The sequence below is a fragment of the Spinacia oleracea genome, chromosome 6 (genome assembly GCF_020520425.1).
Source record: "Spinacia oleracea cultivar Varoflay chromosome 6, BTI_SOV_V1, whole genome shotgun sequence".
In the NCBI taxonomy this organism is placed as follows: domain Eukaryota; kingdom Viridiplantae; phylum Streptophyta; class Magnoliopsida; order Caryophyllales; family Amaranthaceae; genus Spinacia; species Spinacia oleracea.
Window position 1 is genome coordinate 57,872,031 of NC_079492.1, and position 72,089 is coordinate 57,944,119.

General features: G+C 35.9%; 2 protein-coding genes and 1 long non-coding RNA gene across 3 annotated transcripts; all 3 read left to right on the forward strand.

Annotated features, from left to right (window-relative positions):
• Window positions 1–28,173: 28,173 nt before the first annotated feature.
• LOC110805565 (uncharacterized) lies at window positions 28,174–29,692 on the forward strand. Its single transcript, XR_002538049.2, has 3 exons — window positions 28,174–28,401; window positions 28,485–28,526; window positions 29,067–29,692. It is a non-coding gene; the product is annotated as an uncharacterized lncRNA (long non-coding RNA).
• Window positions 29,693–43,305: 13,613 nt separating this feature from the next.
• LOC110805563 (uncharacterized) lies at window positions 43,306–48,615 on the forward strand. The gene is made up of 10 exons (XM_022011183.2): window positions 43,306–43,587; window positions 44,735–45,462; window positions 45,581–45,769; window positions 45,853–45,961; window positions 46,059–46,117; window positions 46,321–46,528; window positions 46,634–46,698; window positions 46,814–46,861; window positions 47,559–47,865; window positions 48,283–48,615. Exons 1-10 carry the CDS (start codon window positions 43,434–43,436, stop codon window positions 48,381–48,383), a joined length of 1,968 nt encoding a protein of 655 aa, XP_021866875.2. The 5' UTR covers window positions 43,306–43,433; the 3' UTR covers window positions 48,384–48,615.
• Window positions 48,616–52,886: 4,271 nt separating this feature from the next.
• Window positions 52,887–54,457, forward strand: LOC110805561 (uncharacterized). Its single transcript, XM_022011180.2, has one exon. The coding sequence runs from the start codon at window positions 53,170–53,172 to the stop codon at window positions 54,286–54,288; it is 1,119 nt and encodes a 372-aa protein (XP_021866872.2). The 5' UTR covers window positions 52,887–53,169; the 3' UTR covers window positions 54,289–54,457.
• Window positions 54,458–72,089: the final 17,632 nt, after the last annotated feature.

The following is a 72,089-nucleotide window of genomic DNA, read 5'->3' on the forward strand; positions in this document are numbered from 1 at the left end:
TCTTTATTATATTTGGATGATGGATTGTGATTATTTATGCACTCGGAATTGGTTATGAACACCAAAGTTGAGGATTTTGATGATTAGAATGTTGAGGATTATTTTTGATTGAAGAGTAGTAATTTTCAGAGTTGATTATGAAATAAAGTTTCAATCTTTATGAGTTTTAATGATGATTTAGGTTAGGGTTTTTCCCTAAACCTTATGGCTAATTGATTAGCATAATTAGATGACAATTTTAATTATGATGATTAATTATAATTTTCAGATTTGTTTTGAGACATATAGTGTCAATCTTTAATGGTTTTGAGCATGAAATTAATCAAATTTCATGCCAAGGTTTTAAGGGATTAATTGAAACTATTATTTTATCAATTAACGATTAGTTTCTAATTAATTCAAGCGTTTTAAAACTTAATAAAGTTGCTAGCACTTTAATGAACATGGATAATAATTAAGCTTCATTATTTAAATGATAGGAGGAGATTTCTAGAGAATTAGCTTGAATCGCAAAGTGGCCCCAATTCTTAGAACTTCAAGGTGCGTGCAAGTCTAGGGTGACCACCTTATTTGCATGATGATGAAGGAAATAATGCCCTTGGTCCAAGTATGCATTCTATGTTAAGTCTAATAAATGCGGTTCAGTATTAATTTACAAGTTAATAATTCAGTGAGATCAAGTGAGCTGAATGCCTAGCTAGAGGCCGCTTCAGTTCAAGTGGAATTAATAATATTAATCCACAACTTACTCTTGACTGAACCCGTAGGGTCACACAAATAGTACGTAAACGGATCAAGTATTTAATGGCATTAGATACTCCATCTATGGATATTCGGAATCGACGGATCTTGGTTTCAGTGGGAGCTGAGATCGTCACAGGCAAGAAATGAATACTCCGGAAACGATGATATTGCCGGAAACGGAAATATGGATCGTATCGGAAATATAAATATTATCCAAGTCGTAGATGTTGCCGGAAACGGAAACATGGTACGTATCGGAAAATATTATCGGAAATGGAAATATTACCAGAATCGGAAATATTGCCGGAAACGGAAATATTGTCAGAATCGGAAATATTATCGGAATCGGAAAATAATTCCGGAAACGGAAATATTAAATATTTGTTCGAAACGGAAATTGATTCCGGAATCGGAAATATTAAATATTGTTCGTATCGGAAATGAATTCCGGAACCGGGAATTTAATCGGAAGCGTATCGTACGAATTAGCATCGGACGAGGCCTGCCGGACGAAGGCCCAGCACGAAGTCGGGCCATCGCCCAGCAAGCCAAACGCGCGCCCAGCCAAGGCAGCGCCCAGGCCCACCGCAAGGCAGGCCCAGCGCGCGCCTAAGGCCATGGGCCTCGCTGCGTGGGCTGCTGCTCGCACGCACGCATGGGCGGCCCTCGTGGCTGCCGTGTGTGTGTGTGAGTTTGTGTTCATGCACGATTCCTAAAACTATTAGAATTAGTATATGATTAAATTCCTATTCCTAAAAGGATAAATTAATTAATTAGAGTTCTTATAGGATTCTAAGTTTAATTAATTCGTATCCTACTAGGATTCCAATTCCCTTTCCATAACTCTATAAATACGTGCCTAGGGTCACATATTTTCATAGATTAGTTCAAGTATTCAAAGTGAGTTTTAAGAGAAAAATTCAGCCACATTCCTTGCTCAATAGTGCCGAAAATTCTAGTACCTTAAGGGCGATTCTAGTTGGTCAATCTTAAGGCGGATCCGGACGTGCTGTGGACTATCTACGGAGGGACGACACTTGGAGTCCTAAAGACTTGTTCTTGTTCGGTTCGGGCGCAGCTAGGGAAGGCACGCAACAAAGAGTATGCATCTAAATTATGCTATATGATTATGTGTAAATAATATGTATTCCTGGCTTAATGGTTGTTTCCGCATGATTTATGTATTGTCATATGTATCATAACCTAATAGTGGTATCACGAGCCCCTTATTATTTTCATAATCTAAATTGCATGAACATGGTTAAATATTACAAATTTGCATGAATTAAAAGGGGTGATTAATTTTCGTAATTGTTAATTAATTGCAAATTGCGTTTATTTAATTATACGTACGCAGTTTTTCGGCAGTTTCTTCGTTACTCATCCAAATCGAGTGATTTTTGTGTCAATTCCGCATGTAAAAGGCATTCTAAAATTTTGACAAAAATAGTATTTTTCTGCCGAACCCAGAATTCTCAAATTCGAAGCCTAACTATGACTTTTCGAAGGTTTTAGTTTTTCGAATGCAAAATTTCGTAAATTTAAGATGTTAAATTAAATATTTGCGATTCTTGTTGATAAATCTTGAATTTTTGATTGACCTACTGTATATGTTTAACAAGTTTGAATGCCTAGCCTTGTTAATTATGCAATATAATTTGTAATTATGATTAATTTGTTGAAAATTAGAATAATTTAGAATTAATTTGATTTTCATAATTAATTATAATTTAATTAGAAACCTATGATTAAAAACCACCATAAAAATTGTAAATTTATGATAAATTTTAAATTTTTATGACCTAGACTTGAATCCAAGACAATCGGAAATCAATTGAATAATAAATTTTCGATTTTTCGCCCTAAAATTATGAAATTAATATTATTTATTAATTTGTCATTAATTTTAAATATAAATTTTAAATTTTTATGCGATTCGTTCATATAACTTGCACGCACAAAGCAATGGACGCTTCGTGTTACCCTTAAGGGGTGTTGTATAGTGCGGGCATGCGACGACGAGCAAGGGAGCTCGTCGCCCGTGCGGCACGAATGCAATGAGCAAGGCATGGTGCACGAGCACAAGGCAGCAGCCCTGTCTTGTGTCGTGGGCCACGAGCTATGGACGAATGGGCATGGGCGAAAGGCGAGCCATGGCAGTCGCGTGTGGGCAGCAAGCGAGCTGCGCCACGACGCGCACTGCCTCACGCAAGAGCGCGCAGCCTCGCACGCAGCGAGCGCAAGCTCGCGTGCCACGAGCGCTGCGCCCACCGTTGATCGCGCGCACAGCGAGCGATGTCGCGCGCACAGCGAGCAATGGCTCGCGCGCACAGCGAGCGATGTCGCGCGCACAGCGAGCGATGGAGCGCGCGCAGCGAGCACCAAAGCGTGCGATGGCTTACGATGGTAGATGCAGCAGCTATGCGACGAGCGCATGGGCTGCGCGCACATGGCCAGCGATGGCTGTGTGCGTGCGGCCCATGGGCGTGCGATGCGTAGGGTGTTTGCGTTACGATTAGATCGTTTTGAATGTTTAATTTGAAATTTTTCAGTTTACGTAATTTTAATTAATTTTAAAATTCTAATTATTTTACTAAAATTAAAATCATGAATTAATTTAAATACGACTGAAATTAAATTAAACTTTTGGATTCAATTATAAATTTATATGAGCTTTAAATTTTAATTAAATTTGTATGTTTCCGGTTAGACTTGAAATACATTTTTATGTTTAAAATTAGTAAAGCATATGAATTTATTGGTTTGAGTGGGAGCCCTTTTAGTCATAAAACTCTTGATTAGGTCTACAAATCCTTAAGGTTAAAACAACTTGATTAGAATTAATAAGGACTGAATAATTGGTAGATTATTGGTGCCCTTGATTAATTGCTGCAAATGTTTACGTGATGCATAATGTGTTTTACTAACCAGCTATGTGGGCCATTCATGATAATGAATGGGTGAATGGTGTATATTGTATATGTACTGTTTTGCAGGTTATGAAGTGACTAGTATGGCCCAAATAGGATAGAAAATATGGTCTGCGTACCATTAATTTGAATGTAATTGGTCTAAAGTACCAAAGTTATTTTTCAATTCAAATATGGTCTGCGTACCATCAAATAGTTGTAATTAGTTATAGCTTATCCTATTTGAAGAAAATGGTGCCTCCCACGGAGATTTTCAAGACGGACTTTGAAGTCAAAGCTTCAAGATGAAGTCGGGCCATACTAGATCACATTTATCTTATGCATGTTTTAAGTTATTTATTGCTTTTAAATATGTCTTAAAATGCATGAGATCAAAAGCTTGATTATGTTGCATGATTAAGGATTTTAGTTCACTTAAAATCTAACCAACATAGTAAGAGCCTTAAGTTCCAAACTTAAAAATTGAGTTAAAAGGTGCCATGCCAAAATATACACTTGCTTGGATATCCTTTACATCAATCTAGTAATAGTTTTCGCTCAGCGAGGTGTTACTTATTGGTCCTAAAGGGGCAAGGTACACAAATAATTGTGAGTACATGTTAGTTTTTGTGAAACTCAACGATATAAGTAAGGAGTCCTTTTATGTCGTGGCAAAATCGATAGGTTTACCTAATAAGTTCTTAGACGTACCTATCAACCAAGAATAGTTTCTAGACTATTAGCAAAAGGCTTTTGCTTACCTAAGATGTTCTAGGATTAAGTCGACAAACTGTGCTTAGTTCTTCAATGATTTTAGGATCTTGGAATCATTTTATTCACACCTGCCGAAACACATAACTTGAATAAAATGCTTAATAAACATTGAATTATGCATGTATGCTAGAATTTAAGTTTATTAAGAGAAACTGTGAATGATTATTTATTTGTTTATTCTTTTCAATTGTAGTTTTTAATATGGCAAACAACAATTCATTCAACATTCGATCAATTCTCGAAAAGGAGAAGTTGAACGGGAAAAACTTCCTTGACTAGCAAAGGAACTTGCAAATAGTTCTTATGCAGGAAGAAAAGGAGTATGTCCTAGATGAGGCGATGCCCGAAGCTGCAGGCGACGGGGTCACTCAGGCAGCCCTCAATCGTTGGATTGATGCCAACAAGGATGTGAAATGTCTAATGCTCGCCACCATGAGTGCGGATCTGCAGAAAACGTTCATCAACTCAGATGCTTTCACAATCATCAGTGAGTTGAAGAACATGTTCCAAGATCTGGCTCGAGTCGAAAGATTCGAGACTCATAGGCAAATTCTTGAGACCAAGCTTAAGAAAGGCGAGCCCGTAAGTCCACATGTTCTCAAAATGATTGGACTCATTGAGAATATGAGTCGGCTGGATCAGCAATTTTCTCAGGAAATGGCTATAGACACCATCCTCCATTCTCTTCATAGCAGGTATGATCAGTTCAAACTGAACTACAGTATGAATAGTCTGGACAAAACGCTCACTGAGCTTCACGGTATGCTGAAGACCGCTGAAAAGACGCTCAAAAGTGATAAGCAGGATGTGCTTATGGTGCGTGGGGGCAAGTTCAAGAAATCTGGAAAGAAGAGGAATGCTAAGAAAGGTGGCAACAAGGCCAGCCCAACTAAGAAAACTGGCGCCAAATCTGTAAAGAGGAAGGTCAGTCAACCCACTTCTGAATCCGAATGTTTCTACTGCAAGAAGAAGGGGCATTGGAAGAGAGATTGCTTGAAGCTAAAGGAAGATCAGAAGAACGGAACAGTCGTTCCATCTTCAGGTATTTTCGTTATAGACTGTATACTTGCTAATTCAACTTCTTGGGTATTAGATACAGGTTGTGGCTCACACTTATGTTCCAATCCACAGGGACTAAGAAGAAGTAGAAAGTTAAGCAAGGGTGAAGTCGACCTACGAGTGGGAAATGGAGCACGGATTGCTGCATTAGCTGTAGGAACTTACTATTTGTCGTTGCCCTCCGGGCTAGTTTTGGAACTGGAAGAATATTTCCATGTTCCAAGTCTTACTAAAAACATCATTTCAGTTTCTTGCTTAGATGCTAAGGGATTTTCCTTTTTAATAAAAGACAATAGTTGTTCGTTTTATTTTAAAGAGATGTTTTATGGATCTGCTAGATTAGTCAATGGACTTTATTTATTAGATCACGACAAACAAGTATATAACATAAATACCAAAAAGGCCAAAAAGGATGATTCAGATCTCACCTATCTGTGGCATTGTCGATTAGGCCATATAAACTTGAAACGCTTAGAAAGACTTCAAAAGGAAGGAATTCTAGAACCATTTGACTTAGAGGATTATGGTAAATGCGAATCATGTTTACTTGGCAAAATGACAAAGCAACCTTTCTCTAAAGTTGGAGAAAGAGCAAATGAACTATTGGGTTTAATCCATACAGATGTATGTGGACCAATGAGTACAAATGCTAGAGGTGGTTTCAGCTACTTTATCACTTTCACTGATGACTTCAGTAGGTATGGTTATGTCTACCTAATGAAGTATAAGTCTGAATCCTTTGACAAATTCAAGGAATTTCAGAGTGAAGTAGAGAATCAATTAGGCAAGAAGATTAAGGCACTGCGGTCTGATAGAGGCGGTGAATATCTGAGCTATGAATTTGATGACCATCTGAAAGAATGTGGAATTCTATCAAAATTGACTCCTCCTGGAACACCACAATGGAACGGTGTGTCGGAACGGAGGAACAGAACCTTGCTAGACATGGTCAGGTCAATGATGGGTCAGGCCGAACTTCCATTAGAATTTTGGGGACATGCACTAAATACAGCTGCACTCACTATAAATAGAGCTCCGTCTAAAGCTGTCGAAAAGACTCCATACGAATTATGGTTTGGAAAGCCTCCAAATGTGTCTTTTCTTAAGATTTGGGGATGTGAAGTATACGTCAAACGATTAATTTCAGACAAACTTCATCCAAAATCTGACAAATGTATCCTTGTGGGCTATCTAAAGGAAACAAAGGGGTATTACTTCTACAATACATCTGAGAACAAGGTGTTTGTTGCTCGAGATGGTGTCTTTTTGGAGAAAGATCACATTTCCAAAATGACAAGTGGGAGAAAAGTAGACCTCGAAGAAATTCGAGTCGAACAACAAACTCTAGAGAATGCTCAAGATGACATTCAGGATGAAACTCAGAGATCTTTAGAAGAATCTGGTGAGAATCATGGTCAATCTAGAAATGTTACCCCGCGTAGATCGCAAAGATATAGATCTCAACCGGAAAGGTACTTAGGTATTTTGACGAACGAGAGCTATGACGTTCTATTACTTGAAAGTGATGAACCTGCGACTTACAAACAAGCTATGACGAGCCCTAGCCCCAAGCAATGGCAAGAAGCCATGTAATCTGAATTAGACTCCATGTCTGAAAACCAAGTATGGGATTTGGTCGATTTGCCAGATGGCTACCAAGCCATTGGAAGCAAATGGGTTTTCAAACTGAAAAAGGACAAGGATGGGAAACTTGAAGTTTTCAAAGCTAGATTGGTTGCAAAAGGTTACAGGCAAGTCCACGGTGTGGACTACGATGAAACCTTTTCACCAGTTGCAATGCTAAAGTCTATTCGGATAATGTTAGCAATCGCTGCATATTACGATTACGAAATATGGCAGATGGATGTCAAAACTGCTTTCTTAAACGGCGTTTTAACAGAAACTGTGTTTATGACACAGCCTGAAGGTTTTGAGGATCCAAAGAATGCTAAAAAGGTATGCAAGCTAAAGAAATCAATCTACGGATTGAAGCAGGCATCCAGGAGCTGGAATATACGTTTTGATGAAGCAGTCAAAGACTTTGGTTTCATCAAGAACGCGGACGAATCTTGTGTATACAAGAAGGTCAGTGGGAGCAAAATTGCTTTCCTAGTATTATATGTCGACGACATATTGCTTATCGGAAATGACATTCCTATGTTGAATTCTGTCAAGATTTGGCTTGGGAAATGTTTTTCGATGAAGGATCTAGGAGAAGCACAGTACATATTGGGCATCAAGATTTACAGATATAGATCTAAAAGGATGATTGGACTTAGTCAAAGCACTTATATCAATAAGGTGCTTGATAGGTTCAAGATGGCGGACTCCAAGCGAGGCTACCTACCCATGTCTCATGGAATGACTCTAAGCAAGACTCAGTGCCCAAAAACACTTGATGAGCGTAGACGAATGAATGGGATTCCATATGCATCATTGATTGGTTCAATAATGTATGCTATGATATGTACACGCCCGGATGTTGCGTACGCACTCAGTGCTACGAGCAGATACCAGTCAGACCCAGGAGAGGCGCATTGGACTGCTGCCAAGAACATTCTGAAGTACCTGAAAAGGCACAAAGATGACTTCCTGGTCTATGGTGGAGATGATGAATTAATTGTTAAAGGCTATACGGACGCAAGTTTCCAAACCGACAAAGATGATTTCAGATCACAGTCTGGGTTTGTCTTCTGCCTCAACGGAGGAGCAGTAAGCTGGAAAAGTGCTAAGCAAAGCACCATTGCGGATTCTACAACTGAAGCGGAGTACATTGCTGCACATGAAGCAGCAAAGGAAGCTATATGGCTAAGGAAGTTCATAGGTGAACTTGGTGTAGTCCCCTCCATTAAAGGACCAATAGCCCTGTATTGTGACAATAACGGAGTTATTGCACAGGCAAAAGAGCCTAGACACCACCAGAGAGTCAAGCATGTACTTCGTAGATTTCACCTTCTACGAGAGTTCGTTGAAAGAAAAGAAGTCGAGATAAGCAAAATTGGAACTGATGACAGCATATCAGATCCATTAACTAAACCTCTGCCGCAGGCGAAGCACAACTCGCACACTGCAGCTATGGGAATCAAGCATATTGGAGAATGGCTTTGATGTCTCTGTTTAATGTTTTGAAGTTTTAGAGTTTAAATCTTTGTAAAACATTATTGGTTAATCATTCACAATAAATGAAAAGAATTCATTTTTCCATTTAATTTGTGGTTTATTAAATGATGAGTCCCTTCAATTTGACGATATATTCAAGATAGACTGTCAGGACCAGTCCTGTGACTAAGAAATGTCTATCAAGTGAACTTGAATGTCAAAGGTTGAAAATGGTCCATAGTCGGAGTTTTCTATAAAATTGGACGCATAGAAAACGTTAGACGACTAGAATGCAAGATGACTAGTAGTTCTGTTTCTTGAACTATGTGGACATGGCAATGTCATAATCATTTGCATAGATACTTACTTTGGAAAGACTAGTATCGGACAAGACCTATGAAACTTTACTGTAAGAGATGAAAGTCTGTCATAAGTAAATTTCATTAAATTATTAGACACTAAATCCTCAATACCTGAGTGATTTGAGATTACTTGTTTGAGAACTGGTTGCTTTGACGTTGACCAACCGTCGCACCGTAAAAGGAGGCTATAAAGGCAACGCTCAGGTAATCACCTATCAAACGAAGTCTAATCTCAAGATCGCAAGATTGGGATTGTCCTCCCATAAATCGGGATGAGATGCTTAAAAGTTGTACAAGGCCACTCGGAGAGCTAGAAACTGTGAAATGCATGGCCGTGCTCGGATGAATCATAGGCTATGATTATCTGTTTATTTGATCAGTTGAACTCTGAAACCGAGGAACACCTCTGGACGTAATAAGGATGACAACTCTTACCTTATGTTCAAGAGCAAGCATCGAGCGACAAAGGAATTAGGAAATGCACACTTGTCCCTAAGGACAAGTGGGAGACTTAAGGAAATAATGCCCTTGGTCCAAGTATGCATTCTATGTTAAGTCTAATAAATGCGGTTCAGTATTAATTAACAAGTTAATAATTCAGTGAGATCAAGTGAGCTGAATGCCTAGCTAGAGGCCGCTTCAGTTCAAGTGGAATTAATAATATTAATCCACAGCTTACTCTTGACTGAACCCGTAGGGTCACACAAATAGTACGTAAACGGATCAAGTATTTAATGGCATTAGATACTCCATCTATGGATATTCGGAATCGACGGATCTTGGTTTCAGTGGGAGCTGAGATCGTCACAGGCAAGAAATGAATACTCCGGAAACGATGATATTGCCGGAAACGGAAATATGGATCGTATCGGAAATATAAATATTATCCAAGTCGTAGATGTTGCCGGAAACGGAAACATGGTACGTATCGGAAAATATTATCGGAAATGGAAATATTACCAGAATCAGAAATATTGCCGGAAACGGAAATATTGTCAGAATCGGAAATATTATCGGAATCAGAAAATAATTCCGGAAACGGAAATATTAAATATTTGTTCGAAACGGAAATTGATTCCGGAATCGGAAATATTAAATATTGTTTGTATCGGAAATGAATTCCGGAACCGGGAATTTAATCGGAAGCGTATCGTACGAATTAGCATCGGACGAGGCCTGCCGGACGAAGGCCCAGCACGAAGTCGGGCCGTCGCCCAGCAAGCCAAACGCGCGCCCAGCCAAGGCAGCGCCCAGGCCCACCGCAAGGCAGGCCCAGCGCGCGCCTAAGGCCATGGGCCTCGCTGCGTGGGCTGCTGCTCGCACGCACGCATGGGCGGCCCTCGTGGCTGCCGTGTGTGTGTGTGAGTTTGTGTTCATGCACGATTCCTAAAACTATTAGAATTAGTATATGATTAAATTCCTATTCCTAAAAGGATAAATTAATTAATTAGAGTTCTTATAGGATTCTAAGTTTAATTAATTCGTATCCTACTAGGATTCCAATTCCCTTTCCATAACTCTATAAATACGTGCCTAGGGTCACATATTTTCATAGATTAATTCAAGTATTCAAAGTGAGTTTTAAGAGAAAAATTCAGCCACATTCCTTGCTCAATAGTGCCGAAAATTCTAGTACCTTAAGGGTGATTCTAGTTGGTCAATCTTAAGGCGGATCCGGACGTGCTGTGGACTATCTACGGAGGGACGACACTTGGAGTCCTAAAGACTTGTTCTTGTTCGGTTCGGGCGCAGCTAGGGAAGGCACGCAACAAAGAGTATGCATCTAAATTATGCTATATGATTATGTGTAAATAATATGTATTCCTGGCTTAATGGTTGTTTCCGCATGATTTATGTATTGTCATATGTATCATAACCTAACAGATGATTCATGTGATGATTTCATATTGTGACTCATGTATTTGGAATATTTGTGGATTCATGTTTGATTGTGTAAGAAAGCATGTTATGGATATGGTTTATGTTTGTTGAATTGAAGTGAACAAGAATGTTATGATTGGTTATGTTTTTTGAATTTAAATAACAAGCATGTTGTCCAAGTATGATTATGCATGTATGATTTATTCACATGCAAGGAATGGTTTATGCTATTGTACGTAATGTCTAACATGTTTGGAGCTAAGTTATTGTGCCTAGTTTCACTATTGTTATTGACCACATATGAAGGGTAAGCTCTTGTTAGCCACCACATATGTAGGGTAGACTTTTGAGTCAATTAAATTAAAGATTCTTTCGTACCTAGTCAGTGTCTGGCCTATAATCACATCATAATAATAGGACCCTGTACTATTTTTCAAAATGGGGCCCTCAATTTGTTACTTTAATAATAAAAAAAATCAACTTTTATCAAACGAAAAACCATCTCTTACATAAATGTGTCGAAATGATAAACATAATAGAAAAAAATATATTAATGAAATCACTTAAAAAGACTAGGGGAGGAATGAATCAAATTTAATTGAAGGATTTGGTTTGGGGAACATTGAATGACAACCGAAGGAAAGAAATTGAAGGAAATTGGAGCATTGTAATCTCCGAAAATGCTAAAAACCATAACTGAATGAAATTTCCAAAAAAAAAAAAAGAAAGAAAGAAAGTACAGCTCTAAAAGTAAGCAAAATAAATTTCATTGTACGGAGAATCGAACCCAGTACCTTTGGTTTGTAACCCATTACCTTAACCAATAATCCAACTTAGTTTTTATGTACATTAGGGAGACTATTTTTACTATATACCGAATTAAAATTTAGGGGCCTTGTTCCGTCGCTCACCCCGCGCTGTCCCAAAACCGGGCCTGTGCCTAGTGCACAACCCGCGTGTTAATGTGCATGTCGTGAATACTCAACAAGTGTTAAGAAGGAACAATGGTAGTAAATTCACTTGTGTCTTGAATGATTGATCCCAAGTCCTAAGGGATTAAAAGAGGAGTCTTGTTTGGTTGTCCGTTGATTAAATGCTTTTCTTGATTATATCTCGAGTCGGCTTTGTGAATAAGATATTAATAAACGTAAAGTGCAACCAGAACAAGCTTCAAAACTCTTGGAATGTATATACCTAGAATACGAACAAGGGGGGAGTCTTGCCAGAAAACTTGTACTCCTATGAATGATACAAGACCTTGTATCATTCCTTTTATATGCTGGAATTCTGCCAGTATGGTCCGACAATTGGTTATTATTTTGGTGTGTGGTTAGCTCCCAACACTTGTCCTTCGGACATTTTCTTTAGTCCGTTCGAAGCTTATTCTAATTAATCTACAAGTTAAGAGTCGAGAGTCGAGTCTTGTCATCATGATTAATTCTTTATTGACTGGCTTTTGCATGTGGTTTATTTATTGTTGGAATGAAGCATGATAGTATAGGATTTCATTCTATCTGCGGATTACGTGATTTGTGTTTGGTCAAGGCCTATGCCTAATGACCCTATGATGATCCTTCAATTAAATTTGCATTGTTGGGGAGTAGAAATTTGATAACAGGTTGGTAAAGATGACTTGTAAGAGAAGTTATCTTGCATGGGGATAGTTGAGCGAGTTTCTCTTCCCTTGCACCGTTTCAAAACTCTATTTATTTTCATTTTCCTAAACTATGATGTTTTAATTAGAAAATGGATTTGGTTTTACGATATTTGGTTTGGGCCGAGATGGTTCCAACTTGTATGGAGACCGTTAACTATCTTTTATGGTTTTCAAAGTTTATAATTTATTCCGCTGCGTAACTTTGATAAATAGCCTTAACCGTTATTACGGTGGCGGTAATGCTTTAGTGAATCCTTATTTGGAATTGAAAAAAGGGTTTATTCTAGTAAGTAATTATTAGGGTGTTACAAAGTGGTATTCAGAAGTCTAATGCTACTTTGTAGTAATGAATACTACAAAGTGGTTATCAGATGCTTTAGGTTACCATGCAAAAAAGTGGCAATCATGAGCTTATTTCAAATCCTACTTTGTAGTAATGAATACTACAAAGTGGTATTGCAGAGAATAACTCTAATTTGTGATATTTTGTAGTAAGTCATATTACAAAGTGGTACAATGGAGTGTAAAGGTAGGAAGGCTACTTTGTGGTAAGTGATACTACAAAGTGGTAATTCTTCCAGTTACGATTTGAAATGGCTACTTAATAGTAAATCCTACTATTTGAGTTGTTTTTGTGAAACTTTCGGATATTTTGGAAGTTTATTTCTCTAAAGTCAAAAATGATATTTTGAGTACTCAATATTTTGAAAATCAAATACCAAGTATTTGAGTTGATTGGAAATCAAGTTTAATTTCTAATTATTTAAACATGTATTTGAAATTCAAATTTAATTTCGAATTTTAATTCGAATTTCTTTACGAATTTATTTTCAGAAAGTTTCATTTATTTATTTATTTAAATTGGAAAAGTTTTTATTTAAATTCGAATTTAACTCAGCTTTTTTTTTTTTGGCAAATAAGGAGTTTTATTACCAAAATTAAAATAATTACAACTAGGGATGTCAATGAGCTGATACGCACGTGAACAGCTCGTGAACAAGCTCGGTCAAAGCTCGTTCATTAGTAAACAAACGAGCTTGAACAAAAAATTTAAGCTCGTTTAATATATGATACTAGCTCAAACAACCTAGTGCTCTGCTCGTTTAGGCTCACGAACAACTCGATCAAATTCGTTTCCAAGCTCGTTTGTGTTCGTTTATAAGCTAGTTTAAAAGCTCGTTCAAGCTCGTTTATATTAAATTTCTAAAAGAATATATTTATAGTAAATATAATAAAACATTAACAAACAATATAGTAGTGATATTATTCATGTAATTATGCTAAAACTAAGGGTAAGAAATCAACTATATACTAGTATACTACCAAAACCATACGTAGTATATGTTTACTATTCTTATTTTTTCAATCAAGGATATATTGATATTCTTAAATGTCAAACCCATTGAGTTTATGTTTTTATGTTTTATAATTTTTTAAAATAATATTTCGTTTATTGATATGATCGTTTAAATTCTATCTTGCTCGTTTATTAAGGCTCGTTTGCTAATAGCTTGGCTCGGCTCGAACTTGAACTTAAACAAGCTACTCGTGAGCTAAGCTCGAACAAAAAAAAACTTAAATGAGCCAAGCTCGAACAGGAAAAATGAAAGCTCAGTTAAGCTCAGCTCGAGCTCGAAAGTTTCTTATATACCTAGCTCGAACAGCCAAATACTCGGCTCGGCTCGGCTCGTTGACATCCCTAATTACAACAAATTACCAAAGCAACAATTCACCTTAGACTGGAAGGAAGGATCACACACCAATAGGGTGGTGTCCCCCACCGTCACTACCTAAGAAAAACATAACTCATTTCCTTAGTACACCTACAAGCTACATGGAAAAGAATTATAGAAACAATAGTATTACAACTGTCAAACTTATTGCTAAAGATTTTAGCATTTCTGTGGAGCCAAATATGATAGACTGTTTCAGCAAAAGCTACACAAACAACCTTGTCTTCTGGTTTGCTGCTTCTACTCTTCTTTGTGACCCATAAAATCTCATCAGCAAACATACCAGTGGGTCTTACAACACCTATCTTGGTTTTCACATTATTCCAGATATCAGCTGACATAGGACACTGGAAAAATAAGTGATTCAAATTCTCAGGATCCTGCTGACACAAACTACAAACTGCATCCACATTGATATTCCATTGCAGCAATCTGTCCTTGGTAGGTAATCTATTTTGCACTGTAAGCCATAACAGGAAGATGCTTTTTGGACTGGCTGAATTATTGCATATGAGTCTTCTCCACTCAACTTTTGGGCCATTCTGTTTCAGATGTTTATACATTTCCTGTATCCTATATTTCCCTGCTGAAATGAACTGAGCACAACCACCAGCAGCAGTGAACACATCCCTTCCACTACAAATCTTCCTAAGGGACCAAGTCAACCCATTAGGAACAGACATGGTCCAGAAGTCATTGTTCTTAACATAGTACATGTGAACCCATTTAATCCATAGCCTATTTTGCTTCTGTGATAAACCCCAGCAGTGTTTCAAAACTGCAGCTTTGTTCCAAATGGTGAGATCCCTCAGATTCCAGCCACCACTGCTTTCAGGAAAGCACAGTTGATCCCAGGCAACATGAGCTTTTCTAGAACCTAAATCACCACCACTCCAGAGGAAAGTTCTACAAATAGCATGAATTTCTCTCATGACTTTCTTAGGCATAACAAAAATCTGACACCAGAATTTAACTCAGTTTTAATTATTTGATTATTTAATAATAGTTTTTTATTTTAATTCGAATAATTTCGATTATTTAGGATTATTTCTCAATTATTTTCGAAAATTATTATATCTTTTAAGTGAGGAAAGGGTAGATTAAGAAGGGTATATTTAGTCTAATTATGCATTTTAATTAAGTGTTTATGTGCTAAGTATTTTTCATGTGAATATGTTTTAAGCTTTGATCTTGCTTTGTTTTGCTCTATGTGATTAATTGTATCACGTACCATGATTAAGCATATACTTGTGCATTGGAATTGTTTGACTCCACAAACTTAAATTGCTTTCTTTAATTTCGGGGTTTAAAGTTTGGGAACGCGTAGTAAGACCTTAAGCTATATGTTTCAGGGAGTGAGTATGTTGCCTTAAAAGTTTTCAAACTTAGGTCACCTCGAAAAGCTAGATAATGAGACACCTCACCTCTATGTGAAGAAGATAGAGTTCGCCTGCAATTATTTTGCCACATTGAAGAACCTACTGAAGGAAATAATGCCCTTGGTCCAAGTATGCATTCTATGTTAAGTCTAATAAATGCGGTTCAGTATTAATTAACAAGTTAATAATTCAGTGAGATCAAGTGAGCTGAATGCCTAGCTAGAGGCCGCTTCAGTTCAAGTGGAATTAATGATATTAATCCACAGCTTACTCTTGACTGAACCCGTAGGGTCACACAAATAGTACGTAAACGGATCAAGTATTTAATGGCATTAAATACTCCATCTATGAATATTCGGAACCGACGGATCTTGGTTTCAGTGGGAGCTAAGATCGTCACAGGCAAGAAATGAATACTCCGGAAACGATGATATTGCCGGAAACGGAAATATGGATCGTATCGGAAATATGAATATTATCCAAGTCGTAGATGTTGCCGGAAACGGAAACATGGTACGTATCGGAAAATATTATTGGAAATGGAAATATTACCAGAATCGGAAATATTGCCGGAAACGGAAATATTGTCAGAATCGGAAATATTGCCGGAATCGGAAAATAATTCCGGAAACGGAAATATTAAATATTTGTTCGAAACGGAAATTAATTCCGGAATCGGAAATATTAAATATTGTTCGTATCGGAAATAGATTCCGGAAATGGAAATTTAATCGGAAGCGTATCGTACGAATTAGCATCGGACGAGGCTTGCCGGACGAAGGCCCAGCACGAAGCCGGGGCCATCGCCCAGCAAGCGTGCGCGCCACAAGCCCAGCCAAGGCAGCGCCCAGGCCTACCGCAAGGCAGGCCCAGCGCGCGCCAAGGGCCACGGCTGCGTGGGCCGTGCTGCGCGGGCTGCTGCTCGCACGCATGGGCAGCCCTTGTGGCTGCCGTGTGTGTGTGAGTTTGTGCTCATGCATGATTCCTGAATCTGCAAGAGTCAGTGTATGATTAAATGTCTATTCCTAATTGGATAAATTAATTAAATAGAATTCATGTAGGATTCTAATTCCAATTAATTCGCATCCTACTAGGATTACGATTCCTTTTCCATAACTCTATAAATAAAGGCCTAGGGGTCATAATTTATACACAAGTTTCAAAGTATTCAAAAGTGAGTTTTTTAAGAGAAAATCAAACACACATCTTGCTCAAAAGTGCCGAAATTTTCTAGTACCTTAAGGGCGATTCTAGTTGGTCAATCTTAAGGCGGATCCGGACGTGCTGTGGACTATCTACGGAGGGACGACACTTGGAGTCCTAAAAGACTTGTTCTTGTTCGGTTCGGGCGCAGCTAGGGAGGGCACGCAACAAAGAGTATGCATCTAAATTATGCTATATGATTATGTGTAAATAATATGTTGTCCTGGGTTTAATGGTTGTTTCCGCATGATCTATGTAATGTCATATGTATCATAACCTAACAGTGGTATCACGAGCCCCTTATTATTTTCATAATCTAAATTGCATGAACATGGTTAAATATTACAAATTTGCAAGAATTAAAAGGGGTGATTAATTTTCGTAATTGTTAATTAATTGCAAATTGCGTTTATTTAATTATACGTACGCAGTTTTTCGGCAGTTTCTTCATTACTCATCCGAATTGAGTGATTTTTGTGTCAATTCCGCATGTAAAAGGCATTCTAAAATTTTGACAAAAATAGTATTTTTCTGCCGAACCCAGAATTCTCAAATTCGAAGCCTAGCTATGACTTTTCGAAGGTTTTAGTTTTTCGAATGCAAAATTTCGTAAATTTAAGATGTTAAATTAAATATTTGCGATTCTTGTTGATAAATCTTGAATTTTTGATTGACCTACTGCATATGTTTAACAAGTTTGAATGCCTAGTCTTGTTAATTATGCAATCTAATTTGTAATTATGATTAATTTGTTGAAAATTAGAATAATTTAGAATTAATTTGATTTTCATAATTAATTGTAATTTAATTAGAAACCTATGATTAAAAACCACCATAAAAATTGTAAATTTACGATAAATTTTAAATTTTTATGACCTAGACTTGAATCCATATCAATCGGAAATCAATTGGATAATAAATTTTCGATTTTTTCGCCCTAAAATTATGAAATTAATAATATTTATTAATTTGTCATTAATTTTAAATATAAATTTTAAATTTTTATGCGATTCGTTCAAATAACTTGCACGCACGAAGCAATGGACGCTTCGTGTTACCCTTAAGGGGTGTTGTATAATGCGGGCATGCGACGACGAGCAAGGGAGCTCGTCGCCCGTGCGGCACGAATGCAATGAGCAAGGGCGTAGTGCACGAGCACAAGGCAGCAGCCCTGCCTTGTGTCGTGTGCCACGAGCAATGAACGAATGGGCATGGGCGAAGGGCGAGCCAAGGCAGTCGCGTGTGGGCAGCAAGCGAGCTGCGCCACAACGCGCGCTGCCTCGCACAAGTGCGTGCAGCCTCGCGCGCAGCGAGCGCAAGCTCGCGTGCCACGAGCGCTGCGCCCAGCACTGCTCGCGCGCGCAGCGCGCGATGTCGCTCGCCCAGCGAGCGATGTCGCGCACCAGCGAGCGATGGCTCGCGCGCGCAGCGCGCGATGTCGCTCGCCCAGCGAGCGATGTCGCTCGCCCAGCGAGCGATGTCGCGCCCCAGCGAGCGATGGCTCGCGCGCACAGCGAGCGAGCCAGCGCGCCCAGCGAGCGATCTCGCGCGCGCACTGCGAGCGATAGCTCGCGTGCGATGGGGCGCTGTGCGGAGGCTTGCGATGAGACAGCAGCAGCTATGCGACGAGCGCATGGGCTGCGCGCACATGGCCAGCAATGGCTGTGTGCGTACGGCCCATGGGCGTGCAACGCGTAGGGTGTTTGCGTTACGATTAGATCGTTTTGAATGTTTAATTTGAAAATTTCAGTTCACGTAATTTTAATTAATTTTAAAATTAATAATTTGAATTAATTTCTTGGATTTTAATTTTGAATATTATAATTATAATAAATGGAATTTATTCTAATTATTTTACTAAAATTAAAATCATGAATTAATTTAAATGCGACTGAAATTAAATTAAATTTTTGGATTCAATTGTAAATTTATATGAGCTTTAAATTTTAATTAAATTTGTATGTTTCCGGTTAGACTAGAAATACAATTTTATGTTTAAAATTAGTAAAGCATATGAATTTATTGGTTTGAGTGGGAGCGCTTTTTAGTCATAAACTCTTGATTAGGTCTACAAATCCTTAAGGTTAAAACAACTCGATTAGAATTAATAAGGACTGAATAATTGGTAGATTATTGGTGCCCTTGATTAATTGCTGCAAATGTTTACGTGATGCATAATGTGTTTTACTAACCAGCTATGTGGGCCATTCATGATAATGAATGGGTGAATGGTATATATTGTATATGTACTGTTTTGCAGGTTATGAAGTGACTAGTATGGCCCAAATAGGATAGAAAATATGGTCTGCGTACCATTAATTTGAATGTAATTGGTCTAAAGCACCAAAGTTATTTTTCAATTCAAATATGGTCTGCGTACCATCAAATAGTTGTAATTAGTTATAGCTTATCCTATTTGAAGAAAATGGTGCCTCCCACGGAGATTTTCAAGACGGACTTTGAAGTCAAAGCTTCAAGATGAAGTCGGGCCATACTAGATCACAAATATCTTATGCATGTTTTAAGTTATTTATTGCTTTAAATATGTCTTAAAATGCATGAGATCAAAAGCTTGATTATGTTGCATGATTAAGGATTTTAGTTCACTTAAAATCTAACCAACATAGTGAGAGCCTTAAGTTCCAAACTTAAAAATTGAGTTAAAAGGTGCCATGCCAAAATATACACTTGCTTGGATATCCTTTACATCAATCTAGTAATAGTTTTCGCTCAGCGAGGTGTTACTTATTGGTCCTAAAGGGGCAAGGTACACAAATAATTGTGAGTACATGTTAGTTTTGGTGAAACTCAACGATATAAGTAAGGAGTCCTTTTATGTCGTGGCAAAATCGATAGGTTTACCTAATAAGTTCTTAGACGTACCTATCAACCAAGAATAGTTTCTAGACTATTAGCAAAAGGCTTTTGCTTACCTAAGATGTTCTAGGATTAAGTCGACAAACTGTGCTTAGTTCTTCAATGATTTTAGGATCTTGGAATCATTTTATTCACACCTGCCGGAACAATAAAATCGAATAAAATGCTAATAACTTGTTTGAATTGCATGGTTGCTTTAATTTCAAGTTATTATTCATGATAAATGTTTAGACTTTGCATGCTTCAATGTATGTTTTAATTATTGTTTATAATTAAATATCTTGCACTGCAATAAATCCTTTTAGAAAGGTAACAGTAAATTTCCTCGATTGGTAGTGAATCCAAGAACGATTCACGGAAATGAGAGAAAGTGAGCAATTTAAAATGTACGTTTCTTATATCGACTTTTATGGTTGTTTTCGAGTATCAAAGTCGAATGGCAAACCGATTGGTGCTTGTGAATTCAAAATACAATGTGGTTTTGAGATCATAAAGCATTGAGTTTAAACGCTCAGCTTTACCAATGGTTAACAACCTAAAATCCTTTTTCCATTTAATTCTCGAATGAGTCTAGTTCCTAGACATTCGAATAGATCGATGCTTAGAGAACTTTAGAAGCTTCTGGTAAGATCATCTAGTTGAAACAGAATATTCAACATAAATTAAAATGGTAAAGAACCTTGTTGGTGACATTGGACATGTCTAACAAAGTATAAAAGTCAACACTAAAGAATTCAATTCTTAAGACTATAAGAAAGGGTACAAGAAATAGGAAAACGAGGAACAAATGAAAGGAATTTACGATTCCGTTTCTACCTATAAGTTTATGTTTAAAGAGAAGTGACCTAGCAATCAAACTTCCTTGGTATCATATACCGCATGAGGTTCTTACTTCGGTAATAACTCAAACAATGGAAGCTAGGATACACTAATGGCCTACAAGTGGGAAATGAAGCATGGCAATGCTACATTAGTTGTAGGGTCATCTAGTTTGTTTTAAGTCCTTTCAAGGCTGGAACTAAATGGCTATTTTGTTCCATAATCAGCATACCTAAATTTCTGCTTCAAACACAGAAAGACTCACATTCAAGAAAAACAAAAGCAATGTTTGTTTGTTTATTTGAATGAAATGGTCAATTACAGGTTGAATCAATATGCTTGATTAAAACAAACAACTCTTTAAAGAACTTTACTAGGTTCAAATCAACTTCTTGATTTGAGTTCCACTAATCTTTGGCATTGTTGCTTAGACCATATCAACAGGTTAACATTCAAAAGCTCTATTTTGATGGACTTTTGAAAGTTGGTTGATTTCTAGATCAACTTAAGACAAGCTAGTCTTACTTGTTGAAAGTAACAAAGAATATGAACTATTGTTAGAACGCCTAGACGATAGAGTTCAAAGCTAAAGAAAGGTTTTATGACTTTATTATTTCACATGGATTTGAGTGAATATAGGTTTATTTACTCAAATGTGATATAAGTTGAATCTGTTTGGCTAGTTCAAAGATTCAGAAGTATAAAATCCACTCGGCAAGAAATCATAAAGATCTAGGTTAGATCATGTTGATGATTACTTGAGACCAAATATGATCATCAATGATTGTGTGTTGTAATTTCACAATCTAGCTCCATAAGATATGGCATATCTACGTTGGAATGATTGAAGTCAATTAGTACTTGATTCGATCAATGATGAATCATAAAGACTTTTCCTATAATTTCTAAAACAAAATGCTCAACTACCACCAAACTAAACCATATTCGTCAAAGCTATTGAAAAGTAATTTCAGGATATCTTTTCAATTATATATATCTAAAGAGTTGCTAAACTCAGTGGGAGCTTAGTGTTTGTTATTCAACAAACTAAGGCCCAAGTCTAGATATATGTTTCATTGTGATTTATTCAAATGAGACACAAGGGTATTGTTTCTACCACGAATTTTTGAGAACATAATGTTTGTTTGCTCGAAATAATGTCCTTTTGGAGATTCGTTTCCAAAATGACAAGTGGGAGAAAATAGACCTCGAAAGTTTTCGAGGCGAACAACAAACATAAACGGACATTCCGGAGGCTTTTCGAAGTGCTTCAGAAAATCCGAACTTATTCTTTAAGACTTTAGAAGTGGCTTTAAAGAATAGACATCTCTTAGAAGACTTTACAAGTGCTTCAAGGAGAACAGAATATTCAAAGGACTTTAAGTGGCTATTGATATTCTAATGTTTGATGTTCTATACCCAAGTAGGCATAGAATTCAAGTCACTGAAACTATGAGATTCTTCTATTAGATAGTAAAGAAACATAGAGATCAGGTCAATGAAACTATGAGATTCTTCTATTAAAATAGTGAAGAAACCTACAACTTGCAGTCAAACTATTATCATGTAGATTAATGAGTTTGTGACTTGTAAGAAAGCTATGACGAAACCTAGATTCCCTAAAATGGTTAGAGGCCATATATAGACTCAAATGTTTTAAATGGTTAGAGGCCATAAAACATACTCAATGTTTTGATGACAAAATTGAAATTTTGTTGATTTGCAAGAATGGGTTCACACCTATTGGTTGCAAGTTTGTTTTAAGGATAAAAACCATCAAACATGGAATTGTGTTCACACACAAAGCTAGATTAGTTGCTAAAGGTTACAAGCAAATTCATGGTGTAAATTGTGTTGAAACCTCATGCATAATCGTAATGCTCAAGTCTATAATTCAAGCAATGATTGCATATTGGTACATATAGCAATTGGATGACAAAACGTATTCCTCAATCAAATGTTGGAATAAACTATGTACATGGTATGTCATAGGATTTGTGGATCCAAATAAATGCTTGAAAGAGAAAGCTAGCTTATAAAATCTAAGTACAGATTTAAGCAAGCAATTGGGAGTTGGAACTGTATTTTAGTGAAGCTAATAAGTATTTTAGTTTCATAAAATGTACATGATTCTTATAGATGTATAAGAAGTTTAGTGGGAGTACATAAAAACTTATTTGGTCCTATGTGTATCACACACATATCTCTCTATTGTGAAATAACATTCAAATGCTAATGACTTAGATTTGAAATTATTCATCAATGATGGACCATGGCGAAACTTAGTACATATTGGGTATCCATTGGAGATATTCGACCCATGTGAATAAATCTAAGTAAAGAATGTTTGAACTATGTATAAGCATTTACTAAGTTAAACATCAAAGAGTCTAAATGAGATTCTTAACCTATATTATATGTCAAAGAATTTAGCTGGATTCAGTATCTACTAAAATTGAATGAGCTAAAGTTACATGAATAGAATTCAATTGGGAATTATTCTGCAAAAGAATTTATCATGTATGATATAATATGAGGATCGCCAAAAACGTATCGTATGACTTTAGCCATGACGAACATATACCAATCTCTATTGATCTAAGTGAAGATCAACTAGACTGAGACCAAGAATACTTATGGTACTTGAAAAGGTACATAGGAATAGTTCTTGATTCAAGGAAATAAAGATACGCTAAATATTGATGCTACACGCATAAACACTGGCAAAGGATCAAGCAAGACCCTTTGGAGTTAACCATTGATAAGGACGAGCTATAGAGCATCGTGTTTTAAAATGGCAACATGGATTGGAGACCATGAGTTGTTGCGTGGGAAATTAAAATATTAATTTCTATGTTCTAAGATATAGTTGGAGAGTCTTCCACATATCTATGAACTGCTTGGATAGGTAAATCCAAACAAAGCATCACTAGCAACCTATGCAGTTGAAGTAAAAGTAATTATTGCCTAAGAAGCAATAAAACAGGGTTGTTTAAAGTTCTTCACTGAACTTGGGTAGATCACCTATCTGCTGGCTTAATGGTTCTTCATTGAAAAATGCGTGGAACCACTCTTGAAGCAAGAAAAACGTCTGCTAACTTAATGGTTCTTCATTGCAAAATGCGTAGAACCACTAATGTAGTAAGAAAGACTAGATCACATAATAAACAAACTCGAAAAGATCTTATCATCATATCTCGAAGAACATTCGATGAAAAGGATATTAAGATTGGCAAAGCATGATAACTAAACCTATGCAATAAGTGAGAAGCAACACTCACGTTGTAGCACTGGAAATCAAGCATAGCTTTGAATTCCATGAATTGTTTTAGAAGATGGGTTTGAGGCCCATGGTTATAAAACATTGGGGTTGAACATTTATCATATATGAAATGTATTTTCATATTCCATTTAATCTTGGTTTAGTATTAAATGATGAGTCCCTTCAAATTTGACGATATATTCAAGATAGACTGTCAGGACCAGTCCTGTGACTAAGAAATGTCTATCAAGTGAACTTGAATGTCAAAGGTTGAAAATAGTCCCTAATCGGAGTTTTCTATAAAATTGGACGCATAGAAAACGTTAGACGATTAGAATGCAAGATGACTAGTAGTTCTGTTTCTTGAACTATGTGGACATGGCAATGTCATAATCATTTGCATAGATACTTACTTTGGGAAGACTAGTATCGGACAAGACCTATGAAACTTTACTGTAAGAGATGAAAGTCTGTCATAAGTAAATTTCATTAAATTATTAGACACTAAATCCTCAATACCTGAGTGATTTGAGATTACTTGTTTGAGAACTGGTTGCTTTGACGTTGACCAACCGTCGCACCGTAAAAGGAGGCTATAAAGGCAACGCTCAGGTAATCACCTATCAAACGAAGTCTAATCTCAAGATCGCAAGATTGGGATTGTCCTCCCATAAATCGGGATGAGATGCTTAAAAGTTGTACAAGGCCACTCGGAGAGCTAGAAACTGTGAAATGCATGGCCGTGCTCGGATGAATCATAGGCTATGATTATCTGTTTATTTGATCAGTTGAACTCTGAAACCGAGGAACACCTCTGGACATAATAAGGATGACAAACTCTTACCTTATGTTCAAGAGCAAGCATCGAGCGACAAAGGAATTAGGAAATGCACACTTGTCCCTAAGGACAAGTGGGAGACTGAAGGAAATAATGCCCTTGGTCCAAGTATGCATTCTATGTTAAGTCTAATAAATGCGGTTCAGTATTAATTAACAAGTTAATAATTCAGTGAGATCAAGTGAGCTGAATGCCTAGCTAGAGGCCGCTTCAGTTCAAGTGGAATTAATGATATTAATCCACAGCTTACTCTTGACTGAACCCGTAGGGTCACACAAATAGTACGTAAACGGATCAAGTATTTAATGGCATTAAATACTCCATCTATGAATATTCGGAACCGACGGATCTTGGTTTCAGTGGGAGCTAAGATCGTCACAGGCAAGAAATGAATACTCCGGAAACGATGATATTGCCGGAAACGGAAATATGGATCGTATCGGAAATATGAATATTATCCAAGTCGTAGATGTTGCCGGAAACGGAAACATGGTACGTATCGGAAAATATTATTGGAAATGGAAATATTACCAGAATCGGAAATATTGCCGGAAACGGAAATATTGTCAGAATCGGAAATATTGCCGGAATCGGAAAATAATTCCGGAAACGGAAATATTAAATATTTGTTCGAAACGGAAATTAATTCCGGAATCGGAAATATTAAATATTGTTCGTATCGGAAATAGATTCCGGAAATGGAAATTTAATCGGAAGCGTATCGTACGAATTAGCATCGGACGAGGCTTGCCGGACGAAGGCCCAGCACGAAGCCGGGGCCATCGCCCAGCAAGCGTGCGCGCCACAAGCCCAGCCAAGGCAGCGCCCAGGCCTACCGCAAGGCAGGCCCAGCGCGCGCCAAGGGCCACGGCTGCGTGGGCCGTGCTGCGCGGGCTGCTGCTCGCACGCATGGGCAGCCCTTGTGGCTGCCGTGTGTGTGTGAGTTTGTGCTCATGCATGATTCCTGAATCTGCAAGAGTCAGTGTATGATTAAATGTCTATTCCTAATTGGATAAATTAATTAAATAGAATTCATGTAGGATTCTAATTCCAATTAATTCGCATCCTACTAGGATTACGATTCCTTTTCCATAACTCTATAAATAAAGGCCTAGGGGTCATAATTTATACACAAGTTTCAAAGTATTCAAAAGTGAGTTTTTTAAGAGAAAATCAAACACACATCTTGCTCAAAAGTGCCGAAATTTTCTAGTACCTTAAGGGCGATTCTAGTTGGTCAATCTTAAGGCGGATCCGGACGTGCTGTGGACTATCTACGGAGGGACGACACTTGGAGTCCTAAAAGACTTGTTCTTGTTCGGTTCGGGCGCAGCTAGGGAGGGCACGCAACAAAGAGTATGCATCTAAATTATGCTATATGATTATGTGTAAATAATATGTTGTCCTGGGTTTAATGGTTGTTTCCGCATGATCTATGTAATGTCATATGTATCATAACCTAACACCTACCTTACCTAAGGAACAGAGATGTCATTTTGGAGGTGATTATTTACTGCTTGCCTTATAAGATTTCCTACATAGCCCTCAAGGAAAAGTTTAAGGATTTGCGCCATGCAGACGGTACCACAAACTGGCAAAAATATGGTACCAAAGATGGTAGATGGAGGTACGATTCGGAGGTGATGACCACAATGCTGGAGGTAGCTGAGAGCTGCTTCGAGGATGGCAAGTTTGCCGCAAATGTGGGCCTAGATGATGAGGAGGACAATGAGGATAGTGGTAATGCCATGGAGAGCAGTGAGGATAGTGGTAATTCCATGGACAATGAAAAGCAATAATGGTTCCAACTTGTATGCCATGGACAATGAAAAACAATAATGGTTCCAACTTGTATGGACGTTAACTATATTTTATTGTTTTCTAAGTTTTTTATTTATTCCGTTGCGTAAATTTGATAAATAACCTTAACCGTTATTACGGTGGCGGTAATCCTTTAGTGATTCCTTATTTGGAATTGGAAAAAGGGTTTATTCTGGTAAGGAATTATTAGGGTGTTACATATTATCTAATAATCCAACCTTTGCACCCCGTTAACTTTTATTGAACTCAAATGACTGGAAACTGGTAGACAAGGTCAACTTTTTTTTTCCCCCTTAACTCTTTCTTCCTCCTGCCTCCATACCCCTTTTCTGATATCTCCTCCTCCCCCCTCCCAGCTACTGCCAGCCTAACCACAAAATCACCCCACCCAAGAAATCTTATCTCTGCCTCCATGAAAAATCAGCCCAGCCTCGAAACCCCCTATCTCCACCATCTTCATCTTCATCTCCGACCACCATGAACACGCTAACTAATTCCATTCATTGACGCCCTAACTCCAACCCAACCAAACCAACCTCTCATCAAAATCGACCAAGTTCATTGTCTTTGCCGCCGCAACAAGCAGGAGAAGACGGAGAGAGAAATTTGCAACTCCTCACGCCCAAACTACCACATGACGTCGCAACCATACCCACCAAACTTGCCTCCTCCAGCAAGCCTAGCTGCACAACACTTGTGCCACCAGGACTTGTCGGAATGTCGTACCCACACCAGAAATTTCAGAATTTTTTTCGAGTGAATTTGGGAAAAATATAGACAACCTTTGTTGGAATTTAGGCATGAATTACAGTAATTGGTGTTTAATATCAAAAAAAAATTATTTAACAATTTAGCATATGAAATCAAAAGTTTTACACTTAAACAAATAAATTTGGGGCCTGTGGTGTTCTGTTGTAGGTGGTGGCTTAAGATGGTGGTAGTGGAGCTAGGAGGTGTTGTGGGGGTGTTGAAGAGGTGGTGGTGTTGCTGGAGTTGTTGTCATTGATGTTATTAATTGCGATTATTGTTGTCTTGAGTAGGAATTAAGTGTTGAAGATGATGCATATACGGACTATTGTTTTCTTTTTGGTGTTGAGGGAGGAGGAAGTAAAGAGGAAGGAATGAAAAAACAGAATGAAAAAAGGAGGAAAAGAAAATAGAATAAAAGGCAAAATAAAGTTATATCCCTACCCTTTAAAAAGGCAAAAGATGGCAAAAAAAACTTTTCATTAATACCCACAACTAGACCTGGTTATCGGGCGGGGCGGGTCAGGGTCGGTGCGGGTCAAAAGAGGGTCGGGTATTGAAAGGGTCATATTTAGCGGGTCGATAATGGGCGGGTCAAAAGCGGGTCGCCGGTCAATAGCGGGTCATTAGTGGGCGGGTCAATAAACGAGCAATGCAAAATGAAAAATAAAAGAGCCATGTGCAAGTACAAGTAAATACGAATCTATACACGTAATTTTTTGTATCATTGCTATTTTAATTTTCAAAATAATTGCAGTATAAGTTTGACCCTATAATGACCCTGTCCAATAAAGACCCTATCCAATAAGAGCCCTGCCCAATAAAAGCCCTATTAACTTGACCCTAATCCTATATCCATTTGGACTACCCTGTCTAATAACCAGGTCTACCCACAACACACCTCAAAACCTTCATGAAAAAAATAACATTTGTCAGAATAGTGCACGAACTAAAATACCCTTATTTATGGTACGACTCAACTATTATCCTTCCCTTCCTACATCAGCAATTCAGCACATGTCACCTTCTGGCCTTACGACTTACTTCCCCTTTGTTTCAAACTAATTTTCTCTCTCTCCTCCGCCCCCCTTCTCTGATTTCTCTTCTCCTCCCTGGACCTCGATGGCAGCCGCTCACCCATTCATTCTCCCCTTTCTTTCCTATTCTCTCTCCTCTTCTAGCGCACTCTCCTTCTGTTCTTGGGTAGAGATCGAGTCAAGTTCGTGGTTGATTAAAGGTTTGCAATCCTTCACTCTATTTTGTTGCATTTGTCGCAAATCCCTAACTTTCATTCTTCCTCTTGCTCTTTTTTCACAGCAGTATCAACCACCATTTCTGCGCGCAGTCTTCTAGCTCGTACCGGTAAGCTCTCTTTTTCTCTATCTATTTATGCTCTCTTTTTTCTGGAGAATTTCAATTTTTTGTTGTGAATTAGAGTTTTCATTGTAGTGTGTGAATTAGCAAATTCCATATCTGTTGTAATGATGTTATTGTTTTGTGGAAAATATGACGAATTTTTATCTATTTGCTGCAACTTTGTGGAATATAATTTCACTGGTATCCTTGAATTATTAGTATTCTTCTGATTAGTGATGTTGATTTCTTAATTATAAGGTTAAGTTGTCGTAATTCGACCAACAATGTTGAACATTTTAATTATTATGCACGTTCAAGTAACTAGGTAGTTTGATTTGGGAGAAAGGTGAATTCTAAAAATCTTAATTATAGGATTTTTAATCGAATTCTTAATCATCAATCAATTGATGTTGTGAAGTACTGTACTACATATTTGTTTGATCACAGATAAAATTAAAAATGGGTAAGATATAGTTAGTTGAATGACTTTGATGATCATACTTATGAGCGCAGATATGAATTTTGATTTTCAATGGCTCTTTTCAGATTTTTCCCTTTTGGGGGCTGATTTAAGGTCATGAAATGAGGCGATTTCGGTAACTTAGAATTTGGTTTTGATCAAACAGAAGAATAAGGTTAGATTTTATGGTTGTCATGATGCGTGGAAGCTTTTGTATTACCTGTCTCTGCTAAGTTTAGTTGTAAACCAGAAAATCCCAGAATCTCTATTGCTATCTGAACACCTGAGGATTCTGAATTGGGTGTAATACTGTAAATTGGACCAATGTTTGTGAAGAACTAGCTGAAGGACCAATTTTCTTCCAAGAAACCAGAGCTCCTGAATGGAATCATAGGCTTTATGGAAGTCCACGTGGAGCATGCATCTTGGTGACACATTTTTCCTAATTAAATACTTGATCTAGATAAAAAAGAACAGAGTACGTCAATATTGATAAACTTCCTAGCAATAAAATATGTCACCCAACTTTAAGGGAATCAATGACCTGACACATTCTACAACCCAAATTCTCCAATCAAGTTCATATAAAAATATAAAATATTGCAGCAAAGGAGTGGCTTAAAGGCTTGTTTCCTAATTGTTGTAGAAATATCAATATTAGAAATCTGGTTCAAGGTTATACAATTTACAGAGTACTTGTTTGCACTTTGCATATTATCTTAGTGACATTACTAAAAAACAATTACATAGTCTCTTAAAACATGCCATTTTTTTTACTTGGAGATTTCTCAACTATGATTAAAATTTGACCGTTCCCTTTTTGAATTTTAACTCAGTTTGAATCTTAACTCAAAATCGTCTATGAAGTAGATTGTGTAGCATCTTATTCGAATGTTAACTCGAATTTTTTGTTTTTCACATCAATGGAATATTACTGTCACTCTGTCAGGAATTCACGGGCTGCAGATATCTACAAATTCTTACAATAAATATTAATCCACATCTTACTCTTGACTGAACCCGTAGGTTCACACAAATAGTACGTAAACGGATCAAGTATTTAATGACATTAAATACTCCATCTATGGATATTCGGAATCGACGGATCTTGGTTTCAGTGGGAGCTGAGATAGTCAAAGGCAAGTAAATGAATACTCCGGAAACGATGATATTGTCGGAAACGAAAATATGGATCGTATCGGAAATATAATATTATCCAAGTCGTAGATGTTGCCGGAAACGGAAACATGGTACGTATCGGAAAATATTATCGAAAATGGAAATATTGCCGGAATCGGAAATATTGCCGGAAACATAAATATTGTCAGAATCAGAAATATTATCGGAATCGGAAAATAATTCCGGAAACGGAAATATTAAATATTTGTTCGAAACGGAAATTAATTCCGGAATCGGAAATGTTAAATATTATTCGTATCGGAAATGAATTCCGGAATCGGGAATTTAATCGGAAGCGTATCGTACGAATTAGCATCGGACGAGACTTTCTAGACGAAGGCCCAGCACGAAGCCAAGCCCTCGCCCAACAAGCCATACGCATCAAACCACACGCCAAAGCCTCGCCAGGCCCAGCGCAAGGCCAGGCCCAGCAAGGCATGGCGCGCGCGGAACCAAGTGGGTTGCGAGCAATGGCTGCGAAGCCGTGCAGCTCGCGTGGGCCGCGAGGCATGCACACGGGCTGTGCGGTGCTCGTGCTCGTGCTCATGTGCGTGCTATACGAATCCTAAAATTATCGGAATTCGAGCTATGATTAAATCCTAATACTAGAAGATAGAAATTAATTAAATAGAGTTCTAAAGGGATTCTAATTAATTAATTTAGTATTCTAATAGGAATCTAAATCATTTTCCATGATTCTATAAATATGTGCCTAGGGTCACAAATTTATACGAGAGTTTAATAAGTATTCAAACAATAAAAGCTAGGATTTTTAAGCAGAAAAATCAGCCATATTACTTGCCTATTTAGCCGAAAATAATAGTACCTTAAGGGCGATTCTAGTTGGTCAATCTTAAGGCGGATCCGGACGTGTTGTGGACTATCTACGGAGGGACGACACTTGGAGTCCTAAAGACTTGTTCTTGTTCGGTTCGGGCGCAGCTAGGGAGGGCACGCTACAAAGTGTATGCATCCTAGATTAATTATATGATTATGTGCAATTAATATGTATCCTGACATTAAGTTTTTCCGCATGATTTATGTTCTTCATATGTATCATAACCTAACAGTGGTATCACGAGCCTATTATTATTTGCATAATCTATAAATTGCTTAACATGGTTAAATTTTACAAATTTGCAAAGAATTAAAAGGGGTGATTAATTTTCGTAATTGTTAATTAATTGCAAATTGCGTTTATTTAATTATATGTACGCAGTTTTTCGGCAGTTTCTTCGTTACTCATCCAAATCGAGTTATTTTTGTGTCCATTCCGCATGTAAAAGGCATTCTAAAATTTTTCGAAGCCTAACTATGACTTTTCGGAGGTTTTAGTTTTTCGAACGCAAAAGTTTGTAAATTTAAGATGTTAAATTGAATATTTGCGATTCTTATTGATAAATCTTGAATTTTTTATTGACCTACTGTATATGTTTAACAAATTTGAATGCCTAGACTTGTTAATTATACAACCTAATTTGTAATAATGATTAATTTGTTGAAATTCGAATAATTTAGAATTGATTTGATTTTCATAATTAATTAATGATTTAATTAGGTATCCATGATTAAAAACCACCATAAAAATTGTTAATTTATGATAAATTTTAAATTTTTATGACCTAGATTTGAATCCATGTTAATCGGAAATTAATTGATTAATAAATTTTCGAATTTTACCCCTAAAATTATGAAATTAATATGATTTATTAATTTGTCATTAATTTTGAATGCGCTCATAAATGTTGCACGCACAAAGCAATGGAAGCTACGTGTTACCCTTAAGGGGTGTTGTATAGTGCGGGCACGCGACGACGAGCTGGCACGCGACGACGAGCAAGGGAGTTCGTCGCCCGTGCGGTACGAATGCAGCGAGCAACAAGCTAGGCGACACACAAGGCTCGAAGCCTAGGCGTGCATGCTGGGCGATGGGCGAGGGAAATGGGCAAGCACATGCGACGAGCAAGATGCGTGTGGGCAGCGATGTGCTGCGCCACGACACACCAGGCCCGCCGAGAGGTAGGCAGCCACGACACAGCACGAAGCTGCGCGCAGCGTAGCCAGCAAGGTTGCGTGTGTGCGTGGCAGAAGGGCATGTGTGCGGTGTGGCTGTGCAAGCCGTGTGCAACCATCAATGGCACGGGGCATGGGGCCTCGTAGCTCGATGGGGCTTGGGCGCAAGCCCAAGTGCCTCGTCTTGCGACAATTGATACGTTTCGTTTTAATTTTAGATTTTCAGTTCGGAAATAATTTTAATTAATTTTAAAATTAATAATTTAAAACGTTTTCTTGGGATTTAATTTTGATTATTATAATTATTATAAATTTTAATTTATACTAATTATTTTACTAAAATTAAACCTTGAATTAATTTAAATTCGTTTAATTCAACTGAAAATAAATGAAATTAATGGATTCGATTATAATTTTATATGAGCTTTAAATTTTAATTAAACTTGTATGTTTCCGGTTAGACTAGAAATACATTTTTATGTTTAAAATTAGTAAAGCATATAAAGTTATTGGTTTGAGTGGGAGCATTTTTAGTCATAAACTCTTGATTAGGTCTACAATCCTTTGAGGTTAAAATAACTTGATTAGAATTAATAAGGACTGAATAATTGGTAGATTATTGGTGCCCTTGATTAATTGCTGCAAATATTTATGTGATGCATAACAATGTGTTTACTAACCAGCTATGTGGGCCATTCATGATAATGAATAGGTGAATGGTATATATTGTATTTGTACTGTTTTGCAGGTTATTGAAAGTGACTAGTATGGCCCAAATAGGATAGAAAATATGGTATGCGTACCATTAATTTGAATGTAATTGGTCTAATGCACCAAAGTTTGTTTTTCAATTCAAATATGGTTCGCGTACCATCAAATAGTTGTAATTAGTTTAATTATAGCTTATCCTATTTGAAGAAAATGACGCCTCCTACGGTGAAATTCAAGACGGAGTTTCCAATCCATTTTCAAGACGGACTTTGAAGTTGAAGTTTCAAGATGAAGTCGGGCCATACTAGATCACATTTATATTATGCATGCTTTAAGTTATTTATTGCTTTTAAATATGTCTTAAATATGCATGAGATTGTGGCTTGATTATGTTGCATGATTAAGAATTTTAGTTCACTTAAAATCTAACCAACATAGTAAGAACCTTAAGTTCCAAACTTAAAAATTGAGTTAAAAAGTGTTATGCCAAAATAACACTTACTTGGATAACCTTTACATCAATCTTAGTAATAGTTTTCCGCCATATCGAGGTGTTACTTATTGATTCTAAAGGGGTAAGGTACACAAATAATTGTGAGTACATGTTAGTTTTCGTGAAATTCAACGATATAAGTAAGGAGTCCTTTTATGTCGTGGCAAATTCGATAGGTTTACCTAATAAGTTCTTAGACGTACCTATTAACCAAGAGTAGTTTCTAGACTATTTGCAAAAGGCTTTTGCTTACCTAAAAGATTTTAGAATTGAGTCAAAATACATAATGTGCTTAATTCTTCAATGGTTTTAGGGTCTTGGAATCATTTTATTCACTCCTGCCGGAACAATAAATTCGAATAAAATGCTAATGACTTGTTTAAATTGCATGAATGCTTTAATTTTCAAGTTATTACTCATGATAAATGTTTAAACTTTGCATGCTTCAATGTATGTTTTAATTATTGTTTATAATCTTGCACTGCACTAAATCCTTTTAGAAAGGTAATAGTAAATTTACTCGATTGGTAGTGAATCCAAGAACGATTCACGGAAATGAGAGAAAATGAGCAATTTAAAATGTACGTTTCTTTTAACGACTTTTATGGTTGTTTTCGAGTATCAAAGTCGAATGGCAAACCGATTGGTGCTTGTGAATTCAAAATACAATGTAATTTTGAGATCATAAAGCATTGAGTTTAAACGCTCAGCTTTATCAATGGTTAGCAACCAAATATCCTTGTCCATTTAATTCTCGAATGAGTCTAGTCCCTAGACATTCGAATAGATCGATGCTTAGAGAACTTTAGAAACTTCTGGTAAGATCATCTAGTTGAAAAGAATATTCAACATAAATAAAATGGTAAGAACTTTGATGGAGTGACATTGGACATGTCTAACAAAGTATAAAAGTCAGCACTGGAGAAGTCAATTTTTAAAACTATAAGAAAGGGTACAAGAAATAGGAAAACAAGGAACAAATGAAAGGAATTTACGATTCCGTTTCTACCTATAAGTTTATGTTTAAAGAGAAGTGTCCTAGCAATCAAACTTCCTTAGTATCATATACCGCTTGAGGTTCTTACTTCCGTAATAACTCAAACAATGGAAGCTAGGCTACATATTAGTGACCTACATGTAGGAAATGAAGCATGGAAATGCTACATTAGTTGTAGGGTCATCTAGTTTGTTTTAAGTCCTTTCAAAGGCTAGAACTTAATGGCTATTTTGTTCCATAATCAACATATCTAAATTTCTGCTTCAAACACAGAAAGATTCACATTCAGAAATACAAAAACAATGCTTGTTTGTTTGTTTGTTTATTTGAATGAAATGGTCATTTACAGTTTGAGTTAATATGCTTGATTAAAACAAACAACTCTTTAACAATAAGAACTTTACTAGGTTCAAATCAATCTCTTGATTTGAGTTCCAAAAACCTTTTGCATTGTTGCTTAGACCATATCAACAAGTTAACATTCAAAAGCTCTATTTTGATGGACTTTTGAAAGTTGATTGATTTTTAGATCAATTCAAGACAAGCTAGTCTTGTTGAAAGTAACAAAAGATATGAACTATTGTTAGAACACCTAGACGATAGAGTTCAAAGCTAAAGAAAGAGATTTTATGACTTTATTATTTCACCTAGATTTGAGTGAATATTGGTTTATTTACTCAAAGTGATATAAGTTTGAATCTGTTTGGCTAGTTCAAAGATTCAGAAGTATAAATCCCATTTGGCAAGAAATCATAAAGATCTAGGTTAGATCATGTTGATGATTACTTAAGTCGAGAATGATCATCAATGATTGTGTGTTGTAAATTCACGATCTAGCTCCATAAGATATTGCATATCTACGTTGGAATAATCGAAGTCAATTAGTACTTGATTCGATCAATTATGAATCATAAAGACTTTTCCTATAATTTCTAAAACAAAATGCTCAACTACCACCAAACTAAACCAAATTCGTCAAAGCTATTGAAAAGTAATTTCAGAATAACTTTTCATAAAATATATCTAGAGAGTTGCAAAACTCAGTGGGAGCTTAGTGTTTGTCATTCGACAAACTAAGGCCCAAGTATAGATATATGTTTCATTGTGATTTATTCAAATGAGACACAAGGGTATTGTTTCTACCACGAATTTTTGAGTACATAATGTTTGTTTGCTCGAAATAATATCCTTTTGGAGATTCGTTTCCAAAATGAAAAGTGGGAGAAAATAGACCTCGAAAGTCTTCGAGGCAAACAACAAACATAAACGGACATTCCGGAGGCTTTTCGAAGTTCTTCAGAAAATCCGAACACATATTCTTAAGGACTTTAGAAGTGGCTTTAAAGAATAGACATCTCTTAGAAGACTTTACAAGTGCTTCAAGGAGAACAGAATATTCAAAAACTTTCAAAGTGTCTGTTGATATTCTATTTGTTTGATGTTCTATACCCAAGTAGGCATAGAGTTCAAGTCACTGAAACTATGAGATTCTTCTATTAGATAGTGAAGAAACATGGAGTTCAGGTCACTGAAACTATGCGATTCTTCTATTAGATAGCGAAGAAACTAGGGGTGTTCAAAAATACCCGACCCGCTTAACCCGAACCGCTATCCCGCTTCCCCGCTTCAAATTAGCCGGGTATTTTTTAAGAAAAAACAGGAATTCTAGGGGCGGGTACCCGACCCGTTAAAAATTGCGGGTATACGGGTCAGGTACGGGTCATAATTTTCTTGTTAGCGGGTACCCGAATACCCGTGAGATTATTTTTTTTAGTGAAATCTGGGTAGAGGTTGCTACCGTTTCTGGTATTAGGTTTTCTTTCATTCTCCCCTCTCTTTCAAACGGCGGCTAACCCCACCCAGTAGATCTTATATGTTGTCAAATGGTGTCGGTCTCCTCTTCTCCACTCCAACGATGCCACATCTCTTCTTCTCTCTTCGGCCTATAATATCCTTCAAGGTGAGCTCTTTGCATAGCAATCTGTTAAATCATGTAAGTAAATTAATAGAGGGAGTCGCATAAGATTTTGTTGATAATTTCATGTATTTTAATGTTACCTTTGTTAATCTTGCCGTCCTTTCTTGTTTCTACCCTTCAATGAAACTAATTTTTGTCCATCAACGACATGGATCAAATTTGTAGCTAGAGTAATGGTATAATAATAGATTATTAGAGTAGTATATTCAATGAATTTAGCAGCACACTTCAAGTATTAGCCTGATTAGTACTTTAGTACTTTTGGATTGTATAATCTAAATATTACTAGTTGTACAATCTGAATATTCAAATTTCCACTTGCAGACCATAATCCGAAAATTAAGGACTTGCAGTTATAATATGAATATTAAGGACTCTTAAGAACTTGCAGTGATAATATGAATATGAATACAGTACTAACAATTTGTATCAATGTGCAGATGTAAGGGATGATGGTAATCTCAAACTATGGCAGTGAACCTGTTGATTTTGGAAGTGCTTGTTAAATGTTAAGATGGTGTTATGGTTGTACACAGGAAGTCAGGAATGCTTGTCAAATTTAATGGATGTTTACAATGTTACACTGAGGACTTTCAAAATTTTTTTAAGAAAACAAGCTAAAGTAACCGGGTACCCTGTAACCCGACCCGTAAAAATCGGGTACCCGTTAAGCCGGGTACCCGGTTTTCGCGGGTCGGGTCACGGGGCACTATTTTGACTACCCGCAAGAGCGGGTACCCGTCATTTCGGGTACCCGCTAATGAACACCCCTAGAAGAAACCTACAACTTGCAGTCAAACTATTATCATGTAGATTAATGAGTTTGTGACTTGTAAGAAAGCTATGACGAAACCCAGATTCCCTAAAATGGTTAGAGGCCATATATAGACTCAAATGTTTTAAATGGTTAAAGGCCATAAAACATACTCAATGTTTTGATGACAAAATTGAAATTTTGTTAATTTGCAAGAATAGTTTCACACCTATTGGTTGCAATTTTGTTTTAAGGATAAAAACCATCAAACCTGAAATTGTGTTCACACACAAAGCTAGATTAGTTGCTAAAGGTTACAAGCAAATTCACGGTGTGGATTGTGTTGAAACCTCATGCAAAATCATAATGCTTAAGTCTATAATTCAAGCAATGATTGCATATTGGTACATATGGCAATTGGATGACAAAAACGAATTACTCAATCAAATGTTGGAAGAAACTATGTACATGGTATGTCATAGGATTTGTGGATCCAAATAAATACTTGAAAAGGAAAGCTAGCTTATGAAATCTAAGTACAGATTTAAACAAGCAAATTGTTATTAAAACTGTATTTTAGTGAAGCTAATAAGTATTTTAGTTTCATAAAATGTACATGATTCTTATAGATATATAAGAAGTTTAGTGGGAGTACATAAAACTTATTTGGTCCTATGTGTATCACACACATATCTCTCTATTGTGAAAAAACATTCAAATGCTAATAACTTAGGTTTGAAATTATTCATCAATGATGGACCAAGGCGAAACTTAGTACATACTGGGTATAAAGATCTATTTACAAAGATCTTATGATATTGTTTTAGATTAAGTAATGACATTTACTAAATCAAACACGAAAGATTCCATTGGAGATATTCGGCCCATGTGAAAACATCTAAGTAAAGAATGTTTAAACTATGTATAAGCATTTACTAAGTTAAACATCAAAGGATCTAAGTGAGATTCTTAACCTATATTATATGTCAAAGAATTTAGCTGGATTTAGTATCTACTGAAACTAGATGAGCTAAAGTTACATGAGTAGAATTCAATTGGGAATTATTCTGCAAAAGAATTTATCATGTATGATATAATATGAGGATCGCCAAAAATGTATCGTATGACTTTAGGCATGACGAACATATACCAATCTCTATTGATCTAAGTAAAGATCAACTAGATTGAGATCAAGAGTACTTATGGTACTTGAAAAAGTACATAGGAATAGTTCTTGATTCAAGGAAATAAAGATATGCTAAATATTGATGCTACACGCATAAACACTGGCAAAGGATCAAGCAAGATTCCTTTGGAGTTAACCATTGACAAGGACGAGCTATAGAGCATCGTGTTTTGAGATGGCAACATGGATTGGAGACCATGAGTTGTTGCGTGGGAAATTAAATATTAATTTATATGTTCTAAGATACAGCTGGAAAGTCTTCCACATATCTATGAACTGCTTGGATAAGTAAAATCCAAACAAAGCATCACTAACAACCTAAACAGTTAAAGTAAAACTATTTATTGCCTAAGAAGCAATAAACAGGGTTGTTTATATTAATTAGTTCTTCATTGAACTTGGGAAGATCACATCTCTGTTGACTTAATGGTTCTTCATTGCAAAATGCGTAGAACCGCTAATGTAGCAAGAAAGACTAGATCACAAAATAAACATACTCAAAAGATCTTATCATCATATCTCGAAGAACATTCGATGAAAGGATATTAAGATTGGCAAAGAATGATAACTAAACCTATGCAACAAGTGAGAAGCAACACTCACGTTGTAGCTAGCACTGGAAATCAAGCATAGCTTTGAATTCCATGAACTGTTTTAAAGATGGGTTTGAGGCCCATGGTTGTAAAACATTGGGGTTGAACATTTATCATATATGAAATGTATTTTCATATTCCATTTAATCTTGGTTTAGTATTAAATGATGAGTCCCTTCAAATTTGACGATATATTCAAGATAGACTGTCAGGATCAGTACTGTGACTAAGAAATGTCTATCAAGTGAACTTGAATGTCAAAAGTTGAAAAAGGTCCCTGGTCGGAGTTTTCTATAAAGATGGACGCATAGAAAACGTTAGACGACTAGAATGCAAGATGACTAGTAGTTCTGTTTCTTGAACTATGTGGACATGGCAATGTCGTAATCATTTGCATATATACTTACTTTGGGAAGACTAGTATCGGACAGACCTATGAAACTTTACTGTAAGAGATGAAAATCTGTCATAAATAAATTTCATTAAAATTATTAGACACTAATCCTCAATACCTGAGTGATTTGAGATTACTTGTTTGAGAACTGCTTACTTTGACGTTGTCAATCGTCGCACCGTAAAAGGAGGCTATAAAGACAACGCTCAGGTAATCACCTATCAAACGAAGTCTAATCTCATGATCGCAAGATTGGGATTGTCCTCCCATAAATCGGGATGAGATGCTGAAAAGTTGTACAAGGCCACTCGGAGAGCTAGAAACTGTAAAATTCATGGTCGTGCTCAGATGAATCATAGGCTATGATTATCTGTTTATTTGATCAGTTGAACTGTGAAACCGAGAAACACCTCTGGACGTAATAAGGATGAGAACTCTTACCTTATGTTCAAGAGCAAGCATCGAGCGACAAAGGAATTAGGAAATGCACACTTGTCCAGGACAAGTGGGAGACTGAAGGAAATAATGCCCTTGGTCCAAGTATGCATTTGATATGAAGTCTAATAAATGCAGTTCAGTATAAATTAACAAGTTAATAATTCAGTGAGATCAAGTGAGCTGAATGCCTAGCTAGAGGCCGCTTCAGTTCAAGTGGAATTAATAATATTAATCCACAGCTTACTCTTGACTAAACCCGTAGGGTCACACAAATAGTACGTAAACGGATCAAGTATTTAATGGCATTAAATACTCCATATATGGATATTCGGAATCGACGGATCTTGGTTTCAGTGGGAGCTGAGATCGTCAAAGGCAAGTAAATGAATACTCCGGAAACGATGATATTGTCGGAAACGAAAATATGGATCGTATCGGAAATATAATATTATCCAAGTCGTAGATGTTGCCGGAAACGGAAACATGGTACGTATCGGAAAATATTATCGGAAATGGAAATATTGCCGGAATCGGAAATATTGCCGGAAACGGAAATATTGTCAGAATCAGAAATATTATCGGAATCGGAAAATAATTCCGGAAACGGAAATATTAAATATTTGTTCGAAACGGAAATTAATTCCGGAATCGGAAATGTTAAATATTGTTCGTATCGGAAATGAATTCCGGAATCGGGAATTTAATCGGAAGCGTATCGTACGAATTAGCATCGGACGAGATTTGCTAGACGAAGGCCCAACACGAAGCCAGGCCCTCGCCCAACAAGCCATACGCATCAAACCACATGCTAAAGCCTCGCCAGGCCCAGCGCAAAGCCAGGCCCAGCAAGGCATGGCACGCGCGGAACCAAGTGGGCTGCGAGCAATGGGCTGCGAAGCCGTGCAGCTCGCGTGGGCCGCGAGGCATGCGCACGGGCTGTGCGGTGCTCGTGCTCGTGTGCGTGCTATACGAATCCTAAAGCTATCGGAATTCGAGCTATGATTAAATCCTAATCCTAGAAGATAGAAATTAATTAAATAGAGTTCTAAAGGGATTCTAATTAATTAATTTAGTATTCTAATAGGAATCTAAATCTTTTTCCATGATTCTATAAATATGTGCCTAGGGTCACAAATTTATACGAGAGTTTAATAAGTATTCAAACAATAAAAGCTGGGATTTTTAAGCAGAAAAATCGGCCATATTACTTGCCTATTTAGCCGAAAATAATAGTACCTTAAGGGCGATTCTAGTTGGTCAATCTTAAGGCGGATCCGGACGTGCTGTGGACTATCTACGGAGGGACGACACTTGGAGTCCTAAAGACTTGTTCTTGTTCGGTTCGGGCGCAGCTAGGGAGGGCACGCTACAAAGTGTATGCATCCTAGACTAATTATATGATTATGTGTAATTAATATGTATCCTGACATTAAGGTTTTTCCGCATGATTTATGTTGTTCATATGTATCATAACCTAACATGAGTTTGGTGTTTCAATGTTGTAATGGGATATAGTTCCTAGCTAGCCTGCTTTCATTTAATTGAAAAATCTTAGTAGTTCTTAAGTTGTTCATCATAGTGGAAAATCTGAAATCATTCACATTCTCAATAAGATTATAGTGGAAAATCTAAAATAATTCCCATTTAAGTCAAGCTTTAAATAAGAATATAGTTGGGAGATTTCTACATAAGATATCCGGTTGTTTGTATTTTTTGAGCAATATTACTTGTTTTGAGGGGACACTAAACTTGTTGACGGTGTTGCTAAAGTTATAATTACCCTCATATTAGTTATGCTCATTGAATATTGTAAGTTTATAGGAGAGATATGACCAAAAATGAAACTCTTGAAACAAAGTATGTGCAAAATATTGTAAGAGTTTGAAACACCAAATATTGTTAGTTCAAGCAGAACTCTTGCATGTTTTGAAGGAATGAAGTGGGCTTCCTTTCAGGGATACCATCAGATTTTCGCCATTATGGACTATCCACCAGAGTGCTGAAGATTATACAATCTTCTGGAAGATATCCAGAAAATAGAAAACTTTGTAAGAAATCATCAACTAGCATAATCTCTAAGAAAGTTTCGAGCTGTACAGATTCTTTTCATTACAGTTTGTTTTTATGCAACTGATATTATTCCGGTGTTTTTTAAGTGGCGCAAGATAATTATTTGATACCGGCACTCTCAGTTCTTGAGAAGAATACCTAACGGCTAACGGAGTATATCATAAACGAAAGATTTTGATCGTGTTTTTTGCATTTTACTTCTAAATATTGAGGACAATTTTATGAGCACTTCCCACCTCTATATCTTCTACTTAATGGTATCATTTGTATTTTGTAATTGTGTATAGCATTATAGGATATAAAGACACATTATATCAATACATCCCACCTCTAATTCTCTTGTTGCATATATATATATATAGAAGAAGAAAACATTGTATTATGTGGAAAAAAGTTGCAGAATATTCACATGTGCTTTCTAGATCATTTTGCTTGGTGAATTTGAATCAATCAAAAAATAAAAGAAGACCAAAGCCTGAGACAAGATGTGAATGACAACTATCAGACTGTTTGGAAACAGTATAGTATAGCTCGCAGTGAGATGTATCCAATAAGAAATCGTATAGGCCAACAATGATTCAAATTGTCACACAACTCAAAAGAGTGCTTAACTATGGCGAACACAGAATATGAATGCCTTAATATTACCCGTGTCATGTACTTGTAGAGGTTTCCAATCGATATTTACTCTAATACCGAAACAATAATTTCCTACCTACTCGCGTAGTAATAAAAAAATGCAGACATTGCAATTGCAATTGCAAATTTATTTAGTTGTTTCTTTGAGTACCATCTTATATTCAAAAGCTAATACACTTTCACTTTTATAAATGGCTGAAAACAATGTCGATTTCACTTCATCTATTAGACATATACATTGATGGCGCTCCCTTCTCCGTAAACAAAAAACACCTTTAATTTTGACGGGTATCGCGCGCGGCCCGATACCTAGTATCTTCAAAAGTAAAAACAAATTATAGAGAATGGTTGCATTACACGTGTATATATCACCGATTGTATCGAGTTGGTGCCCAATTGGGTGCAATAAAAGTTAATTGGGGGTAAAGATTGGATTAATAGATAATAATCCAAAAGTTGGATTATTAACAGAAAATCGTCGAAAAGTTGGATTATTTAAAATAATTTTTTCTCAAAAAAAGCAGTATGTCTATTTGCTCTTTGTTTAACTAATACTTCTTACTTGATCACGAATAAAAACCGTCAAACCATCTTTTATACTTCTTCGGTTCTTATTTAGTTGATACAATTTGACTTTTATGCTATCGATACATCTTATTTTGACTGAATTTTGTTATTTATATACAAGGTAAAATGCAGTCATGTGAAATTTTATTAAAACTTTCAAATATAAACTTTTTATAATATTTTCTTTTATATAATTATAGATACTAACGATAACAAAATGTACATCGACAACCATGATTTAAAGAAATGTGGCAACAAAATAAGAAGGGAGCAATGAGATTCGTCACCACTCGTTTTTTTTCTTTCTAATATTGGTAAGTCGGTTTAATTTGAACGGGGAGTAGTATTTATACGGTTAAACCAGACCCATTTCTCATTCTCTCTAAGCATTTTTTTTTGAGGGAAAAATAATTCTAATCATTTCTTTAAAAACTTGGTTTAATGGCGATTACGAAACGCGAACATCCATTGACAACAAAAGAAGAAGAAGAAGAAGAATACCATGCAAAGAGACTCAAGAACAACGTAACATCAAACGGTTCAGATCAATCTCCATGTCTTCGTGTTGTTCTTAATCCCGCAGACTGTGATTTGGGTAATTAATCTCATTCTCAACTCCCTTCAATTTAGCGTTCTTGTTTAATTCTTTCATTTGGGTTACTCTTTTATTAATGCTCTAGTTCATAATTTGCTTGCGATTTAATGTATTTGATTCGTAACCCCCTTAAATATATTTGGAATTAACCCTTAATTTTCACTCAAAATTGGACTGTTGGATTTGAACTTCTCTGGGTGTCGATTATTTTTAGTTAAAGAACTTTATGCTAAATGAACTTGATTTACAATTTGAATTTCTGTAAAATAAAAAACTTGGTTGATCTTTTGCACATTGGGAGGGGGGAGAGAAAGGGGTACTCTTGGACCAATTAGGGGAAGGAGAAATGTGCATTGTAGAATCATCTCTGTCTTGAGATTAATTATTGGGTAGTATTGAGTATGAAGGTGGTGCTGATAATATAGAGGACGATTCAGCGATTTGTGTGTATTTTTATAGCATATTGATGGAGGGTTTTATGTGATAAAATTTTTGTGTATGAGAAGGTGATTTTGTAGAAACATGTGATGGTTCAAGATGTCAAGTATAAGAGGTTGGATGTTGTTGATCATATAAGAGGTTGGATGTTGTTGATTTGTTGAGGATTCGAGGGTCATTGTTACTAATCAAACTACTTGAGACATATTTTTGAGAATCATGTTTGAGCTAATCGATTACATGAGAATCATATTTGAGGGTTTTAAGATTAGTTTGGAAGTAGTTAATTTTTTTCAACTGAAGAAGCACCTTACATATTTGGTTCATGGTGGACTTTCTCGGCGTGTTTTAAAATAGGAAACTGTAAATATATATGGAATATAAGGGAAGGACTTATGAATAGTTAAGAGACTTATCTCATTTGGTGGCTAAATTGAATCAATGTAATTCCTGCAAGAAGGATGGCAGTGGAAGGTTGCACTATTACTAATGTTTCATTTCCTACCTATGAGTCTCGAATCTTTGTGTTTCTTTTCAAAGTGTGGAATAATGCATTGTTACTTAAATATCCAGACAAATAAATGCTATGCTGTTGTGTGAGTCGTGACTGTATGAGATGAATGAGGAAACTCTTGATACTTGGAAGAATGTAGTCAAGTAGTTTATGAGGATGTCTGATATTGATGAGGCCTTACATTTTTCTTTACAGCTTTCAATATTGAAGCTGATGGGATCACAGGACACGCACTTTATGAGAAAGGATTTGCTTATTGCTGGTCCGGTTCACGGGCAAACATCGGAATCACTGGAGGGAAATACTGTTTTGGATGCAAAATCGTTTCTGATCAGCCTGTGGAAATGAAAGGCACTCCTCTTCCCCAGCAGCATGTTTGCCGTGTTGGCATTTCAACAAGTGATGATCCTGTAGGCAACCTCGGTGAAACTAAAGGTAGTTTTGGGTACGGTGGAACTGGGAAATTCTCTACCGATAGCAAATTTGTAGATTATGGTGAAAAGTTTGGCATTGGTGATACAATCCTCTGCTTAGTGGATCTTGAAAGTAAACCTCTTGCTTCATTGGAGTTCTCCAAAAATGGGAAACGGTTAGGTATCGCAAAGCATTTTGATGCAGGCACCAAAGGTCTTGGATTAGCCCTCTTTCCTCATGTTTTGCTTAAAAATACTGGTGTTATGATGCAATTTAGCATTGAGGATGGACTAGCTCCTGAAGAAGGGTACAGGCCATGGGCCTCGGCTGTGACGGATGGAAAAGCAATAATTGGACCTGCCTTTTCTGACCCACAGGATTGTGAGGTGATAATGATGGTGGGATTACCAGCTTCCGGAAAGACTACTTGGGCTGAAAAATGGGTAAAAGAACATCCAGAAAAACGCTACATTTTGCTTGGAACAAACCTTGCCCTTGATCAGATGAAGGTTGCTTTCTTTTCTTTCCGGATTTCTGCCTGTTTCCCATTTTTGTGTTACAGTTGCCCTTGATCAGATTGGAACAAACACTACATTGTTTTTGTGTTAACATATTTATGTGCCACAGGTTCCAGGTTTATTGCGGAAGTTCAACTATGGTGAACGTTTTGATCGTTTAATGGACCAAGCAACTGGAATTTTTAACACTCTGTTATCAAGGGCTTCCAAGGTATCTAGGAATTACATCTTTGATCAGACTAATGTTTACAAGAGTGCTCGAAAGAGGAAATTGAAGCCATTTGCATTCTTTAACAAGGTATACACACTCTTTATTGAGGCAAATGGTTTATATTATTTTTTTCGGACTTGTTAATCCCGATGTTTATCAAATACAACTAGATTGCTGTTGTGGTCTTCCCAAGGCAAGAGGAGCTAAAGGTACGCGGTGAGAAAAGATTTAAAGAAATGGGAAAGGAAGTACCTTTAGAAGCAGTTAATGATATGTTAGGTATGCCTCTTTCTAATCATGTAGATTGTTTTTATTCTTGCACTTGTTCTTGACTCTTGAGAAGTGAACTTTATGGTTTTTTCTTCTTTTCTGGCAGCTAATTTTGTTCTGCCCATGAGCAAGGACATGCTTGGAACAGATGAGTACTTTGATCAGGTAAATATGCATGTAGATGTTAAAACTAGTTATAGGCTTACGAATTGTTAGTCTGTGGTGTTTGGTCAATAGCCTTAGTATTTCCATAATATTCTTTATATTGAAAACAAGATATTATACAATTCTATAACTGATGCCTGTTAGATTCTGTGTTGCTTTATCTTATTGTGAAAATTGCTAATTGATGATGTTCTGAGTGCCAGGTCATCTTTACAGACCTCGGTAGGGATGAGGCGCAGCAGCACCTAGTTGAGATGAAGCATGCCCTCTTATTGTCATCTAACGTGAACCCTAAGAGTGATCATTCACCATATCCCCGTGAAAGTTCTGTTAACTCAGATTCTAGGTTGTCAGCTGGCCCTGGATATCTTCGTTCAGGATATTCAACCCCCTCGGCAGGACTCCAAACAGGTTCGTTTTACTTCATTCCATTGTGGATTAATTGACAATGTGACATACTCGATATTGATCATTGTAGTGACTTGAAATCTTTTCATTGATTTTACCCTTTTAAAGATTTGGGGCCGTGGATCTCTTGGATTGATCGTCCTGAACCTGGCTTGCAGACAAGTCCTGCCAACGTGAGTTCAGAGCCTAATTCATTCTAACCATGTCTTACTATGATTTTACTTTTACTTTTTTTTCATTGGACACTTACGCAGATGGAACTGGAAACTGACATTTTTGTTGATGCAGGTGAATAGAGGATGTTCAGAGGTGTCAATGCAGCCATTTTCCTTCAATGTGAGTTGAGAGATACTATATGGAATGCTCTTTTCTTTTCCCTTTTCTTTCTTCTCTTTGGTACTCCCTCCGTATTTATTTAAGAGATACACTTGGCCGGGCACGGGTATTAAGAAAAAGAATTGAATGAGATAAACTAATAAAACAAGTGGGGTTGAGTAGATACTTTAATAAGCAAAACTAGTGGGGACCATGTCATTTTAGGGAGTGGGGGTGGGGGTGGGGTGTAGATATATTATTTAATTAGATGGTGGGGTTGATAAGTTATTAAAAATGGCAAGTGTATCTCTTAAATAAATACGGCCGGAAAAGGCAAGTGTATCTCTTAAATAAATACAGCGGGAGTATATGAGTTTTGTTTCGTTACAAGTCCTCGTTGCAGGAACACTTTGAAACCTAGGAACCCACTTCCGTCTCTTGAACCTCTAGATACGTGTAACCACCTCTTTTTTTCTTTTCCTGCCAATCTCTCTTTACTTTAAGTAACGCAAATGTGTTTAAACTTTATTAACTATCTTTATAACACATTTTTGTTAACTACATGCATAATTTTCCCCGTGCTTTTATGATCAGTTTCAAAATAATAAAAATCACAGTTATTACTTCCTGAAAATGTGTGTTCTTGTTTTTACCTGTTTTATGTATTCTATTTCATTTGTGAACAACACACAAAAACTGATATTCAATGTTGATACAGGTAAATACCAGATATGAAAGCCCTGGGTTTTCTGGCAGATCAGAACCATCAGCTGGGTCCTACGGCCCCTATCAAGGGAGTTTGAATGTAATGCCTTCCAGGGATAGTTTTCCTGTAACGAACTCAAGTTACTGCAATCGTGGTCTCAGGGAAGATGGAGGTTACCCTAGAACATACTCAAGTTATAGCAATCCTGGTCTCGGGGATACTGGAGGTGGTTATGCCAGAACATACTCAAGCTATAGCGATCCTGGTCCTAGCAATGGTTTCTTTCAGAATGGCCGCTATATTTTTGATCCTCCTTATGGTTAGATTCCTCCCTCTTTACTTTGTTATTCGTACATTACCGCACATCATTTTTACGTCTTTTTTACCAGAGGGCCAAGGGGGTAAGGATATATGATGTGCATGTTAATTCTGCAGTTAATGACGACTATTGACGAGTGTTTTTGTATGAGATACTTAGTTTTAAAGGACCCAGATTCCAGATATTAGTTTGACTTTGTTATACTCATTTACACCGGCCTGCTAATTACCATTACTGGGCCAGAACCTGATATTTAGCAAAACTAGTTTTCAATGAAAGCAATTCTGGGACGCGAACACCTTGAAATATCATTATCATAGGGACCTATGTGATTATGGGACCTAGCAAAATAAGACTTGTTAGTTTTCAGCATTGAAGTTGTACTGATTATGTTTCTTGGTGTGTCTATATTTGCAGTTTCGCCTTATGGAATTCTATATTCAGGGCCTGGGGAAAGCTACCCTGCTGATGTACATCATACTGGAACTGCACCTTACAACCCTCCCATACATTACTAACTGCTCATGCTGGATCTCTGGAATCGAGACAGTGCGTAATTTGTTAATATGGAGACTGATAAACTGTTTTGGTGTAAAAAATTTCTGTGAATATTTCTTTTTAACTCTTGCTTAGGTACTTCTAATAATTGTAAAAGTTCAAATCAGTGTTGATTAATCCAATATTTCAAAACTCTATACAAATAGAAACTGCAGTCTGAAGATGGTACAACTGGTTATACCTTTCAGAGTACCTTGACTTTGTGATAAAAATAGCTTTTGGGAAATAAGCTCTTTTAATGGTACCTAATGTGGTTGACCCACTATTTGTTCCTTGCATGAGCAAATTGTGCAAAGAAATTCATACAAGCTGTTTTTTCCTTCTTTTAATTGTTGACCTCTCCTTTCTTTATAAAGATTTTCTTTGTAAATTACTCATAATAAAAGAACCATAAAAAGGGGTGACTTTGAAGATTGGAGACACCTAATTTTCCATAAGAAGGAGAACCAACCACGTGAATGGTTTTGGGTTGGAAGAAGCAATACATCCATCATTTCTCTCTTTTCTTTTTCATCTTTCTAATTTAATGCATGCATCATCTTTGCATACTTTGTACTTAATTATACATAGTGCTTTAAGGATTAAGACTAATACCATCTCCTCAACTAGTCAACTATACATGTCTTATTATTTTGCAAAGATTGAAACATGTCTTGGAACTTTGGTCAATCACTACTAACTCTATTATATCTATAGAGTTGTAACTTTCTTTTTCAGGGAACCTATAGACTACAGTTGTAATTTTGTCACTACTGAGCATAATACAAATAATGATTATAATATCCCACTGTTGTTCTCTTTACCGAATAAAACCAAAACTTATATAAACTTATTTGATTTAAATTTAGCTGAACTGATTAAAAATGATTGACCTAATAAGACATAATTGAAATTTATTGGATCAAATCAGACCTGATTACTAATTAAGGAGTACACTTGAAAGATTAACTTTTAAGACCTGGTTAGAATCTAGTTATTGACGTCCTGATTCCAACTTATCTGAACTTATTAGATCTAAAACTATTTTTTAAGATGAAGATAACGCAAACTGAGCGGTGATTTATACAACTTTAAGGCCAACTTGTATATAACTATATAAACATTACCTAATTTGGTAGTATGAATTAAGGAATATGCGACAAACTCACATGTCCGATTGGTGATATTAGCAGTTGATTATCCTAATTACTGTACTTATTTGGTCATCTGGAGCTCTTCATATGAACAAACGCGCAAATAAATAACTTAATGTGGTTAAGGTACAATAGGTATGTTATAAATAAAAAAAAAGGTCCCCTCAAAAAAAAATAAAAAATAAAAAAAAAGGTACAATATATAGGTATTGAATTATTCATGGATGTTTTGACGTGTTCTTACATCTTTGTCACGTGTACCCGTACAGGCGGAGCCATAAATTTCGAGTTGGGTTGTCGACATGTTAATAAAATAATTATCTAATTGGTATTAATTTACTATTTCTTATAAATGCAAGATATGTATAAACATGTTTTTTTTTTATAAAAAAAAAACAGGGTGGTCGGCCGATAATACTTGCACCCATATGACTCCACCACTGCCTGCACCGTATACTTATGAAAAATGCATTTAACTTCTTTTTTTGACATAGGCTAATCTTTCATAAAAAATAAATAGTTCACAAATTACAATCTGAAACTCATGCAAGGCTTTATAGTTTTATGAATTCTACTCCGTACCACATAACACACAAACCGCTTGCAAATACTAAAAGAAACTACGGAGATAGTAACCGCCTTGTTCAATTTTGCATTTCTACCACATTAAGCTACGTACATACTTTATTTAAAGAAGACAATAACTTTGATTGGATTTCAATTACGGAGTATGTCACTGTAAAGATTGAAGAGTTAGAATAAAGGAAGGTATGTACTATGTAGGTCATATTCGTCAGAATTTGATGTTGCTGTGTTACGCTCCACTAAATTCAGAGATGGACCTCATGCATCAATTTCTTTTTTTTGTTTTTATAAAAAGAAAAACATTTGTAATTGTTGGTGAGGCAAAACTTATAGGGGTCACTGGCCAGAATTTGTTAATCAAATAATTGACCCTAAGTTCGTCCAAGTCACACCATCGATCGGGGTTTACTTCACAAGACTGTAGGAGGTTCATCTTATAACTTCGTACATTATAATTAATTAAAGTCAATACTTGTCCCTTCTTTATCAACATACTAATAGTCTAGTAGGATTCTAAATGCGATTTTTCATGGGGCTACATCTTAACATGAGTTGACTAAATTCTTAATACAAGTACTACGTATATGTGTTAAAAAAAAAAAAAATTACGGAAAAATTGTCAAAAAGTACCTTGAATTTAGGTCAACTTGTGAACTACTACATATTATCTTATTGGTTTGATTTTGTTAAAAAGTACCTTGAATTAAAATTTTGTATTAAAAACGGGACCTTAAGCCAACATTCTGTCCATTCACTCCAACTGTTGGCAAACAATTATGTGCGAAAATAGCGCGTGTGCACAAGTACAATTGTACAAAAACCAAATTCAAAGTTTTTGCCACCAAACACTCAAATGGCACCTTTGGATCTGAGATTTTTGGTGTGTTAATGTCTATTCTCTGATCCTACTACATGTACACCTAGGGTACAAGGCATCTTGTACACCATGCTTTCTTATTGGTTGAAATGACATATTATTGTCTTTCATTCTCATTTTTTTACTGGGTTTGATGATGTGTCAACAAATTAATGGTGGTGTATAAGAGAATCTTGTACAGTAGGTGTACATGTAGCTTTTTCCCCTATTCTTATAATAGAATTAGGGGCGCGTTGATTGCTTGACAAGTAGGTTACACACATTTTTTTTTAGGGAAAGTGGAGTCAATGAACGGAATGTTGGTTGTTTGGCCGGAATGTTGGCGAAAGGTTTCGTTTTTAATAAACTTTTTAATTCAAGATACTCTTTGACAAAATCAAACCAATAAGATACTTGTTCATAAACTGACCTAAAACGAGGTATATTTTGACAATTTTGCCTTATCTAAAGGTAGGAAGAATTAAATACATATCTTATCCTATCTCTTGCATTACCAAGAAGCCCTAGTTACTAGTTAATGTATGTAAACATATTTCCTAAAAAAGTGAGTATTGCTAATGACAAAAGATCTAGGACAAAAAGCTCTATAACGACGTATACCCAACAAAGAGTAGGAAAAAAAGATGTACTTGGTGTTAATTATAATTTGACCTATCACTATTTAAGGATTCAATTTTCTTCAAGTTATCAATAAAAAGGACTGTTGTACAACAAACTGATCGAGAAAAAGGAGTCCATTAATTTAAGTGTACATGCCAATGCCATGCATTATACAAGAGCTGAGGTAGCTAGTAGGACAGGTTAAATGAATGGTGATCAAGGACAATCAAGAATTGACCTATCCTTTAATTGTGCCATTCTAAATATCTAAACTAGCTACATAATGACTTTCAATAATATTAAAAGATAATGACAACTTTAATTCATGTCATAGATTAAGATGTCTACCTCCAAGATTATTGAAAAGAAGGCCAAAAACTACTTACCAAGTGATAAGAGATTGTAAAATATATAAGAACTTTATATATGGCTTTGTAAAATTTAATCTATGGTGCCACTTTAGCAAATGTAGGAGATGTTTTGCGAGTTTTGAGCAATAAACAGGAATTGAGAGTTGGAGTGGTAAAAAACCGGGAATTCAATAGATAAGGCTCTGTTCGTTATTGTTTTTTGTTTCCAGTTTCTTATTTTTAACAAAATTAAAAATCAAAATATGAGAACTACAAAAAGTAGTTTCCAGTTTTTTGTTCTCGGTTTTCAAAACAAACATGATTACTATAAGTATGACCATTTTTTAGTTCATGATTCAATCTAAATCATATGACTTTAATTTATAACCAAAAAAACAAAAACTGGAAACTGGACAGTGGTACCAAACGAGGCCTAATTATATATGGAGTAACAAATTTGTTAACACAATAACACAATACGTCTTATAAAAGAAGAACCTTATAAAGTCATTTTCATTATTATTATTCATTTCAACACCTACCAAATGAACTGGTGTAGACCTTGTTATTTGTGAAAGATCTTAAAATTGTATGACACCCTCAACAAAGAATTTAAAAAGAAAAGAGTACATTGACATGATCGATTTCGATGTAAATTAATTCTAATTGTGGATGATTTATTGTGGTATTTATAATTTCAATTATTTAGAATAAAAAATAAATAAATAAACGACGTCTAATTGGGATGAGATAGTAATATATTATGTACCCTTAAGAGTTAAGTCTAAGCATTAAATACATTTTAAAGGAGATCATAGATCTGACCGAGCCTCTAAAAGTATTAATTAATCATTAATACTTAAGATGAATGTACCATAGATCTCCCATTTAGCACTTGCCTTTCTAAATTCCACATGCCTTTGCACTCAACCCATTACAAAATCCAAAAGGTGTCCCAAAACACTAAACACAACTCCCACTATTCATCCTTCCTTTCTTTCTTACTTTCATCCCACAACTTCCCCCTTTAAAATCCACATCACTATACACTATTCCAATGTTCCCTCAACTTTCCCTACTTGGCTACTATATACTCCCCCCACTTTCCTTTACCAAACTCATGGGTCTTCTCCAACTTTCCTCTTTTCTCATCATGCACAAACTTACACCATTTTCTCTTACAAAATTATCATAATACCCCATGCCTATTCCCCTTCACACCACCACTTTTACCATTATGGCAACTATCTCTCATTCTTCATATTATTCTTCTCTCTTTTCTACCATTTTCACTCTTTACATCCTAATCCTCCTTTACTTTCCTCAAGTTTTCGTCAAATTGTTGTTATCCCCTCTTTTGATCTCCACTCTTGTCCTCCTACTCACCCTCTTACGATTAGGCGCGTCACAACAACGCCTTAAACAACAACAACAACAACAACAACAACGTAACATAACTCAAAATGGCTTGGAACCCGAGCCTGGGACCGGGCCTAGGCAAGAAGAAGAAGAAGTGGCAAAGCTACAATGTAATATGGCCAAAGCCCATTCAACAATGGAGCCCGAAACGTGTGATCCGGGTCGGTTAGATGAGGTTGATTCGTTTAGCCTAAAGGAGAAGGAGGGTGCTAATACACCCCGGCTTATCATAACTCAAAATGTGTTGCAGATACCCAAGCCCGGCTATGGGCATGAACCCAATAGGGTGGAAACTGGCCCGGTTCAAGAAGAAGTAGGAGAAGTGGTAAAGCCACAATGTAACATGGCCGAAGCCCGTTCCACAATGGAACCTGAAACTAGTTATCCGGGTCAGTTAGATGAGGTTGATTCGTCTGTCAACCATGACTACAAGAAAGAAAACAAGGCATGTCAGAATTTGGACTGGGCCGACATCGAACCCGGTTGCGGCCCGAACCTTTTACTAGAGTGGGACGTGGGTGCGCCACTTGAAGTAATATACGAAGCGTACGAGGGGGAGGAAGAGGGTGAAGAAGAAGAACAGAACGACGCGTTTTGTAAGACGGGAATATTAAAGAGGTACCCGTCACTTTCCCGGTATTTCCCGGAATCGGATTCGGATTCGGATAGCTCGTCGTCATCTATATCGTCAGATGAGGAGGAAGAAGAGAGAGAAGGATTATATGAGATAGCTCTTGGTAATTATGGGTTTAATAACGGTGATAAGAGGGTAATTAATATGCTAATGATGCCAACTAAAAGAGGAGATCAGAAATTAGTTGATCATTATTTTGATGATGAGGATAATTTAATTGAGATTGATATATCTCCCACCAAAATTATGTCTGATTTTTCTTGGTGATTGTTTTTTTTTTGTAATTTTTTGTATTTTTTGGAGTTGTTACATTTTGGTGTTAAGGCATAGTTAAATTAATGTCGTACGGAAACTACGTAGTATCATGGTGATTGAGATGTACATGTTTTGCATGTTCTGTTAATATTAATGCTGATTGGTGATCATTAAGATTTTATGATATGTTTAATAGGACTTTTTGAAAAGTATTTAGAGTTTAGTAATTTTGTAATTTTAATATTTTGAACTTATTTTGCTTAAAATAAATGGAAGTAAGGTGAATCAAATGAGGTTTAAAACGACATTCTTCTGGTCGACGTGCAAAATAGGGCCTCCAAATTTTAGTGGGGCCAAATATCAGATATAGTTTAATTAGTTTCGTAAATGTAAAAGAAAAATCAATTTGGAGTAATGGTTAAGTTGTTGTTATTTATTCGCGTGATCTTGTGTTCAATCGGTCAACCCCCAAAATAGTTAATTTTTTTGTTTAATGAAAATATTGTGGTGCTCATCTAATCAGTTTGATGGCTACATCAAACAATATATACTTTTATAGTTTTGCCATTACGATTAATTAAAATATTTATGTGGCATATTTGCTAAATTATTATAGTGCCACGTAAGAAATCTAATGGTTTCGGCCAATGAAAAATAAGACTTTTAATTTATCTTTGAATTAAAAAAACTGAGTGCCACGTAGATAATTAATTAGGTGCCACATATATATTTTAATTAATTAATTACTAATCTATTCAACTCATTCCAAAATCAAACACTCTAATAATTAAAAAATATATCTTAAATAAAATTCAATCCAAAATCAAACACTAATCTAAAATAAAATTTAATACTAAATCAAACACGAATCCAATATTAGAGTTTTAGAGCGCTACGTAGGAAATCTAATGGTTTTGGCCAATAAAAAATAAGATTTTTAAACTTTTTATAAATTAAAAAAGTGGAGTGCCACTTAGATATATAATTAGGTGCCGCATAAATACTTTTATTAATTAATTACGAAGTACTAATACTACGTACTATACAATTCCATCCAAAATCAAACACTTTAATAATTAAAAAATAAATCTAAAATGAAATTCAATCCAAAATCAAACACTAATCTAATCTAATATATAAGATATAATAGTTGGTATATATATAAGTTTTATTTTAACTAAAAAATTTAATAGAATTCGTGCATATTTGTTGAATTATTAGAGCGCCACATAGGAAACCTAATGGTTTCAGCTAATGAAAAATAAGATTTCTAATTTATTTTTGAATTAAAAAAGTCGAATTCCACGTAAATAAATAAGTAGGTGCCACATAGATGATTTTTATTAATAATTATTAATATTACGCATAGACAACTTTATCCTAAATCATATCAAACACTCTAATAATTAAAAAAAAAAAATTCTAAAATGAAATTTAATCCAAAATCAAATACTAATCTAATATATAAAATATAGCAGTCGGTATATATATGATTTTATTTTAACTTAAAAATTTAATAGAATCTGTGTATCACACGGGCTAAAATCTAGTATTACATATTATGGAGTTATTGGTCATGTGATTGCCTATAAGCATCAGATGAGATTGTTTGACAAAACCCTTTGAGGATATTTAGGTCGGAGTGTTTGGATGATTACAAACGCAAAAGAACAGGCTAGTAAAAGGAATTAAGGATATTTAGGAGTAAATCGAATAAATGACGATGTTTGTATGAAATATCTTACTCAAATATTTTGTTTTTTTAATGTAAAATCAATTCATTAATAAAACGTCATACAACATCTACAACAGAAATCGAATTTAACAAATACAAAATAAATTGAATTAAAAAGAGGTATTCCTTCATCAAAACTACCATCGTTGGGAAGATCTTTCCACTGTGGGACATCTCTCGCACATATCGCTGGAACATACAGCCTTTTCGGAGAGACGGTCTAACGATTTGTTGTAGCCGCGAGGACGGTTTCCATTCGGTTCATCTAAGTCAATTTGAAATTTTGATAAGTGGTTCAATCGCGTATTATTCTTTAGCAACGAATCGAATTCACGACATACCCCACCAAAACTATACTAATACTAAAACCCAGATACTCAACTAATCCCACCATAGGGGAACTTACTACACTCACTAATCCCACCGTAGGGGAACTTACTACACTGAAACGATGTAGTTTTATTGAATCTGAAGACAAACACATGAATAATTAAACCAGTTGAATAATTAACGATGTAGTTTTATTGAATCTCACTCAAATATCTAAGTTTCTATTTAAGTTGGGTTTGAAAGCTAAATACCAAATTTAGCAATGTTATGACAAAATAGCCTCCATCGAACCCTCCAAATGAAGCTAGCTTCCTTTGGTGTTTGCGTGTTAATGGTACAACGTACTAATGATTAGTTATGAAGTTAGTTGTGAAGGAAATAATGCCCTTGGTCCAAGTATGCATTCAATGTTAAGTCTAATAAATGCGGTTCAGTATTAATTAACAAGTTAATAATTCAGTGAGATCAAGTGAGCTGAATGCCTAGCTAGAGGCCGCTTCAGTTCAAGTGGAATTAATGATATTAATCCACAGCTTACTCTTGACTGAACCCGTAGGGTCACACAAATAGTACGTAAACGGATCAAGTATTTAATGGCATTAAATACTCCATCTATGGATATTCGGAATCGACGGATCTTGGTTTCAGTGGGAGCTGAGATCGTCACAGGCAATAAATGAATACTCCGGAAACGATGATATTGCCTGAAACGGAAATATGGATCGTATCGGAAATATAAATATTATCCAAGTCGTAGATGTTGCCGGAAACGGAAACATGGTACTTATCGGAAAATATTATCGGAAATGGAAATATTGTCGGAATCGGAAATATTGCCGGAAACGGAAATATTGTCAGAATCGGAAATATTATCGGAATCGGAAAATAATTCCGGAAACGGAAATATTAAATATTTGTTCGAAACGGAAATTAATTCCGGAATCGGAAATATTAAATATTGTTCGTATCGGAAATGAATTCCGGAATCGAGAATTTAATCGGAAGCGCATCGTACGAATTAGCATCGGACGAGGCTTGCCAGACGAAGGCCCAGCACGAAGCCGGGCCATCGCCCAGCAAGCCAAGCGCAACAACCACACGCCAAGCATACGACCAGGCCCAGCGCCAAAGCCAGGCCCAGCCGAAGCTTGGGCGCGCGCGCGGGGCTGCGACGAGTGGGCTGGCGCTGTGCGTGGGCCGCAAGGCCTGCGTGCGGTGCTAGCGTATTACTCGAAGTGTGTTACTCGAATCCTAAGGCTACCGGGATTCGTCATATGATTAAATCTAATCCTAAAAGATTTAGTTTATTTAATTAGAGTCCTAGTAGGATTATAATTAAATAAATTAGTATCCTAATAGGATTCCAAATCCTTTTCCATAACTCTATAAATAGGTGCCTAGGGTCACATATTTACAAACGAGTTTTCAAGTATTCAAAGTGAGTTTTTGAGAGAAAAATTCAGTCACACAATTGCCCAAAAGTGCCGAAAATAATAGTACCTTAAGGGCGATTCTAGTTGGTCAATCTTAAGGCGGATCCGGACGTGCTGTGGACTATCTACGGAGGGACGACACTTGGAGTCCTAAAGACTTGTTCTTGTTCGGTTCGGGCGCAACTAGGGAAGGCACGCAACAAAGAGTATGCATCTAAACTATGCTAAATGATTATGTGTAAATAATATGTATTCCTGGCTTTATGGTTTTTCCGCATGATTTATGAATTGTCATATGTATCATAACCTAACAAGTTGTAAAATTCAACTTTTTTAGAGAACGAGTAGGAAGTAGTATAAATCTAGCTATCTTAAAGGTTGTCGAAGAAAAGACAAATTCACCTAATGGATACTGAGTTCTTAATTAACATGTTGAAAGATATGGTTAATAACAAGCACTCATATCAGACTGCATGCCAATTTACAATTAAAATAAGTTCTTATAAATTTACGTAAATGAAAATCATGTAAATAGAATTAAACGAATTGAATCTTAGGTCAAGTTCTTTTGGACTTAATTGCAGTTCGGTTCAGTTCAATTCAGTTCAGTTCAGTTCAGCTCATCTCCATTAAGTTAAGTTCAGTTCAGTTAATCTCCATTCAGTTCAGTTCAGTTCCATTCAATTCAGCTCAGTTCAGTTCAACGCAGCTCTATTCAAATTCAATTCAGTTCAGCTCCATTCAGTTCTATTCAGTTCAGTTCAAAAGAACGGCATTGTGTTCATCTTATCTTTAATGATCTTATTTTATTATTATAATGTTAAATATTACTATTAATTATACGATTTTTTCATGAAATTCCCCTGAGGTTTAACGAAATGAACCAAATACACTTTCGTGTTTCAAATCACATATTATACCCCTATTTAAATTTATTTTGCACCAAATACCTTATTAATAGCGGAAGTCTAACGCCATTAGTCATTAGTGTTAATTAACTTACTTAACCCCCTAATTAAACTAATTACACATAAGTAAACCTTAATTTTCTTCCTTAAAAAAGTACTTTAATTTTTTTTGTCTTCTCTTTCTTCATTATTTTCACTCTCCAACTACCCTTCTCTATTGGTTCACTCCTGGGAACACCAACCACCTCTCCCATTTCCATGGCAACCAAAACCCCCCACCCTAAACCCACATCTCCTCTCCTCCACTTTGCATCCGCCAAATTCTGCAACAATACCTTGTGCTCCGCCGCATCAACATAATCTCCATGGTAAGAATTAACGTAATTAATCAACTAACAACAATCAACTCAAATCAACTCAAAGGGGGACTCTCAAAGCCCTATCCAAGATCTTGTTTCTTCCTTCACTTCGAGCAAGGTTAGCAAGTTTTCGATTCCTTGCTCTTCTCTCCTCTTCTCTCTCCTATTCAATTCCTAACTCAAACCCCCAAATTTTCGATTAAATTCATGCAACCCCAACTCCATTTGAAAAGTAATGAAGCTCTCCTTATGAAGATGATTTTCAGAAACCCAACTCCATTGAAGAAGCAACGAATCTCTCGACTAAATTCATATTTTCGAACCCATAATTTTCCTCTTTTCCTCTCCCCTTCCCTGATTTTCGAACCCATAAGTTACATTAATTAGATCAAAACATAAAGACGTCAATTCTGAATTTAGGGTTTGACAAATCAAATTGGGGATTTCAGCAAGAATTGTGGAGCTAATTGATGAGATAATTGATTGAGAGAGAAGCATTGTTGTTCGATGAGTTTTATCATAAGTTTGATTTAAATTGGGGCAAATTTCGAACGCAAATTTTCGAGAAGTTTGATTGAATTCCGAGTGAATTGAAGTTTAGGTGATGAATATCATTTTCAGAAATGTAGCAGGGGATTCGAATGAATAGAGATAATGTTTGAATGACAGTGCAGAGAGCAAACATAGAATGAGAGAAATGAACGAGGGAAGACAAAAAAAAATGGAAAAAAAAGATTTTTTTTTTTTGTAACTTTTTTTTGTTGCTAAATCTTTAGGTTTGTTAGGTATTAATCAGGTTTATTGGGAGGTTAATTGTTAATAATTAGGATAAATAGGTAAATTAACACTAATGACTAACATCGTTAGACTTCCGTTAGTAATAAGGGTATTTGGTGCAAAATAAGTTTAAATAGGGGTATATTATGTGATTTGAAACACGCAGGTGTATTTGGTGTATTTCGTTAAACATCACTGGCATTTCATGAAAAACCCGTTAATTATATTGTAATGTTCATTATTATTTATTATTTATTATTTATTATTTATTATTTATTATTTATTATTTATTATTTATTATTTATTATTTATTATTTATTATTTATTATTTATTATTTATTATTTATTATTTATTATTTATTATTTATTATTTATTATTTATTATTTATTATTTATTATTTATTATTTATTATTTATTATTTATTATTTATTATTTATTATTTATTATTTATTATTTATTATTTATTATTTATTATTTATTATTTATTATTTATTATTTATTATTTATTATTTATTATTTATTATTTATTATTTATTATTTATTATTTATTATTTATTATTTATTATTTATTATATTATTAGTTATTATTTATTATTTATTATTTATTACTCCCTCCATTCCTTTTTGTTCTTCCCGTTTCTATTTCGGGCGTTTCTATATGTTCTTCCCATTTTCTTTTTTGGACATACCTTTTTACCATAAAATTCCCCACCATCCCTTATTTAATTCATTCACATTTCCCTATTCACCCACTAAACCCCACTTTTATGATTTTTTATTACTTTATTAAAAATATCTTCTCTCTCCTACATTTCTTTATTACTTTTCTTTAATACTTTATTACTTTCTCTTACATTCAATCATTACTCTTACACCCAATCATTACAAGATTCCATTTTCTTAATTTCCACACCATTTCCCAAACGGGAAGAACATAAAGGAACAGAGGGAGTATTTATTATTTATTATTTATTATTTATTATTCATTACTTATTACTTATTATTTATTATTTATTATTCATTTTGGTTCAGTTCAGTTAAGTTTAGTTAAATTCAGTTTAATTCAGAAAAACAAGGCATTAAGACGAGCTAAGAAAACAAGTTGCTAGGGAAAGGGGGGGAAAGCTGGGTATACACACTAATACACTATGAATCATATCATTGGACTTCATTCGGACAAAGGATAATACTTTCTTTTCTTAGCTTCTTTGCGTTCTTGCAGTATCGTTGCTTTAATACTTTATTAGTGTTTATGCACGCGTGACATTTTATATGAATGTATAAAATGAGATAACTCTAGATAATTATGGTTTAATAACAGTGATAAGAGGGTCGTTAATATGCTAATGATGCCAACTAAAAGAGGAGATCAAAAATTAGTTGATCATTATTTTGATGACGAGGATAATTTAATTGAGATTGATATATCTCCCGCCAAAATTATGTCTGATTTTTCATGGTGATTTTTATTTTCTTGGAGTTGTTACATTTTGGTGTTAATTTAGTCATAGTTAAATTAATGATGTACGGAATACAAAAAAAAATGATGTACGGAATACTATGCAGTTCATGGTGATTGAGAATTTGAGATGTACTCTCTTCGTATTTTAAAAAGGGATACACTTTGATCGGCACATAATTTTAGGAGAGTAAGTTAAATTTATTAAAAATAACATGAAAGTGGGGTAGTGGGTTAATTATTTGTTATGGTAAAAAGATGATGTGAGTAAGTGTAGTTTCATTGGTTTCTCAGTGGCTCAATCACAATTAAATAATTATACAAGCTATTACAAGCTATTAGGAGACTAGTAACCTATAGAAACTAATGGCAATAATGCTCAGGGGTTTCGGATATCGGATCCAATCGGATCCAAAATTTCTGATATTCGAAATTTTCGGATCGGGGAAATGTGATCTGATTTCGATCCGAAAGTTTCGGGTTTCCGGAATTTTCGGGTTCGGAATTTCCGAATATTGAAATATTTCGGATATTTCGGATATCCGCACTACAAAAAATTGTACTATTAACGCCGGGAAATCCCGTCGCGAAAGGCCAATAATCGTTGATTAACGACGGGATTTCCTGTCGCGAACCCGTCATAAAAGGGGGTCGTCGTTAATAGAAAATCCCTTATTAAACCCGTCGTAAAATACATTTGCGACGGTTATTCCCGTCATTATTTGGTTGTTAGCCCGTCGCAAAAAGGCTTTTGCGACGGGATTTTTGACCCGTCGTAATTAGGTTGTCGTTAAAGATACAAATTCTTGTAGTGCCGAAATGCAAAAACATTGATCCGAATCTGATATGAAAATCCGATTTTTTTTCGGATATCCAATCCGAAATATCTGAAATCTTAAATTCGGATCGGATCATCGGATTTTCGGATCGGATATTTTTGCAAACCCCTAATATTACTAGTAACATAAAACTAAATGACAATAATACTAGCTAGTAACATAAGAAACTAAATGACACCAATCTATACCTCTATACCTAATATTTAAAAAAGAAAACCAAACCTTTGTCCACGTGTCATCCCATTCTCATTTCTCTACAAGAAAACCAAACCTTTGTCCACGTGTCATCCCATTCTCATTTCTCTACAATTCGTATAATTGTTAAAAAAAAAACACAAAGAATACCCACCATCACCGCACACAAGACTACAAGAGCACTCTCCAGCTTCTCCATGTCAAACACCTCTTCATTTACCATGCTTCAATTTCATAATTATCTCATTTAATTCATTTATGATTCTTTAATCTGTCCAATTTCATCTTAAGTTGGAATGGACGTATCTTCATCTTGTCATAAATTTTAAAAACTCTTCAATTCAATCTCAACTTCAATTGGACCTATAAATAGAACATCAGTCTCGAATTCTACTTTCAATTTGATCCACCATCTTCTTCCCATGTTCTTTAAGAGCCTCCATTTATAAATCAATTCCGCCCAAAAAAATTAATATATAATTGATTAAATAATGTCAGTTACAGACTTACAGTTCGTAACCACAAACAGTCACTTATATTTCGTTTCTCATATCTAAATTCAATCATAACTTTATTTAACATAGTAGATACGATAACAGTAATGCTATGAATGTGAGCTACATCGAAACATGCACTTTTTTTTGGGTTCCTTTTTTCTATTTGGGTTTATCAGTTCTGGTGATTAGATTTGATGTATTGGTTTCTGAATAATAGCAGAATGTTAATAGTTAGTTTGTTTTGTTTCCTAGGATCTTTTACCAAAGTGGCTAATTTTACAATTTTATTTACCAAAATGACTATCTTTTAATTTTATTTCCCAAACTAGCTATTATTTAGAATTTAAACTAGCTATATTTTAATTTTGATTTTAAAGTAAAAGCAATGAATCGGTCTAAGTTTTTATTTTTATACTGAACCGGTTTGAGCTTTTTTAAAATAGTGAACCGCTTTTATTTTCTTTTTAATAGTGAACCGGTTTGATACATATTTTTTTTAATAGTGAACCGGTTTGATATTTTTTTAAAAAAATAGTGAACCGGTTTGATTTTTTTTAAATAGTGAACCAGTTTGGTTTGAGTATTTAAAAAACAAAATATTAAACTGATTTGGGTTTTAAATAACCTCAATTGTCTACTTGAGCATATTTGAATTTGTACCTTCTTTCGTTCATTACCCTATTTATGTCATTTTTTTTTCCTGAGTATCGAGTTCTACTGGGAATACATGTTGCTTTGGACGAATATTAGGGACAATGGTTAGTTATGGAGTTATCATATTTAAGTTTATGAAGTTTTTAAATTTAAGTTTAAAGGTTTTCGTGTTTATTAATTTTTTTTTGTCTAAAATAAAAAAAATATAAAACTGGTTTACATATATATTAAAAAATAAAAACCAAACCAGTTTAATGGTTTTTTTTTTGTCTCAAAGTCAAAATAGTCATTTTGATAAATAAATAATACGAAATAGCTAGTTTGGGAAATAGAATTTAAAAGTAGCCATTTTGGTAAATAAAATTTTAAAAGTAGCCAGTTTGGTAAAAGATCCTGTTTTCTAAGTTATTTATCTTACCCTTAAAAAAATATTTAGTTTGTTTTGTGTGTTTAAAAGTTTTGTTTTATTGGAGTTGGAGGTTTGATTGAGCTTGAATGTCATAGTGTATCAAATGCTCTCAATACGTCATGTATGTTGTACTCCAACTATGATATCCTTGGTCCAATTGGTTATAATCTTATACGAAGTACTAAGTACTAAGTTACTAATGTACTCTAAGAATAGAGTGCATTAGAAGTTTAGAACCCTCAAGTGGGATAGTTTCCCCCTATGCGGGGATGGATTGTTCATTTATTCTGTTGCTTTGTATGTTTGGAAGAAGTCTGAATTAATACTCCCAAGTTATTAACCATAATTCTTGAAAAAAGTTGGTGCAAGACATCTTCTTCATCCACACTTACAGGTGATTTGACTATATGTGCGTCATTTACAACCTAAGAAAAATAGTCATTTGATTAATTACAGTAGACCTTTGTCTGCTTTTTATTTCTTATCTTATCACTATTAGTCTATTATGTATGGCTTATTCAAAAGCTGAGAAAATGCAGTGGAGATCTTGAAGTTCATTGTGTGAGACGGAAGGTCCTACTAGGCTAAATCCCTTGCAAAAGTTTTACCGATTGGTACAATAACGTACTCTTCCAAAGTGGTATCTAAATCAGGTTTATCAAATCATGCATGATGGTTCAATCCTTATTCCTTAACACCAAGGTATAAAACTAAGCTTTTACAGATTCCCTGATGCATGCATACTTTTTGGGCTATTGACCTGCAATAATACTGAGATTTATGTCGAATCCATTTCCTCGATTACATGTTTGTAAGGAAGCCCATAAGAGGCTAACAGACTTCTGATATCAAGCATTTGTTACAAACAGCTATTGATTGGGATTTGGGAGTGATGAGGTGAGTTAAGTGGTTGCAAATCAGCTAGGATTGTTGTTGACCATGTGATTCACAGCATTACACATACAAGATAGTCGTATTTTGAATTTGCTAACCTCTTTGTCATTTACTTTCAATCCGCTATAGCTAATAAATTATTGGGTATGACTCTTCATTGGATGCTTTTAATAACACAAAACTATCTAAGCAAATACACATGTCCCTTTTTACTATCATTAACCAATATTCCAAAATGTCAAATATTGTGTAATCTCGTATCATTCTCATTAATCACACACGTATATATAGTACAACTCAGTTACCTAAACCCTAGGTACACATTAGGTAACATACCATAGTTAGGGCTCTACAGAATATTCACAGAATAATATCTAATATCTTAACATATCTTAACATCCCCCCTCAAGATGGAGCATGTAGATCTCGAATGCCCATCTTGTTCAAAAAAAACTCAAATTGCGCCTTCCCCAACGCTTTGGTGAAGATATCTGCTAACTGAACCTTCGTCGACACGTACGGCGGACTGATGATCCCTTCCTTGATTGCATCTCGAATGAAATGACAATCTGACTCGATGTGTTTTGTCCTTTCATGGAACACCGGATTCTGTGCAATATGCAACGCAGACTGACTGTCGCAATACATCCTCATGCCTTGGTCGTGTGTCACCCCCAAGTCGCGTAGTAGTTGTTTCAACCACTTCAACTCACACGTCAGAGCTGCCATCGATCGATATTCTGCCTCAGCAGACGACCGAGAAACAGTATGTTGTTTCTTGGTCTTCCAAGAAACTGGCGACATACCAAGTGACACAAACCATCCAATCACCGACCGACGCGTCATTGGACACACTGCCCAATCCGAGTCGCACCACCCCTCCAACTGCAACGCACTGTCCGACCGAAGTAGTATACCTTGACCCGGACACTTCTTCAAGTATCTCACTACTCGCAAAGCTGCTTCCCAATGTGCCTCCTTTGGTGCTTGCATAAATTGAGATAGGACATGTACAGAGTAGGCAACGTCTGGTCGCGTGACAGCCAAATAAACCAGACTTCCGATCAGACGCCTATACTGCTCACCGTCCGACAGGTCTGGCCCGTCTGCCAATGCCAACCTATGATTCTGTTCCATGGGAAAGTCCACAGGCCCAACAATCCGGCCTCTGAGATGATGTCGAGGGCATATTTTCTCTGACATACATAGAACCCTCGACTACTTCATGCCACCTCTAACCCAAGGAAGTACTTCAGAGCCCCGAGGTCTTTCATTTTAAAACACTCCTTCAAGTATTCCTTAAAACTCTCAAACGCAAACTTGTTATTGCCTGCGATAATCATGTCGTCCATATAAATGAGCACACTCAGCTGCAACGTACCTTTAGACAGAGTAAAGAGCGAATAATCGGATAGCGACTGTCGAAATCCATAGTGCGTCAATGCCGTCGACAACTTCTGGAACCAACATCTAGGTGCTTGTTTCAACCCATACAACGACTTTCTCATTCGACACACTTTGTCAAAGTGATTCTTCTTGAATCCAGGAGGAATCTTCATATAGATCTCTTCCTCCAAGTCACCGTGCAAGAACGCATTGTGGACGTCCATCTGATGCACGTCCCACTGTTTGACAGCTGCGACAGCTAGGAAAGTTCGAACTGTCGCCATCTTCGCGACGGGAGAAAATGTCTCATTATAATCCAACCCTTCCTCCTGATGATTCCCTAAACATACCAATCGAGCCTTCAGTCTCAACAAATTCCCATCCTCATCACGCTTCTCAGTATACACCCATTTCCCAGTGCTTTCTTCCCTTCCGGCAAATTTTCCAACGTCCATGTCCCCTGTTCCTCCAACGCGTCGATTTCAGCAGCCATTGCCTGACGCCACCCCTCATGTTGCATCGCTTGTTTAAAACTCTTAGGAACTTGCCCTTCTTGCAATGCTGCTATATAATGCCTGTGCTTTGACGAAAAACGCTCATAATTAACAAAATATGTGATAGGATAAGGAGTACCTGAGGGTGGTGACGCCGTAGGTGTTTTGTCGGAAGTACTATATTTTTCCCGTATTGTATGTATCACACAGTCTTTCAGCTTTGTCGACGGAAACTTCACACGCTTCCCCCTTCCTAACTCCGTATCCTCCACACATTGCCTTGTCTCACTCTCATCACTACCCGTCGTCTCATCTACACCTGAGACGACGTCTGATTCACCTCGACTAGGTGTATCATGTTTTTCCTCCCTCACAGTCGACAAGACCTCCTCCGTGTCACCCGCAGGCGACGACACCTCCTCTGTGGCACCTGCAGGTGATGACACTTCCTCATTGTCACCTGCAGGCGACACCTCCTGAGTACATCCAGTCCCACTCTCATCCAAACCCCACTGGTCAAGCACCCCACCACCATCATGCATTGCAGGCAACATAGTCGACGTGTCTGCGAATGGAAACGTCCGTTCATGAAATTTTACATCCCTTGAGACAAAGAACTCGTGTGTCTCCAGGTCGTACAGTTGCCATCCCTTCCTGCCAAACGGGTAACCCAGAAACACACATTTGCGACCACGAGACGCAAACTTATCCCCTTTACTCCGGAGATTATACGCATAACACAGACACCCAAATACCCGGATAGACACATACGATGGTGGTTTTCCAAATAACATCTCATAAGGGTTTTATTGTCAAGGACCGGTGTAGGTGTACGATTGATCAAGTGACAAGCAGCCAGAATACATTCCCCCCAAAATTTTATAGGAAGATTCCCTTGAAACCGTAACGCTCTCCAACATTCAAAATATGTTGGTGCTTCCTCTCGACTCTCCCATTCTGTTGAGGTGTCCCAACACATGACGACTCAAACAGAATCCCATTTTTAAAGAAATAACCTTGCAAACAATTAAACTCAGTACCATTGTCACTGCGAACAACTCTCAGGGATCGATTAAACTTACATTTAATCATGGCAACAAAATTAAGAAACGACGATTCAACTTCCATTTTATTGCACAATAAATAAATCCACACACCCCTAGAATAATCATCCACAATGGTAAGAAAATACTTCGCCCCACTCGACGAGGGTGTTTTGTAAGGCCCCCATAAATCAAGATGAACAAGGTCGAATGGGCGACTTGCACGACTATCACTATTTGGAAAACTCTCCCTACATTGTTTCGCCCGTGGGCATACATCACAAATGTTTTTATTATTCCTAATCTTATGACTCACAGGAGGAAGTAACTGCAACACTTTTTCCGACGGATGCCCCATACGTTGGTGCCACAAGTCGACCACACACTCCACTGCTAGCACACGAACCCTTGGATCACCCACGCCAATCACCATCCTCGTCGAGCGGTCCTGAAGAACACACATTTTGTTAGTAAATTGAGCAGCACAATGTAATTCGTCACTTAATTGAGTTACAGAAATTAAATTGCAGTTCAATTTAGGCACAAATAGAACGTTATCGAGCACAAAACCATCCTCCAAGACCACCGAACCATATTGATTTGAATTTGCAGGTTGACCATCTGGTAACACAACCTGTTGATTACTCGATGTTTTGATATTTCTCAGAATTGAAATATCACCCGTCACATGACGTGAGGCCCCACTGTCAACAATCCATCGTAAATCAAGATTACCTTGCAACTTGTTTGGTGGTCGTGATAAGATGTCAACAATTTGCTGGACTTGCTCCTTCGTCACACCAACAAGCTCATGATTGGTTGTCGTCACTGCTCCCTGCGATCCGCCTCCACTCGTCACAGTGGTTGTCGCCCCTGCTGTGGTATTACTCACGGCATTGGCGCGAGCGACACCACTGGTCGACGACGCTGCCCCACGAGCTCCTCTGCCTCCTCTAATCGACGTCCTGCCTCCTCGACCAGGCCCTCTACCACCTCGTTTCTTCTCATCCCACCATTCGGGAAACCAATCAGCTGATAACAAGTTTCTTCCTCATGACCCTCACGATTGCAATGACCACAAAATCTGTCACTCGCATCTCCCGACCTCGACCGACCCTTAGTCTCGACCTTGAACGCCATGACACTCTCCTTACCTCTCGTTACCTTGGCGCGCATGGTCTCGGTATTCATAACCGTCTGGTATGCCTCGTCGAGGCCTGGCAACGGCGATCTTGTTAACAGTTGTGCACGAATGGCTTCATAGTGATCGTCTAGGCCAATTAAGAAATAGTGCAGACGATCTTCATCATGAATGTCCCCCACCTGCTTCGCTATGTTGCACGTGCAACCCGCACATATACACCTTGGAACTCGTGCATACTGTACGTACTCCTTCCATACCTTCGACAAGCGGCCATAGTACTCCATGACGCCCTCAGACGTGCCCTGCTTGCAGCCACTCAGAGCCATCTTAATATGGCAGATCCTAGTTCCCGACACGACGCAGTACCGCGTCCTCAAATGACACCACAACTCGTGAGCAATATCAAAATCTTCCAGATTCGAACGCAAACTCTCGTCTATGGTGTTTGTGATCCAAGACACCACCATCGAATTGACCGCAATCCAATGTTTCATCTTCGTTGCGTCCGTAATGGGTTCCTTCACAGAACCATCAAGAAATCCAAATTTAAATTTTGAAATCATCGAGCGACGAACGGCTTTGGCCCATTCATCGTAGTTCGATGCTCCTCTTAGTTTCACAGGGGTGATAACAATACCGGGACCGTCGCCTGACCCGAGATAGTAGTCTAGGTCGACGGCGGCGGCGATGACCTTTGATGGTGCCTCCTCATCGGAACGCATGGTGATACTTAAGGAATGGTTAACTCCTAATCTCGATACTCAACAAGCGAAGAAATTCGCTGTTCTCAATACTCGGCTACACTCTCTCAGATTATTGCGGAAAAAAAAACTAGGATTTTTAACCTAGGCTCTTGATACCATGTCAAATATTGTGTAATCTCGTATCATTCTCATTAATCACACACGTATATATAGTACAACTCAGTTACCTAAACCCTAGGTACACATTAGGTAACATACCATAGTTAGGACTCTACAGAATATTCACAGAATAATATCTAATATCTTAACATATCTTAACACAAAACCTGTCAAAGCATAATATTAAATGACATATTAACCGGAGTACAACATAATTAAAACATAATGCGAAACTAATATACATGGCAGTGAAGAAAACAACTCAATAAAATTTGAAACTGGCAAATAAATAACATTTCAAACATAACATATATACGAACGGGCACAAAAACTAGTTACAATTAATGTTAATACAATAGTTAGTAATAGTAACCTCCTAATATATTTTGCTTAGAATAAGTGGAAAAAATGTGAATAGAACAAGTTAGAGCCACGTCCCATCTAAATTTCTTCTGGTCGATTGGTGTGCTCCATTTGTTCATCAAGGATATTAATAATATCCTGGCCTCCATATGCATGCTCATATAGTCATATGGAACTATAATTTTTACAGTTTTGCCATTACGTATAAGTCATATAATTGCCTATAAACATCAATCTGATGAGATTGTTTGACAAAACCCTCGAGGATATTTAGGTAGGATTGCTTGGATGTTTACAAACGCAAAAGAACAAGCTAGTATAAGGATATTTAGGAGTCACCCTACCTATTTAATATCCTAACCATATAAAAGTTGTGTAAACTCAAATCATTGACGAGGTTCGTATGAAATATCTCACTCAAATATCTAAGTTTCTATATAACGTAAGGTTTGAAAGCTAAATGCCAAATTTAGCAATGTTGTTATGACAAAAAAAAACCCTCTGTCAAATGAAGCTTGATATACTTTGGTGTTTGCCTGTTGGTGGTACAACGAACTAATGATTGATTCAAAAAATTTGAGTTCAAATGGTTACTTCCTCTGTTCTCTTCGTCTGATCTCGTCTGGTCTGGTCTGATTTTTCATTTTGCTGGTCTGATCAGTTCTAGTCTGGTCTGATTCATGCTGGTCTGGTCTGGTCTAGTCTGGCCTGATCTGATTCGTGCTGGTCTGGTCTGGTCTTGTCTGATTCATGCTGGTCTGGTCTGATCCGGTCTGGTCTGATTTTTTCTAATTATTATTATAATAAATAAAAAATAAAATAATAAGTAATAAGTAATAAATAATAAATAATAAATAATAAATAAAAAATAAAAAATAATAAATAATAAATAAAAAATAATAAATAATAAATAATAAATAATAAATAATAAATAATAAATAATAAATAATAAATAATAAATAATAAATAATAAATAATAAATAATAAATAATAATAATAAATAATAAATAATAAATAATAAATAATAAATAATAAATAATAAATAATAAATAATAAATAATAAATAATAAATAATAAATAATAAATAATAAATAATAAATAATAATAATAAATAATAAATAATAAATAATAAATAATAAATAATAAATAATAAATAATAAATAATAATAATAAATAATAAATAATAAATAATAAATAATAAATAATAATAATAAATAATAAATAATAAATAATAAATAATAAATAATAAAAAATAAATAATAAATAATAAATAATAAATAATAAATAATAAATAATAAATAATAAATACTACCTCCGTTCCTAAATGATCTTTACGGTTACTATTTGCACGGTAATTAAGGAATTTTGGTGAACATGTGATGGTGGGGTAACAAATGGAAAATGAGTGGCTATAAATTGTCCAACAATGTGAGTGGGTGAAAACTAATATTAAAGTATTGTGAGTGGGTAAGTTATGGTGGGCCAAATAAGAGTAAAAATGGAATAAAGTAGAAGTGTAAAGAACTTTCAGGAACGGACTAAAACGGAAAGCGTAAAGAACTTTTAGGAACGGAGGTAGTAATAAATAATAAATAATAAATAATAAATAATAAATAATAAATAATAAATAATAAATAATAAATAATAAATAATAAATAATAAATAATAAATAATAAATAATAAATAATAAATAATAAATAATAAATAATAAATAATAAATAATAAATAATAAATAATAAATAATAAATAATAAATAATAAATAATAAATAATAAATAATAAATAATAAATAATAAATAATAAATAATAAATAATAAATAATAAATAATAAATAATAAATAATAAATAATAAATAATAAATAATAAATAATAAATAATAAATAATAAATAATAAATAATAAATAATAAATAATAAATAATAAATAATAAATAATAAATAATAAATAATAAATAATAAATAATAAATAATAAATAATAAATAATAAATAATAAATAATAAATAATAAATAATATATAATATATAATAAATAA

What these genes read in the sequence shown, in the direction of transcription:
- LOC110805561 (XM_022011180.2), top strand. Translation starts at nt 53,170, where the DNA reads ATGCCTATTCCCCTTCACACCACCACTTTTACCATTATGGCAACTATC.
- LOC110805563 (XM_022011183.2), top strand. Translation starts at nt 43,434, where the DNA reads ATGGCGATTACGAAACGCGAACATCCATTGACAACAAAAGAAGAAGAA. An exon ending in TTGCCCTTGATCAGATGAAG is followed by an intron (nt 45,463 to 45,580) that starts GTTGCTTTCTTT and finishes TATGTGCCACAG; the next exon opens with GTTCCAGGTTTATTGCGGAA. An exon ending in TGCAGACAAGTCCTGCCAAC is followed by an intron (nt 46,699 to 46,813) that starts GTGAGTTCAGAG and finishes TTGTTGATGCAG; the next exon opens with GTGAATAGAGGATGTTCAGA.